Source organism: Acanthaster planci, linkage group LG16 (assembly GCF_054643075.1).
Source record: "Acanthaster planci isolate LZ-2023a linkage group LG16, COTS_SCS, whole genome shotgun sequence".
In the NCBI taxonomy this organism is placed as follows: Eukaryota; Metazoa; Echinodermata; class Asteroidea; order Valvatida; family Acanthasteridae; genus Acanthaster; species Acanthaster planci.
Genome location: NC_141792.1, coordinates 8,964,979 through 9,035,424, shown reverse-complemented (window position 1 = coordinate 9,035,424; position 70,446 = coordinate 8,964,979). Strand labels below are relative to the sequence as shown.

The 70,446-nt window shown below is 41.2% G+C and overlaps 8 protein-coding genes across 8 annotated transcripts in view; 3 read left to right on the top strand and 5 right to left on the bottom strand.

Moving 5' to 3' along the window:
• LOC110982672 (muscarinic acetylcholine receptor M2-like) overlaps window positions 1-3,665 on the bottom strand; it is a 7,793-nt gene extending 4,128 nt beyond the window's left edge. Inside the window, exon 1 of the mRNA XM_022241263.2 lies at window positions 1-3,665. This exon is cut by the window's left edge and continues 540 nt beyond it. Within this exon, the coding sequence (XP_022096955.2) occupies window positions 1-541 (541 nt within the window). The 5' untranslated portion in view covers window positions 542-3,665.
• Window positions 3,666-17,414: 13,749 nt separating this feature from the next.
• LOC147796471 (muscarinic acetylcholine receptor M2-like) lies at window positions 17,415-24,450 on the bottom strand. The gene is made up of 3 exons (XM_087147393.1): window positions 20,778-24,450; window positions 19,341-20,468; window positions 17,415-17,820 (listed from the first exon to the last, which is right to left on the bottom strand). Exons 2-3 carry the CDS (start codon window positions 20,382-20,384, stop codon window positions 17,695-17,697), a joined length of 1,170 nt encoding a protein of 389 aa, XP_087003519.1. The 5' UTR covers window positions 20,385-20,468; window positions 20,778-24,450; the 3' UTR covers window positions 17,415-17,694.
• A 140-nt stretch (window positions 24,451-24,590) lies between these two features.
• On the bottom strand, window positions 24,591-31,207 carry gabarap (GABA type A receptor-associated protein). Its single transcript, XM_022241244.2, has 4 exons — window positions 30,801-31,207; window positions 28,955-29,033; window positions 26,953-27,071; window positions 24,591-26,585 (listed from the first exon to the last, which is right to left on the bottom strand). The coding sequence occupies exons 1-4, from the start codon at window positions 30,894-30,896 to the stop codon at window positions 26,520-26,522; spliced, it is 360 nt and encodes a 119-aa protein (XP_022096936.1). The 5' UTR covers window positions 30,897-31,207; the 3' UTR covers window positions 24,591-26,519.
• An 843-nt stretch (window positions 31,208-32,050) lies between these two features.
• Window positions 32,051-44,516, bottom strand: LOC110982673 (glycosyltransferase 8 domain-containing protein 1-like). Its single transcript, XM_022241264.2, has 8 exons — window positions 44,325-44,516; window positions 42,619-42,711; window positions 40,803-41,073; window positions 40,426-40,543; window positions 40,067-40,255; window positions 38,359-38,525; window positions 37,295-37,407; window positions 32,051-36,189 (listed from the first exon to the last, which is right to left on the bottom strand). The coding sequence occupies exons 1-8, from the start codon at window positions 44,347-44,349 to the stop codon at window positions 36,011-36,013; spliced, it is 1,155 nt and encodes a 384-aa protein (XP_022096956.1). The 5' UTR covers window positions 44,350-44,516; the 3' UTR covers window positions 32,051-36,010.
• Window positions 44,517-44,726: 210 nt separating this feature from the next.
• Window positions 44,727-50,059, top strand: LOC110982693 (signal peptidase complex subunit 1-like). The gene is made up of 4 exons (XM_022241305.2): window positions 44,727-44,893; window positions 46,299-46,358; window positions 47,414-47,500; window positions 48,588-50,059. Exons 1-4 carry the CDS (start codon window positions 44,861-44,863, stop codon window positions 48,726-48,728), a joined length of 321 nt encoding a protein of 106 aa, XP_022096997.1. The 5' UTR covers window positions 44,727-44,860; the 3' UTR covers window positions 48,729-50,059.
• Window positions 50,060-52,729: 2,670 nt separating this feature from the next.
• LOC147796470 (uncharacterized) lies at window positions 52,730-53,299 on the top strand. Its single transcript, XM_087147592.1, has 2 exons — window positions 52,730-52,935; window positions 53,035-53,299. Exons 1-2 carry the CDS (start codon window positions 52,730-52,732, stop codon window positions 53,297-53,299), a joined length of 471 nt encoding a protein of 156 aa, XP_087003718.1.
• Window positions 53,300-53,414: 115 nt separating this feature from the next.
• On the top strand, window positions 53,415-60,383 carry LOC110982666 (uncharacterized). Its single transcript, XM_022241252.2, has 2 exons — window positions 53,415-55,145; window positions 55,612-60,383. The coding sequence occupies exons 1-2, from the start codon at window positions 54,297-54,299 to the stop codon at window positions 56,185-56,187; spliced, it is 1,425 nt and encodes a 474-aa protein (XP_022096944.2). The 5' UTR covers window positions 53,415-54,296; the 3' UTR covers window positions 56,188-60,383.
• Window positions 60,384-65,688: 5,305 nt separating this feature from the next.
• LOC147796469 (uncharacterized) lies at window positions 65,689-66,873 on the bottom strand. The gene has a single exon (XM_087147605.1). The coding sequence runs from the start codon at window positions 66,871-66,873 to the stop codon at window positions 65,824-65,826; it is 1,050 nt and encodes a 349-aa protein (XP_087003731.1). The 3' UTR covers window positions 65,689-65,823.
• Between the last annotated feature and the right edge of the window lie 3,573 nt (window positions 66,874-70,446).

The window sequence follows — 70,446 nt, the reverse complement described above, 5'->3', positions numbered from 1 at the left end:
CAAACTCCCAGGACAAGAGAAAAGGCAACCATATTGCCAAAGGGATGACGTAGGTCAGAGAAATTACAAGCATCGCGTAGCGCTTGGTGCGGTGCTCAATGTGAACGATCGGGTAAGTGACAGACATGAGCCGGTCGATGGCAATGGCCAGGACGGAGAGGAATGTTGTGTTCAGGATGCAATGACTGATTACCAGATGGCAGGAGCACACAGTGTGCCCAAGAGGCCAGTAGCCAAGTAACCAGTAGAGGCCGTACATTGGCATAGTTGTCAGACCAACAATAAGGTCAGCAACGGCCAGGCTGACTATGTAGAAGTTGTTGTAGGTCCGAAGTCGGCTGAAGCGTGCAAAGGCGTAGATGACGGAGGAGTTACCCAGGACCGTGACAAGCGTCACGGCAGTCACAATGGCCCCGATACTGACCTGCACGGGCACAGACCAACCTTCCTCTTCGATAAGCTTCCGTAGACTTGAGTCGGTTGTATTATTGAGGAAAGTCATCATAGTTGCAGACGTTAGATTTTCTATGGCAGCTGGCATTTTCGAAGCACGGGGACCTTCCACTTTGACGCAAATAGGTTAAACGTTTTTACGATTAAATATAATATAAATATAAATTAAGAAGTCAATTAATTGTCTGATTCTTTTTTCGACGAAAAGCAAGAGTGAATGTCTATCAAAATTTCCTTCAGGTGCGTCTGCGATATGATCAGGCAGCTGTTTTAATGAGCAAGTGTCGCTGATCTGATTTCGTTCATTTTTTTCAGAATTTATAGACAACTACGCTACTCACGAGAACTGTTACAGTTTAAGAAATACTTAAATTCACCTGTCATTCCCGTGACGTGTTATCCTTTCGCCGTAGGGTAAGCACTAGGTGAAATAAGGCATCGCTCCAAAATCAGAGTAGTCGATACTCGATAGATGACCACAGTCGCAAGAGCCTATAGAGCACAGATATTACTGATCCTCCCTCGAACAAGCGGCCGCCTTTTATTCAAATTCGACTATCGCAAAACAACGACCTGCTCTGATTGTGACGTCGTTGGTAAAACCTCCTCCTCATGTCAGCAAAAGCAGGGGTAAACATGAACCTGCTGCGTTTCTTCTCACAACTTCAGTACATTGCAACCTCGCCATGCATTCTGGCCGTGGCTTTGCTAGCTGATGTAGCACCTCGTAAATTATGGACTATGCTACGCACGTTGCAGCGGAAATACTGTATACTCTTACAAGTTAGCTGGGAGTGCATAGCTCCAAGGACTGTGGGGCTGCTGACGTCAGCCAAGCTCGTTAAATAACACGTACTGGCAGCAGACTAGGGATGCGACGGCATATTCGCACTCTGAAGTTTCGTTTGCACACTCGATTCAGTCGGTAATTGTCGAAGGCGGCTGTTTCCAATTTTACAGAATTCGTTTCAGCGTTTCTTTTGCAACTGATAAGATCTGACAGAAGAGGGAGAGAGTGATGTGTTCTTACTTCGATTTACAAGTTACAGTGGAAATCGTAATGCGTGAAATGAAGTTAGGTGTGCATTCCCTTAAACGAGTTATGCCAAAAGTGCCAGTCTCATTTCTAGCAGAGCATGCGTTATTCATCAAATAACATCATTAGTTTTCTAAAACAAGGTTTCTGGATTCGCTATGCGTTTTGCAAATGTAATATCATCACATTAGTGATGTCAAGCCTAATTTTGCAATTAAATTCTTTCTAAGTCAAACGGGAAACGCAGCTTATCTGCTTAGAACTTCGTCGTCATTTTTAATTTCTGTCTGGCTAACAGCCGTAAACGGGGCTATTTCTCTCATCTCTGTCTAGGCTTAGGAGAGTGATCAGAGCTGTTAACATGGACGTTCTTCGGTGGGCAAAGTGAAGCTTGATCAAATGGACTCGCTGAGTGATCCATGGATATACAACCCCCAAGATGTGTTTGCACTCTGGTGGTGTCTCCATCTGCTGTTTTTACAAAGTTGGCTGAACTGGTCTATTGCACGTACAGTACATGGCTTTTATCTCTCAATACGGTCGCTTGATGGAATCTCGGCCTGCCAATCAACTGATGTTTACCCTCCGTGTCGACCGACCCAACACAGTTTAAATTCAATCCCTGACTCTAGATGAACGCCTCTCACGATAGCCTGCGTCTTGGGTTGTTTACTCAGCCCACCCAACCGGGATATCGGCACAAAATCAGCTCAACTTGTGCGTCCTTCCTTTCTAAGAAATTGTGTCCGTTGTAAAGGAGAGACGTCAAAACGTCTGTTTGCTGCAGTCAGATGAGTTTATTCCCGGCTTTAGAGTTACATTTACAACCAAACTAACGAAAACACACACACCCACACGTTTCATTCTGTATTAAATTTTGATGGCAGATAAGTCGCTCAGTAACCCATTTTTTGGGGGGGGTACGATTAAATTATCTGAAGAATGACAACCACGCAGCTGATCTTTTTGGAATGAACAATAAAGTGGAATCAACATAACTTGGGGAAGAAATACCAAATTTAAATTACTTGAGAACTGACTTTTAGCAGTACCATTTATTATTTCAACGACGGTTATGTCACTCTACTGAAATGATAAACGACACACGATTTAAAATGTTGCAAAATCGTTAAATTGTTCCTCAGAATCAGAGCCATAATCAGTTTATGCCATTATTTTTCCACTTGGTGACTTAAGTGGAGTCACTTACGCGTTGATGTAGTGCAAGCAAAGTGCATCCGATTTATTCCATCGTCAGCGAATCGCGTTTTCAACACAGGCGTAGAAGTGTCTTCAATATTCTTTGGGAAAGTGACTTGATGTTCCAGTGGCAGCTATCAATTCTTGCCTGTTTCCAGACGCTAACGTCCGGCTTCCGTTTCATGGAGGCTAGCCAGGGTGGTCGAAGCTTCATACACCATGCAACTTAATCGATCTTTATTAGGCATATCTGGTTTCAATTGCCTTGATATAAATATGTCGCAATTGGAGACATATTTCGAGTTTTTGATTTATCGTCTTATTGATCTTTTGCAACAAGACACTCTTTTCTTGAAAGGATGAAATGCAGCCCATCTTATGCAGCGAAATAAAAAGGTACTTATTCGAATCGATAACGCCGTTACGAGTGCAAAGCTTTTGGGCTGTAGTAAATCCAATTGGCAGCTCCCAAGGTTGCAGCCCTGGCTTTTGTTTACCCTGTCCTACCCAAGAACGTGAAATTCTGCTCAGTCTTATCATAAAATATACGAAAATAAATAAAGATCACTTGCTTGCACTTGCAGAAAGTGTCTAAGGTTACCTAAGCATAAACGCAAAATCGGATAGCTCGAGGAATTCCTTTCTGTTTTCATTGTTTCCAACTTCAAACGTTCTTTTATTCTGTTGTGAAATATCAACCAAGTCAGTTGCCTTGTGTAATGAGTGTTTTTGCTATTGCCGTTATTGCTATTTGACATCGAGATTGCTTCGGGGGTTTTATGTGGAGCGCTGTTACCGGTATGCATTTTACAGTCGGTCATTCGGATACGCAATCTTGTCTTTGCGACTTTTGGCTTCTAGCTGGTTTCTATTGTTTCAATCAGGTAAAATGGTAGCCAAGGCTTTAACAAGGACATGTTTGGGGTTATAGTCAGTGAACTGTATACCCACATTTCATTCTATACCGAATTATCCATTTGCGTTTGCTTTTGACGAGAATACCTGCTGTGTGCAACACTTTTGGTCGTGTTTGTGAATTGTACAACCTTAATAAAACGTGAGCGACAATCCCAAGATGGTCTTTTGTATAGCGGAGCACACAGAGGAACGGTACGGATGTGATAAAGTTACAATTAAATATGCCAACTTGTTTTGCGATATAAGGCTATACATAATGAAGTCAATTAAGTCAGAAATGGAAGAACAGGAAGTTTAATTAAGTACAGAACTGAGATCGATGCCATGCAAATGCAGGCAGGCTGAGGTCCCCTGTTGTTGTGGTGGTTGTTTCAGTTGTTGATCGCTTGTTGTTTGGTTGTTACTGCTGATGCTGATGTTCTGGCATCTGATTCTTACCGACTGACTTATGCTAATCTATATCTCTTCATGTCATATTGTCAGTAGTTTATCACCAGTACCATTGGACGTTCCATTACTCTGTGTCCAGCAGTTCCGACACAGAGAATGAAAATGTTATTTCTTTCCCTTCCCGGTTTAATCTTTGAACGGGGAGTTTTGTACCAGCCTATCCAGGGATAAATGGCATAGTTGAGAACATACGTTTACGCATAATATCACCAGTACTGCTTGTGTTTCACCTTGTTTGTTTGTTATATACAGCCGTAGCGACTTCCACTGCTACAACCTTTGCATCACGTTCTTCCCCTCGTATTACATTATGCCTATTGACCGATCCTGTGTGTGATCTTGCACTTTGGCATACACGGTAGTGAACCCGAAATCCACTTCCAATGAAATTGGTAACCTACTGAAATTACCAATGTACAATTCTACTGACCAATTTAGCCTCTCTTGAGGACAGGAAATTGGAGGAACTTGAGAAGAGGTGACATCAAATTTTTTTAGCCTTGTTTTTTCGAGTTTACCCGCGACACTTGCGCTCACGTTTTCTGTGGTAATTAATCATTTAGGTAGAAGATCACGAGATATTGCCGCGGCGTGCCTTCCGCCCTTGTTTGCGTTTCTGGACGTTTAAAGTGAGAAGGGTGCAGTCTCAATCGAGCGAAAAATTCCAATTGGCCTTTTTGTATCAATATTGTGCCGATGCAAAGTTCAATTCCAAATCCACAAACACTTGTGAAAGACAGAGCGTGAAACGAATATCAAACAACAAATATCCGTTGCTATTTACTAACTTCGAGCGGCCAGAGGATGGGCAGCTTTCTGAAAGCACTTGACTTGGCACACAGATTAGAGGAGCTTCGCTGAGAAAGGTATTATTCATTAAAGTTAATTTAAGGTGTAATTTGCACAAAATAGTTCAATGTGAAACCCTTGGAACTGCCACATTCTAAGTCTAACTCAAATGGTGAATAAATCCTAATGCTGGTGATAAAAGCAAGAAACCCCTTTAAAAATACTATGGAGTGCCTTTATAGATTGGGAGAAAGAACTGTTCGATAAAGAGGTGTAATTGATTGGACTGGGCACAATAAAATTGGAGTGAGTTGCTTACCACCCTCAGGCTCGGAAACGTACTACAGCATTGTTAGGGTAGAGTGAGAAAGTTAATTTATTTGTACATTATTCTCCTCTGGGTGTTCTTTTCTTCCATGAGACAACGATTCGGGGCGCCATTTTTGTTTAAACGTCATATAACGCATGAAATTGAGAGTTAGTATGGGCATCAACACTAACCAAACGTATGCCAACCGTGACGTCACATTGGTGTCTTCAGGTGTAAGATTACAAACGTTCCACATTTGATATGCTGATCCCTAATAAATCCGTACAAATCAATCGTGGAATGCTCATCTTGCTGTTAACAGAAGGTGATATAATAATTTTAGTCCTTATTTTTGGTCAAATGTGCAATACAATCACCTGACCCTTGCTTCAAGTCTAAACTGTAATTACCTTGTTATTATTACTTAAAACCTGTAACTGACATAAACTTGATTTCAATGGTGTTTACCTCCAGCAAGAAAGTATTGTCAAAACCTGGACCAATGACGTCATGAATAACTCGAGTGCCCTCTAGCGGCAGTATAAAAACCAATTAAAATGCATTTTTAATTGCTGTGTGCGGCGAAATATGCTGAAATCGCCCAAAAAATGGTGGCTGCGATGACATTCAAGTAAACAATCGTTCACATCTAAAGATTCAAGCTAATGATGTCATCATACCAGAAGACCTTACTTGTTGGCAAATACTAACAAAATCAATTGTGAAAGGTATAAACTTGACTTGCGCTTCACATTTCAATAGAATCAATATGGGTTTCCAGTTTTCTTGTAGTCTAGTTGAAAAACGTCCTTAGAAGTGTGGTGTTTGAGTGGGCATGGTCTTTAGAATCGAATATCATGGAGGAAGGACACAGAAGAAGTTACCGGTACAACTCTTACAATACCAGGTGCTCACAGTCATTTCTGATCAGTCTGACGAATAATAGGAAATATTCCCAAAATGCCCAATTACTGTCTAGCGCTTATTTGCCAAACAAGTCACACAGTAATGTCATAGTGGTACCTGTGGTGCTTTGCTAGCAACGTATCGCTGTAAACAGGAAATGGAGAGAGAAAATCCATAACATAAGACCTACTGTTGGCATCTTGAATAAACTGTGTTGACTTTGGTACATTGTTCCATTATCCAGGCGATGTTTGCAATTGTATTTTTGTCCCTCCAAAACATCAGTTTTCAAAGACTTGGTACGAATTTAGCTAAGACTGGCCAACTACACGTTTACCATTGGAAAGTTAAGTTCATAACCAACAAAATGGGCTATTTTTGTCACAAGAAGTGAGGTCTTATAAAATACACTTTTGTATAAATTACGTCATAAAATGGTTTAATTCTCAGGGTGTAAATAAATATTATAGATAAAACACACAATTTTATAAATAACTGGGCGATTTTTTCCCCAAAATGACTAGACTCCAGAAGAAACCACTCGAGGAGGGCAATAGCTGCACGTGAACGTTTAGCGGCACACGGCTTAAGACAACTAAATGCGCATTATTAATTTGTTATTGTGAGATCATACCAGGCACCTACGAAGACATGATTATTCAATGCCCTATAACATCATTGCACAAAAAATGCGGCAAGGGGTGCCTTGGTTGTAAAAACATTGCGTATTTAGTAAGCGCTTGCTGGGCTCTAACTATTATGGACACGTGGACATGCTAGAGAGTGGCAGTTGACTTGATATTATAGACTGGGCAGTACAAACTCCTTGTGTCCGTCCTGCATGGAAATATACAGCGAAGCACCGTGGGCGCACTGTACAAACACATGCACAACGCCGCAAAGGACGTCTTGGGAATCTTGCATTGTGCGATAGTGCATAATAGACTGATTACGCCAGCTAAGTCACGTGACCTAAAGTTTACCAAAATAATGCCGAATTTTCTCTATAGTTGGCAGCACATCAGTAGTCTGAGCACTTACCGACTCTTGGCCTTATTTCAGGTAAATGACACTTATGACTCACTTTGCAATGGGAGGACGCCTTGTTTGCTAATGTTTGATACCTACTCTAGGTCACGAGACTAAGCAAGCGGCAATCAGTCAATTCGACATGCAGGTCACAAGAATTGTAGCGCTGGTGCACTGTGGTTAAATCATATTGTAGTACTCAAAACCCAATAGGACAATGTTCACCAACACTGTGCCCCATTACTTTTCAGGAGCTTGTTAAAAAAATAAAAATAAAAAACAAAAAACAAAACACAGTGCCGCTTGGAAAGTCACTCTCTCGGCATATCCATTTGGTGGATGGGTTAAAGGGAGACTTTCCTTTCACCAAAGGTTTTTTTCTTCTTCTTGGCATTAATAGTAATTTCATATATTTTATATTTATTTGGAAATATATTTCATGTTTTAGTACTTTATTACAAGAATTTTTAAGTTGAATGAATTTTGTAATGCGTGCAGCCATTCATGGTTGACCACGTGATCAGAATCATATGGTGACGTCACAAGTGCTTTTCGGCAGGCGCAAGGACTGGGTACTACAAGTGCAGAATCAAGCTAGGAGGGGGGAATCCCCAGCATCGTTCCAGAACACACTCGGCACCGCATAGGGCTTCAACCTTAGCTTTTTGCTAGCCACATTTCGTATTGCTGGATACTTTTGTTGTCATCACGAGTTAAACGTACCTTGCACAGCCTCGCTTGACGGTCTTTGCCCGGGAGACGGCAAAATTTTGCAAACTATTTTCCCTATCTGAAATCAACGAGGTAAGTCTGCGCTTGACGACTCGAAATTTCTCGGTCTCTTCAGGTGCAGCAAGAAAAAAATTGAACTCTTGTGCTGTCTTCTGCAATATTATACATTCAGCCTTATGGATTCTGTCTCTGATGTCCACAATCTGTTTTGGCATCCTTGCTTAAGGACTCTTCAATATGCACGCACTAAATGTTGGAGAAAGCTACATGTCTTATTATGCTGACAAGCTCTATGCATTGCAGGTTAAGTGCATGCATTATAAAGCCATCAGAGTACTACAAAAGCTGACTTTTAATGGCAAATCAGAAAGGTTCAGCAAAATGTTTCCGGGTAGTTGACTTTGGTGCCCCTAGGATTTGACCATTGAACCAGAAGAAAATAACCCCACACATAAGACAAAACTAAGGCTGGTAATGTAGCATTTGAAGGGCAGCGGTCATTCCTTCCTTTCTGACAAGTTCATTTAAATATGAACCTGATAGACGAAGTTTTTGAGTGGCCTGGATATCAGAACCACGATATCAGGATCTGTCAATCGACAATTGACCGGCAATCGTTTCAGGGCAGATTAAAATGTATACTCGATGACCCAGTAATGAATAAAAAGAGATAAAAATTCATGAGCTCAGAGAGTAACGTTTAATAAACATGCCCTTGTTCATAGCTAGCAGATCAGTGAACCAACTCTAATCTACGGGTATGAAGGGAAAGAGGAAATGTGCACACAAAACCCATCATAAATTCTATAGCTTCTCCACACACTAAAATCAATTAGGATTTTTTGGCCTGCAACCAATCTTTATTTCAATCCTTCTGAATCTGTAAAATGCACTAGAAACACGTTTTCACCGAAAGGTAATACCCTAGTTTCTTCAATAATGTCTTCAGATCTTAAATGCCATCATTTAGTTTAGTTGATAATAAATATTTGAACTTTAACCCTAAAAGACCTTGGACGAAATTTACCCCTCCCTCATTATTTTTATCTGATATCGCCACAGTGCATCTTTTCAGGAGATGAGCCTTTAGGAGTTTTTAGAGTAACTCTTTGCAGTCAATCGCCACAATTTTTACAAAAATCAATTATACCGTTCTCGCGCGGCGCACATTTTTCCGAGACGGGTCAGTCAACATGTACACTTTATCCAGTGCGGTACTCAATGCACGCGTATCTACTGACACGCATGTAGCCATGAACTTCAAAATACTGTAACAACAAAAGAATATGATTGATTGAGTTCAAACTTCACATTTGTTATGATAAGGGGTGCTTGTATACATGCATGCCAGGTTTTTAAAAAAGGGAATTTTTAGGAGGGGGGTATAATCCGCCCCCATCCCAGCTGTGAGATACACCGAAATGTTTAATGTTCTTTGCATTAAATCGTCAACATGTCTTTGGAATCCAAAAGTGGTAGTTCCACTCAACAAAAACATGTTCTTGTGGTATAAACAATGAATCATTCATTGGTTCCTAACATTAACAAAAAGGCCATGAAACTTTTGTGTAATTTTTTTCTGGATGACTTTCCCATATTTGGCCAGCCCAACGAGTTCAATGCACAAAGGATCCAACCATTGTTCATGGCGACTCAATGAAAATAATCTAAATTACTCCACACAACAAGTCTTAGTCAAGACTAAATGTTAATTTCAAAGATTTACATAACGTGACCACAACTGACAATTTACAATTGCTATAGCATTTCTTTTTCGAGCAATTCTAGGCTCTAAGGATGTACGCGTAGTCGTACCAGATCATATAATAGTAGCAGTACAGAAATATATTTCGTCCTGTGTCAGACCTTGTTAAAATCGTCTGAAACGTTCAAGTGGTACACATGGTTTAAAATATAGCTGTTTTGTTGCAAATCTTCTCTTATAAAGTTTTTAGAATGAAGTTAAAGTAAGAATTGGCACTGTAAAACGTCTATCCACACACAAGATTAAATTAAAGTAAGGTATAAAAGTGAAGTTTTGAGATGAGCTCAATCTCTACAGGCTGCCATTTGGCAATATGTAGTCGCAGTGATTATCGATATGGTGGTGAAATATGGTGACCAAATTTTTCAATCAGTGTTTTCCAATAACGGCACATTTGTCTTAGACGAATTCCAGGGTCAGAATCGGTGAACTGGAATGAAAAATGTCACTATATCCGGAACTCTGTTTAAACACCATTCCTTCAAAGGTACCCCAGTTCACGTTGCGGGTTAGAAAAAAATGAAAATGCCGGAAGAAAAAATAAACTTGCTTCCGGCAACAAATCGATTTCCTAACAAAGATGTCGCTTTGGGGACGAGGCTGTCCTTTCCTCTTTCTGACTATTTTGGGGGGCACAAAAAACAAGGTAGGAGCAATGTAAATAGCACACGGGGATGACATTATGAACGATGCTTTGCATCTACGCTCTTTATCTGATGAATCCACGAACGACGTTATCAACGACATTGCAACGTTTCCCTCCTGGACATAGCAACCGCCGAAGTCTTTCATTTGCACATTTTCTTTCGACTACGCACTGTGCAACGTCAGGGAAATACATGACGCATTGACAGTGTTAACAAAGACTGCCTATCTATACAGAAGCCACTTATCCGTTTCCAACTCCATTGTGCCAAATTCGTAGGTGCTTGTCTTTAGTTTCCTCTGCAAGTATAATTATACATGTATATCATTTTCAATCAAAACTATCTATATTCCAACCTGAGTAAAACCTTTCTTGAAACCTAATTAACTGAAACCTAATCCTTGGATACGATCTGGACCAGCCATGCCTGGTCACGTTCCACGGGAAATTGCCAAAGGAATACCTTGTACTCCGTAAGCAAAGCAATACATATGCAGTCATTTGGATACCATAATTCGCCTGTACTGTTTAGTTACTGCTCTTTGTTTTGCAATTGATTTGGGGGACATATGACTTCAGATTTGTCAAAGCACAATAAAGGAGTTACTTCTAGTATGTAACTTGTATAATTGCCTATTTCTTCCTTATGCACGTTCTGAATAGAGTTGTTGCAAATTCACACTTTATATTTTTATAGCATCGAGCTCAATTAAGTTTGGTTATCTTGACGATGATGTGAAATTTAGAAATTTTCCCAGTAGAAACAGACCCACATAATCGTATCGGATTTTTCAGGTGCGGATAACTCCTTTATAATGTCAGTGATGTACAGTCCTGATGAGGCGCGGCATTCCTGTTGCAAAATGCAAGAATATTTATTTAATGCCACAAACACGACGATGTGACAGATTTCTAAATGGCAACATACAATCCCAGAATTGGTAAGTTGACATTTAAAAAACCATTTTCACCCTTTTTGTCAGTCAATATGTAAGGCTATGGTAAGAATGACAATTACTTATTCTATGTTTCTTAGAGATGTTAATACCAAAAGAGGCACATCGTTTTTAAGTTATGTTCAAGAAGCATTCTGAGTCGGCCACACTAGAGTGGTTTGTGGTGGTTAGGGCAATGTTGGCTTGAAGCATGAAGGCAAAACATCAAAATATTTCATCAGGACTCTAGTGGTCTCTATTGCAGAATATGTCTAAGGACACTTTCCAAGCTCTACTTCGTCTTCGTCTTAAGCATTTTCCCCAACCAAAGAAGAACGAAAGTCTGTAAATGTCAAAGCTTCTCGTTTTACTGGATTTCCTGTTGTTACCAATCCTCCAAAACCAGGCAGCTTAAGAAAAAGTTCAGGAGAGCAGAAAATAACAAGTTGAAGGCCTACAACACAATCAGCAGCAGCATAATTATACTTCAACATAAGAGCGGCGAAAATAAAATTAAAATAGGAGCCGTGGACGAATCTGAGGTGTTAATATGGCCACAGAGTTTTCTACTTTTAGGAGTCCTCCACTGGGATCCTAATTCCACTTACTCAGTGAATATGTGAGTTCAGTCGAAGAAGTAGCTTTTATTCTGCATGGCAGCAAGGCAGCGTTTTCGGGTTTTGAGACGAGGGACTGTAAAGTAAGGATTTCTCTATGAAAAGACTGTCCAACTATTCATTCACCAAAGTATTTGCCCCCCGCCAGTTAGGTAGACAGCTGCATTTTTCCATGAAATTGTTTGAGTATGTATATTTTTCCTTGAACCAAAATATTCAAATGACATTTTGTGACACGCTTATGCAGTTTAAAAACTATATTTTAAAGTCGGCATACAATTTCCATGCTATTAAGGGGGAAAGGAAAACGTGGTGGATTCACGAGCAGGAGGTACACCTCTTGATCTTTCTGCAAATGATCTCAAGGGAATACTGCAGGTAGAGACCGTTCGCAGCGGCATAGCAGAAAAGATTGATGGTATACAGCAGGTGCTTGCAAGAAACACGTCTGTAACGGCGTAGAACAGGCGGGGGAATAATGATGATAACTGCCCCCCATGGGGCAAAAATTATGACTTTAGAAATACAGAGTAGTCTTTTGAAATGACTTCCATGCGTATCACTCCTTGTACAGAAGGCTGCGTACACTGAGCTCTGTGGAAACTGGTTGCAGCCACTGCCATTGACTCTTGTATAGTTTTGGCTGCAGCCAAGTAACTCGACATGGCCGAGCAAGAGCAATTAACCAGACATGCACTTGGTCATAGATTTTAATCACTGGTAAGCCATTTTGATCATATCTTATTACCTAAATCTACCATATTCAGTGACACCTATAAATGTAACATTCCGTCATGATGTAACTCGACCCCGGGCTTGGGAAAATTGCGCTCACAAGTACAGCAGGCCCTGTGGACCTGTTCACTAATAAATTGTAATTTATGTGCGCATGCGCATAAATGGCAAGTGGAGGCAAAAAGCTTGAGCGGCCCGTTGAAAATGTGCAGATGTACAAATTGCAACGTCCTTTTCTTTCAACTTCTGCATCTTTTCACTTTTGTCTTCGGGAAAACTGTATACAATCATAACATACATCTATTACTTTCTGGTGTGAGAGGAATTTTTAGAGCACAAAATAAAAACTTGAACTTTTCCGTCAAAAAAAAATCATAGGGCATAGGGTTCCTTTCTGTGTAGCCCGCAACTTACCCTGCATTCAGCCAGCGATTCAGGAGAGTTCGAATGGTGTACAGTACACTGAAGTTCAGAAGTATTTCATTGGGCGTGGTCGGAAAGGCGACCAGTTTTTTTGTTTGTTGGTTTTTACTGCATCGTAAAATCGTTTCATACCAGAGAGCAATAGCTTTAATTAAGAGGATTTTCCCTCTGAAATTTGTGCCGCTTTACGTTTTCAATGAGCCGATCAAGCTTACATCAAATTAAATTACATCAACGAACTAGTTTATTGTATCGTGACCCAAAGTGTCCGCTACCAAGGAGTGTGTGCACACTGTAGAGCAATATGCTTCTAAAAATCTACATGTAATCAGAAAGGGAACTCAAGCTACAATACTCTAGGATGTGCGCTGCAATAAAACCGCCAGGTTGGTTAATAACTTTTTTTTAAAATGACTCACGACTCGGCCTCGAGGCTTGTGACTCATGACTCGGACTCGACATTGGTAACTCAACTACAACACTGTGTGAATGTAATCAATATACGTTCACTGGTTTAACGCAATGCGGGATTACGACTTTTCCGTTTATAATTTCTTGCACTTGAGATCCTAGTGATGATAGTCTTATTTTCTAGGTCTCACCTTGGAAGAGTGGAATGCAGGAACAAAAAATATGTATAAACTATTTGCAAGTTTAATACAGTGGGACTCAAATCCACTCAGTTCCTAGCTCGTTGGGGAGAGCACGTCGATATTTATGTATGTGCTTAATCAATTTGACATTAAAAATTTCCACCGTAGCCAAAGCTTGGGAAACGATGTAGAAGATGCCGTAGGAGTTTAGGCTATGGGTCCGAACAAAGGCGCAAACCACAGAGGAGTTCCCCAGAAGAGTGACCAGTGTCGCACTGGCGGCTATAATACCGAAGATGATCTGGACTGGGAGCCCAGCCAGGTCTCGGTGGTTTCACTGGCGGCGGAAAAGACGCCAATATGGTTGCTGTATCCTTATCCAGATCTTGCAGATTTCGCTTGAAGCAGATGACTCGCTAAGATATCAAGTATTATCGTTATTTTCGCTTAAAACCTATTAAAAGACACGGAACGATATAAAAAGAGAGGCTTTAACCTAACTGAACGGATCTTTGCCCATACCCTACCTTTATTTAGAAGTACAATAAATGTATAATGTACACAGCTGATTAAATACCAAGGCTATAGTTACTCTAGATTTCGCAAAACATCAACGTATTAAAAGTAGGCCTCTATTGAACGTGAATACCTAAAAATGTTTTCCCCTGTTCAGTGAGAGTACCCTGTTACACGTAATCTTAGATTAATGAGCACAGGCATATGTGCAGTTTAATGTTCAAATAAAATACAAAAAAGTCATAAGTTTTTAGTAAGGTATTTCGTCACTGTGTTCACCAGTAGGCGAAGAGGTTCAAAGAGGGTGTTGGATTTACCTCCCAGTCACGAAGGACGGTAGCGAAAGCAACAAATATGTCTGATGCCACCGGAGCCTTTAAGAGGAAGTGGAAAAGTGTTGTGCACGCCCTTTTTATTATGAAAAGTCGTAATAATACCCCCATGCAAAGATTTTCAGCAATAATAGGGCTAATAGGCCTAATTATGATTGAAGAAATTAATATTTCCAAGGTGCCATTTGCTATCCCTCGTTTGCCTTACCTACGCCAACTCTGCACGCGTCTCGTTGGCAAAATTCTTTGCAGGAAACAGCCAACCTCCTAACTACTCTAAATGAATTAAGTGGTTGTCACCCTTGTCCATCTTGACATGATTAAGCGAGGTAACGCATGAAAAATTCAGGCAAATAGAAGGAATCATGTAGTTAAGGGGAAAAAATTTTCCCCGAAAAATTACGCAGCTGTTGTAAATAAAATTATAACCGGAAATTATAGTCTCTAAAATTAGATTTCACACAACATCTGTAGTCATTGAAAAGTGCCGTTATTTGGTTAACCTGTTCTCCATTCCCTTGTCATTACGTTTCGGTGTGTGGTTGTAAACAATTTATACATTGGTCGATCGATGCACAGTATATAATGAGAACTATTGACAAAACTAATTTGGCGGTGATCACGTCGTTTCTTTCATCGCCTTCCTCCCCCCCCCCCTTTTGTCTTTTCGGGGTATTGTTCTGATTGCTTGTTTGTGTGCTTTGTTTTGCTGCCCGATCGTGTACTTGCTTCATTCATTCTTTAGGTTTCCTTAACTTTTTCTCGTTTATTTTCTGGTTCATTTGGAATGATTTCCACCGGTTACCACTTTGCGCTAGTTACATTGCTTAATATTAACAATGCACCCACCATATCAAGCTTCGTTACAATGCTAAATAGGACATAGACCGTAGGCTTATAGGTTTGTCTTTTGTTCTTTCCTCAACTCCCGAGCCCAACATCTTTTTCCACGTGGAGCGAGATTATACCTTGTGAGGTCTCCTATTCCTAATGCGCTTCTAAACATTTCCTCTTCGGCAGGAATACGGTAAATACAGTTATTCAGAAATATATTACCAGTATGAAGTCCTAAGTCGACAGTACCACTAGGCTCATTTTCAGATTCAATTGCCCCGATCCCAAATGTTGAAGTTTCCTCAAATTGTTATTCTCACACTTTTATTTGGATTGTTTGTTTGTTTTTTATCTTAAGACTACAATGGTGAAAAGTCTTCCAAAACAATTACTTAGAGTGCCCGTGCTTTTAGTAGCGATTTGTGGAGGAACCTCTGTAGCTCAATAATTTATCCTACAGATGACAAGGCCACATTTGGGAACTCGAATGCAAAGAGCTTCGTAACATTTTCGGTAACCTCATTGTTCATCTTCCTCCTCTTGCACAGCGGGCAATTTTCACATTGACACTCCGTAAATGTCTCTCTGCATGAGGCAATCTCTCTTACCGAAATCAAATGGCAGTTCACTGCGATTAGATTTGCTCGGTATAACAAACTTCTGGGGGACAAAAAAAGGAAATGGCTTCAAAGAGCTCTCCAAGATAGAACTTCCGCGCAATTGATAAGGACGTTGCACATTGTGATAATTTGTTTCGATAATGTCATTGCTTTCAAATTACTCTATCACGACTGCACAGCATTGGTAAAAAATGGCCAGCAAGGCCCTGATTTTTGTTCTCAAAAAAGCTTGTCACTTGAACTGATTGTAGTTGAGGTGGTGAATAATGAATGGTTGTGACAAACAGAACATTGATTTAAACAGACTTTGTACACTTTCACATACGTTTGCCTTGACAAGAAACTCAGACAATTTCGCTAGTTGGTAATCTGTGTGGTTGAATTGGCCAGGGAAGTCTTGGCAAATCGTTCTATGTTTTATTGTATTCATTCCTACTCATGACTTATTTTGCTTACCAAAACCCCTCAATGTTTGGCCCCTCTTTTAGTTCTCCGGTTGTGGGTTATACATCCGAGTCCAGTGTATAAGTCTGCAAAAAGATGTGGAGAATTTAAAGACCAAATCGGATACCAGATACAAGCATGTAGTCGCTCCGCACTAAGCATGTCTTAATTAATGCGCACTCGTCTTCAACCCTAACTGCCCATTGCTAGGTGTTGGCAAGTTACCTACCGGTACCATACCCGATGAACGTGTTGACTTTTGTTGGAGTTGGTATCAAAGGCCAGTGGTCATGATGTTTTGACAATGTGTGGGATGGGACACATAGGGGCACTGTGTGCAGTGTCTGGCTTGCTGTACTAAGTGCTGAACTTATGCTTGATTTTGTCAGGCTTGGTCCTGCTTCAGTGTAAGTCATCCTACAATGCAAAGATCCATCCGCACCATGTCACTCAAACTGCTTTTACAAGAACGCAGACAAGTACATGTAGGTCTACATTTATCTGTTGAAGTTGGGATCAGTATGCTCCCTAGTGCAAGTGCCTAGGGGGTTAGGGTTGACTTTAATTGTACCGATCTAAAATACAAAAGGAAATCATGCACTAGTCTTATTACTCGGGCAAAACGTTAATACTAATTTAAGTCTACTTGTACATCCAGGGAGTTTTCCCCAAAACATCAAAACAAAAAGTACGATAACCGGTTTATGTTTCAACCCATTATCCAGTTAATATGGCACAAACAAAATATGTAAAATCAACTTCGATTCAATAAACACTTTTAATACCGGCTGTAACTCTGGCTATTTTTTTTTCTTTTTAATGGCAATGTTACAAGAAACGAAAAGCCCACATTAAGGAGTACTTTTTAAACACAAATGATGGCACTATTTTCTAGTCAACAATTTACAAGCTTAACGTTATTTCAAAACTGAAGATTTCAGGTTACAATGCGTTTGGTGAAGTTCGGTTTTTAGCTGCTTTTAGTACTACCCGTTCATTTATGGAGACCCCCACATCTGCAGAGAGACTACACATATGAAAATCGGCGCCTGTTATCGAATGCAGTGTGCGAAGTGAAATGAACTATTAAAAGATGGTCGGCCGGCCATCGCGAAAAAAAGAGCACAATTTCTCGTTCTTCGAAAGATACAGCAATTTGACCAGACAATATTCAGATTTTCCGGAATTGTACGGTATTCCGATTGAGGGGATTTTACCAGTATCAGTATCACCTATTTTTTAAAAAAGAGCCCATTGACAAACAACCAAGAAATTACTCAATCGGCATTTAAAGGCAAAGACGTGGGTTAATTGTCTTATTTATAAATTTATTTCGTGGGACACTTTAAACTATATTTCGAGGCCTACATACATTTTCCAGGCTACAGGGGGGAAGACAAACGCAGGAGATTCAATGTTGTTCCCGCTTGCTCTTGGTGCAGATGATCTTGAGGAAATACTGCCGATAGAGAGGGTTCGCAGCGGCATAGCAGAAAGGGTTCATGGTGCTGCAGGTGCTTGCAAGAAACACGGCTGTCTGTAACAGTATAGAACAGGCAGGTTGAAATTTTCATGATAAAGGCCCGCAAAAGCGTGAAATGTGGACTGTTGAAAAGAACACAACTTCCGTATGCATCACTCAGTGCACAAGGGCTGCGTCCGAATCAACTGGCTTCCGCTTGAAATAACACAGCACTTTAAGGAAGCTGGTTGCAGCCACTACCATGTAAATGTAAGCTAATGTTTGGCTGCAGCCAAATAAGCTCACACGACCGACCCAAGAGCAACTAATGAGGCAGACACACAGGGCAAAGACCTTACTCACGGGAAAGCCATTTTGATCCGATTCCCTGAATCTATCTTAGTAAGTGTCATCAACATAGGGATGGTGGCACACTATTGTGGATTTCAAACCTCACTCACATTTTCTTGAATGTGGATTAGAAAATTTAAATACACTGCATAACTGATGACACAAAAAGCTATTCATCTATGACTAGTTTTGATCTTGCAACCACTCTTGCAGCCATATTTTATTTTGGGGTTCCCCAAAGTATAGCCTCGCTTTTCATTAGTTCTGGCAGAATTGTTGAAGCCAGTTTCGTTTCCCATAGACTAACCAAACACCACCCAAGACAGTTAAATAGACTGACCGTTGAGGGCCCATCTCATTTCAGTTTGTCTTCAGTCTTCTTTGGTAAAGTTACACATGTACATGTGCATTTCGGGCTGAGAGACACCGGAAAAAGGACAGGATTCCGAAAGAGTCTTGACTTCCAAAATGCCAACCGAGAAAGTATCCATCAGGTGGAAGATTGGTCATGTCGGATGTGATTATTGTGAGTACAGGACTCGGACACGATCGAGTCACCTTCTTTCGTGACTCGGACTTGACTCGAGTTACATTGGAAAATGACTCATACAACGCATGATGAGTGGGACTCAAGCTTGGTGAGTTGTGACTCGAGTAGCGTGTTTTCCTAAAAAGAAATAAATCTACAATTTTGTGGGATGAACGTAATATAACATTCCTTCTTAACTACCTCAACACTGGGCCGCGGAAAAATCACATGCTGGGTCCACAGCGTCCACGGGCGGGCGCGCGCACACAAGTCACAATTCGGAATTACGACGTTTTCTTTCATACGTTCTTCAAACAACCTTATTTTCTCGGTCTCACATTGGAAGAGTGAGATATGGGAACAAAATACATGTATAAACCATTTAAAAGCTTCTTCTCAAGTGAGACTCGAACCCACCAAGCTCTAAGTTCGTTGGGAGAGCTTTTCGATATGGTGCAATGTATGTGCTTAATTAATTTCATATGAAATGTTTCCACCTTGTTATTTACATTCGATGAAACATTTGAGAGGCGTTAAAATGGATTTCGATTTCCCAGATTTTCACATAAGTTGCTTTACAGTGTTATTCACGAAAAATTCATTTGAATTTGCAACAGTTCGTCCCATAGAGCCAGAAATGAAGTACGCATTTCTATTATACCATGTATGATATTCCAGAAACCGGTAGAGCCAAGAATTTATGAACTGCACTTACCGAAGAAACAACTGCCGGCAAACATGTGGGGCAGGCAACGAGGAAAATGGCAGAGACGGCCCACGGAAGGCCTGAGGCGATTATAGATATGAAAATCGGGGTCAAAGTGCGTAAAGCCTTCTTCTCTCGATTTTTCCTGGGCTTTGAGAATGGAAGTGTGCTGCTTGCCCCACTATCCCAAGGTCCCGATTGTGAATCGGGGAACGTTTGCAAACCGGACGTCTTTGATGATTTGTCGCTGTCACTTCTTTCACAGTCAGACTCGAAGGCCTCGTTGACACTGGCTGCCGTTCCATTGCCAGTATGGTTGTTAACTTTGTCCATATCCACAGCACGTGATTTAGGCGGACTGTCTTCCCTTGCCAAATTCTGAATGGTCTGTCTGGAAACGGCATTTCGTGCAATGCGGTACACTTTCACATACACGATCAGCATGAGCAGCATGGGCAACCAGGTTTGAACAACAACAACTGCCACAGTGACATAAATGCTGCTCAAGTAGAGCGGGAAACATGCATTTGGCGGGCGCCTTAAGTCACCCTCGTATCCAAACTCCCAATAAAAATAAAACGGAATCCACATAACAAATGGTATGGCACAAGTAGTAACTATGACTATCATGGCTGTCTTCCTTGTGCGATAAGTTAGATGTCTGATCGGGTAAGCCAAAGACAAATAGCGGTCAAGGGAAATAACGAAAATGAACAAGTAGGTTGTGTGATAAGCGTATGAGCCTGCCACGTTCTGAATAAAACAGAACACGTTTCCCAGCGGCCAGTAGCCGAGTGCCCACTGAATCCGCAGCAAGACGGTGGCAGACTCACCAATGAAGTCGGCCAAAGCCAGGGCGACAATGTAGAAGTTGCTGTAGGTGTGCAGGCTACGGGTCCGAACGAAGGCGCAAACCACGGAGGAGTTCCCCAGGAGAGTGACCACTGTCGCGCTGGCGGCTATGATACCGAAGAGGATTTGGACAGGAAGGGCCCAGCCAGGTCTCGGTGGTGTCACCGGCGGCGGAAAAGACGCTAATATGGTGGTATCCATAGCCAGATCTTGCAGTTTTCACGTGGAGATGACGAACCAAGAGGTCTTGCAAACAAGGCATCTATCGCTTCTTTCGTTGAAAACCTGTTACAAAATACGGCAAGGAAAGACAACAAAAAGAGAGGCTTTAACCCAACTGAACGGATCTTTTTTCATACCTTATCTTTATTCACAGGTACATGTTTGCTCCAAGTTACACAAAATATCAAAGTGAAAGCAGGTCTGTATTGCACGGGAATAAAGGTAACTAAAATTGCTTCCCCCGTTCAGTGCGGGTACCCTACATAATCAGTTTTAAGTTCCAATTAAAGTCAAAAAGTTGTACGTTTCTTCATAATGCATGTCGCTGTGTTCACCAGCAGGCTAGGAATTTCAAAGTGGTGTTAGACTTACCTCTCAGTCACCAATGACGGTAGCGAAAGCAACAAATATGTCTGATGCTACCGGTGCCTTTAAGAGGAAGTGAAGAAGTCTTGCAATCGCCTTTTTTATCATAAAAAGTCGTAACAATATTCCCACACCGTGCCGGGATTTTCAGCAGTAATCTGATTGAAGAAATCAATATTTCCAAGGTGCCATTTCTTATTCCTCTTCTACCTTACTTACGCCAACGCTGCAAGCGTCTCGACAAAATTCTTTGCAGGAAACTGCCAGCCTCCTGTAACCACTCTAAGTGAATTAAGTGGTGGTCACCCTTTTCCTACTTGACATAATTAACCGAGGTAACGCATGACGAATTCAATCCAATAGAAAGGATGACTGTAGTTAAGAAAACCATGTTACGCAGCTGCTGTGAATAAGATTATTTCCCAAAATTGCATGCACCAAAATGCAACCAAAATTAAGTTTCGCACAGCATGTGGTCAGTGAAACTGATTCGGTTATCCTGTTCTCTATTCCTTTGTTATTGCATTTCCGGGAGTGGTTGTAAACAGTTTATTCATTGGCTGATCGATAGACAATGTACGTTAAGACGATAGACGAAATTGCATTGGTGATGAGCGTACCAAGCCTTTGCTTTAATGTCCCTCCTTTTCTTTCTGTTGTGGATATTGTTTCAATTGTTCGTTTGTACGCTTTGTGTTACTCTCCGTTCGTGTACTTTACTTTATTATTCATTTTTGTTGTTTTCTTTACTTTTTCTCATTTGTTTTTCCGGTTCAGTTGCAATTATTTCACCTGGCTATCAATTTGCGCCAGCCAGATTGCATAACAATGCATGTAGCCTGACAAACAACTTACAGCGCCGAAAAGGACACAGACCGTAGGCTGGGTTTTTTCTTTTGTTCTTTCCTCGACTCCCTAACCCATATCTTTTCCCTCGTGAAGCAATATATTATACCTTGTTAGGTCTGCTACTTCTTCTGTACTTGAAAATATTTTCCTCTTTGGCAGGTGTTCGATAAATACATGTAGAGCAACTCAGACCTATTTTACCAGATAGGTATGAAGACCTGAGTTAATAAACAGCACCATCAAGCTCATCCCCAGATTCACAGCCCGATCCCTAATGTTAAATTCTCAAAAAATGGTCGTACTCATACTTTTATTTCTATTTCCTGTTTCGTGTATCTTCAGACCACAGTTGGAAAAGGTTTTTTTTTTAAAAAAGTTACTTACAGCGCCTGTGCTGTTTAATGCGGCTTAAGGAGTAATTTCTAGACCTCGCTAGTTTGAACAAAATACTACTTGGCAAGGCCACATTTGGCGGCATGCATTCAAAGAGCTACGAAATTTTTTTAGAAACGTCATTGTTCATCATTCTCCCCTGGAACGGGAGGCAATTCTCAAATTGACACTTTGGGCCTTGTTGGCCAGTTTTTATGTACATGACATTCTTTTGGATGGGGCGCAACTTTAGTAGGCCCTAATTTAAAAGCAATGACATTATCGAATTACTATCTTACGCCCGGAAAGAACAGAAAAAAAACTGGCCAGCAGAGTCGTAATTTTTGCTCTCAATACCTGTCTGTCTGAGAGTCAGCCTATCTTCCGGAAATCAAACAAGAATTTATCGCAATTAGATTTGCTTGGCATATCACACTGCTGGAGGGGGGGTGGGAGGTGATTTCAAAGATCAGTTCTCAAGTACAGAACTTGCGCGCACCGGCAAGGGTGTTGCAAAATACGACTCCTTTTCAAGCCAGGAAGTAATCGACATTTTTGTTCTCGAAAAGATTTTATGTCACTTAAGAGATCTTAGTTGAGGTGATGACAGTGAATGGCTGAGACTGAGAGAAAAACAGATTAAAAAAAAAAGATTGGACAAATCCACAGACCCTTTCTTTAAAACGGAATTAAGCTGATTCTTCTCGAAGGGTGGCAACCTGTATGGTTGAATTTTTTCGGGAAGTTTTGACAACCCATTCAAAATTCAATTTACAGTTAACAACAAAATTCGTCATACATCTTATAAATTTTAGGGTTTTTGTGTTTTTTTAACGAATGAAAGGTGGGCACATAATATGTGGGATGTAGTTGGATACCTTTAGCTGTCAGATATAAATGACTAATGGCTTTGGTTTTACCACATTTGCATAACAAAGAAAATGCTACATTGTTTCAATTTTGACATGCTCAGAATTATTCACACCCTCTACCTATAAGAGTTATATCGCAATTAGTATAGTCAATTACAAAGCCCAAGTTCTTGATTACAGCATCCAGGCAGTTTGTGTAGCTGTTCACGAGGGTTTGGCACAGCTCCATTGGAATCCTCGCCCACTTCTTTAGCCAAGACCCTCTAGCTTTTTCAGGTTGGAGGGTCTACACCATGGACGAGAGGGTTTTCCACAGGTTTTCGGTGGCATTCAGGTCTGGGTTTTGGCTTAGCTGAGTACTGTTGGTAATCCTGGAACAATTTCCTGAATGCCTTTGCCGTATTTTTGGCCCTATTGGTACCAGTACATGTGTGTCTAGTCGGGTCCAAGATGGAGAACTTCTCCAGACTGCTTGACAATGTCCAGCAGAATCTGGGTATACCACATACTCCTCCATAATTCTTTACACTTTTATGAAATTACCAGGCCCACTTGCACAGATACAGCCCCACAGCGTAGGTCTTAATGCTCCCATCTCCAAACTTCAAGGTCGGCACAGTGTTCTTTGGGTTGATCGTTTTGCGTTTCTTGCGTAAATGAAGGAAACATCACTGTGGCCAAACAGCTCCATTTTCATCTCGTCATACCATAGAACTGATGACCAAAAACTTTGACCCTTGTCTCGGTGCCCTCTGGCAAATGCGAGTCGAGCCTTTCGATGCCTGTGGGGAGAGGGGTCTTTCTTGGACGATGCCCATGCAGCCCTTCCTAGCGCAGTGTGCAGTAGATTATCTGTGCTGAAACCTTGGTGTCCATCTCACCCAGCTTGCCCCACAGTTATTTAGTTGTTCTGGGGTTGGACAGGTCCTCGTGGCACACTCTCCTGACCAGACGAGTAGACATCTTCGGTTTCCGTCCACACTTGCCGAGGTTTTTCACCGTACTGCACTCTACCTCTTGGCGGTGCACTGTATATGTACAGTGGAAATTGGTACTCTGAAGAGCTTGGAAATAAGCCTTTCCTATCATTGTGGGCATTCACAGTGCTCATGTGGAGATTTTTGCCGAGTTCTGTAGTTTTCGCCATGTTCACAACTGAGGGAGACTCCACGATTGCACTTTAATTTTACACTCCAGAAGTATAGTACTGACAATGATATTCCACAAATTGATTGAAAAGGATGACATTCATAACACATTCCTGGATTATGTATGCATTCTTTGATGCATTTCCACCGTTTATTCTTCAGAAAAGAGAACATAATGTATAAGGGGTATGAATCATTTTGTTCACCGTAACTACGTGCAAAAGCTTTCTGATCATTGATTTGTAGGATACGTTTTTACTCTACGTGTACATTAACCTTCAGGTTAATATTGTCCACGCAGTTTTCATTGAAGACCTACACACAAGTAATTAAAGGGCTCTCTAGTCATGACACACAATACAAAAATCTCTGAATGCTTAGCCTCTCCTCCAGTTCCAAGGTCATAGCAGGGATACACGAAGTTTAGGTCAGAACTAAAAGACCCAAATGGCTAGTGTTGTGAAGTGGTTACACGTTCACACTAAACAAGGCTTCACTTATACACATGATACGTGTACAACTTGAAGTCTTCTAAATCACACCTGACCTAGATAACAAAAGAGAACTACACACAACTCTTATTACTCAGGCAAAACTTTTAATGCTAGTTTAAAATTACATAGCTATTCGTGAATATTCCCCAAAACAGCAAAACACATAACATGTTTTTAATGTTTGAACTCACAAATAACTTAAAATCAATCAACTTCGAATAAACATACATAACACCGGCTATAACTCAGAGTACATGTATGCTGGGGGGGGGGTTGTTTTTCTTTTTTTTTTTTAACGATACTGCTATAAGAAACAAAAAAATTCAGACATAAGGAATTTCATTGGAGTATTTTATTTTACGAGTGACATCAATAAAAGCACTATTTTCATGTGAACAGTTTATTAGCAAATACTACGAATAACTGAAGAAGTTAGGAGAGTTTCGGTTGATTTTTCAAGCCAATCGTGCATTTGTTTTTAAATTGCCGGTAAACTTTCATTATGAACTGTTTGGTGCATTTTTTCTCCTTTGGATAACTACCGCGATGACAATCTGAGCACTACTCAAAATTAAATGTAGCGCCCAAGGCATCGACAATTGCCCAAGGAATCGACAATGCAACATGACTCTAGCATCATTTTGACGGAATGACTTCTCGACTGGGTTTCCAAAAAAATGTGCAGGTTGAGGTAAGTTCATGTTAAATAAGTTATGCTATACGTACATTGAGTGACGTTATTGGGTCCCAACATCTGATAAAACGGAGAAAGTATCATAAATTATATTAACATGTATTAAACTACAATTACGTAATATTTACAGCTAAAGCATAGTTTGATGTTCACCATTGTTTGATTTCTTGACATAAAACATTTGGTAAAATAGTATAGGTGAATAAAGCCATAACCTGCAATTAGCCTCTGTGAGAAATTTTACGAGGGTTCACACTTTACCAATTGAAGGGAAGTGTTTCTCAGAAACCAGTGTCCAACCATTAATTTTCACTGCTTCCTAGTCATGCTAGTAGTGCAAAGAGTGACTTTTCCCCTTTAAATTCAGCTTAATTAAATGTATCATTGGAATTTTTAGCTTCTTATATTTTCTGTGTAAACAGAGTAATACATATACATGTACATGTATATATGCAAGCGTTTTAAGAGTTTGTTTCTTTAGTTTACATAACACCTCTCGTTTCGTTTCAAAATAAATGACCAATCCTCGATTCCAATCCTCGATTAGCATTTGTTTAATGAATGACTTGGAAAAAAAGCAATAGGGCATGCACAAAATTACCCGACTTTAATCCTGCCAAAGTAATTAAACACGTATATACATTACAATACACAACTGAAAGTATTAAAACTGTGGAATTCCAACAAAGAAAATGTAAGTTAAAGATGGTATGCTGAATTCTGCCTGCACATGCACATGTGGGATACGTAGTTACATGTCAAAAAACTGAGGATGGGTGTGTAGTGGATACAGGTAAAGGAGTGAAACTGGTTTTCCTTTTCATTTCAAAAAGCTCTTTTTAAGTTCTTAATGCAGTATTACATAAATGTACATGTACTTCTACAATGTATGAGCGGTAACTGCTTTGAAATGAAATTTGACAGTTCGACGTCGAGTATGTGCAACCCAACTCCCTCAAATTTGCCAAAATCAGAAACAAGAACCAGGCCTGCCTGAAATTTGTAGGTGGTGTGTGTGCACCTACAGTGGCCACCTGTAAGAGGCTAAAGCCATATCCTTAGCTGTCGCTATTACGCAGATTTTAAAATGGCCTACTTAAGACAGATTTGCAGCACCCCTGGCATCATTACCGTCATGTTCTAATGTTTTTTAGTTCCTGATTAGTGTTGAAGTTTGGCAAATTCAGTAAAGTTCATGGCAAATTGTTTCTCTTGCTTTTCTATTTCTTATTCAAATTTTTTTGTTTGTTTCTTATTTAGGTTTTTACAGTGTTTTCTTTTCTTGTATGTGCAGTGAAGTAACACAATTTGTGATGCATCTAGGCCCCGTACACACTCTCGTCACTGTAGGCGATGTACAGGAAGAAATCCTCCTCATGGTGATCCTATAACAGAAAGCAAAAGTCAACACAATTACATGTTTGTCAGGTCAATCTCCTGACCCCACAGTGCAGTACAAGTGATGCTCTTCAGACACAACCCTCCAGATTGTGCATGTGCTAGGTGTAGTTACTAGGAGCAGCTGGTGATGAAACCTCCTTCTGTTGGCTCTGCCATAATCACTGCCCACTGAGCAAAGCCAGCAGATTAACCTTTAAAAAAAAAACCCAGCACATTCCGAAAACTCTCTTTCACTATTCATCATGACACGCTACAGGTATCTCTTTGCTGAGAATTTTCTGGCAGTGCTAAATGGAGCTCAAAGTACACCTTGAGAGGTAGAGAAGGGCTAGCAAGAACAAGGGCACATACCTGGTACAGCTGGCCCATCGTGGCGCTGGTCGGGGGAATAACATTATTTACAAAGAAGAAGAGAGCGTCCTCTGGGCGCAGCTGAATCCGCTTCCGGATTAGGAAATAGAACTGGCCAACTGAAAAATTAAACAATCCAGAATTACTTGATGTTCAGCATCATTCGGCCCTAACATGAGGGTAATAAAATGATCACTCCAAAGGTACCTGTGCCTATACAACAAACACCTGCAATATAACTGGACTCGCCATACTGACATAGAGTAAAATGTACTTTCCAAGCCAGCCTTTGTGGCATCGCAAAAATACCTGATACATGTAATTGTCCACAAGCTTCCTTTGAGCCTCGTTCCTGTTTGATATTTCTGTCGTTGCTATAGGAAATGGAAACATAAGACAGGGTGCCGGGGCAACAGCTGGTAAAAAATACCTGGAACACACACGCACTGGCTACAATGTAGCGCCATAGAGTGCCTTCCATAACACAAATTAATGCAAATGTGGCCTATCCCACGAACACTTTGTAATGTGAAGATCAGCAAGCAGCCCTGGAGGGGAGGAACTGAGGAAACTACCTGGGACGAGTCAAACAAAGTCACTCAACATCCTCCAAGATCAGTCTAGAGGGTGTTTGGAACTGAAATTAACAGCCATTTGGTACGCACTTACGGCGTAGGTGCAGACATTTAGCATGCAGAGTATGCACCACAAATTTAGTCTAGAATACATGGTCTTTGTGTGCATGCCGAACGCCTGCAAGAACCCAGTTAAAAACATCATACCATCTGTTTTTTTCTTTCGCCGGTGAGAGTGCATTTCAACTACGGACGGATATGATGTAGGTACATCAGACGGCTGGGATGGTGTTCACACTGCTCAACTCAGTTGACATGTACATGTATACATGTACATTTACTTTGAAACATTAACTTCAAAGGGTGGATTAGACAGAATTCAAGTTTTAACCCTAACGAGCTGGGGAGGGGGGCATTGCATATTTTTGCCTACGCCAAGCCTTCAGGAGTTTTTTCAGAATGTCTTGTGGCTTTTCAACGAAATGTTGTGAAAATCAGACAGAATGTTCTTGCAAGATGCTCATTTTTTCCGTGACAGCTCGGCCAGAAATACCACAGGTAATCAACGCATGCAGGCCGGCAAACGTGAGACCATAGATTTCAAATGACCATGACAACAAAATCATATGTTGGATCAAATTGGAACTTCACAGATGTACATGCACAGTAGGCTACTCACTAGAAGCATCTTTACATGCATACCAAGTTCTCAAAAAATCATGCATAAAACAGTTCCCCCCCCCACCTTGGATATGGGGTGATCTGAAAAAAGCCTGGCTGTTTCAGGTTAAAAGCAATGATACATGTACAGTGTAAAAGTCCATGACCATATACATTGTACAGGTAGGGCTTTACTCTGGGTGTTATCTACATGAGCCTTGTGCACCTGGCAATGAATATGCCAGATGCGATCAGTTGATGTGTGCCATTGCTGGAGCCTTGTGCAATCTGTCCATTTTGCAGTACAATAGGCTGATAGTTCTGTCATTAGCCAATACGGCCGTTTCAGAATAGTGCGCCGCCAAGAGTTTGCAACGCGTTGGCCAATCACCATTCTCGAAATTTGTCGACCCAATATGCAATTGGAAAGGGTCGACAAATTTCGCGCGTTATGATTGACTGACCGTTGCAAACTTTTGGTGGAGCACAATTGTGAATCACCTGAATTACCTTACAAGTCCATCTGATTCATGGTCGTGGAAGACAATTTCAAAAAGGGAAGTGAAGTCGGAGATTTCATATTGGATTGACTGACAGCGCAATGTTATCCAGCGATCGTGCTGATCGACCCACCCATCAGGCCCAACAAAAATATTCGCATAACCTATGGTTAACCTCTGGGTTAATGGGATCGACCTGCTCTGGGATCAGCGCACAAGCTACAGGAAAGCTGCTGAGGGAAGGCGGATCCATCAGTTTGAACAAACCTGTTAAATCAGAGGGCACCAGGTATTTCTTCTTGTCCAGGTCACCGATGCGTGCTTTGGCTGCCTTCTCTACAATCACCTGGAAAAAAACACAAAATTACTTGTAGAGTCATTCAATGAAAGAAGGAAACAAATACATCACACCATAACACCCCCCCCCCCAATTTTTGATCCATGTACAGGTAAACCCTCCCATCAATTTCTCAATGTGTCACCGATGTGCTTGAAATTCCTGAGCGTTAGGGTGGACACTAAAGATTTTTCAATTTCCTGGGTCACTCTTTTTGTTGAAAGAATGAGTCTTTTTTTTTTTCACTCTTTTCCTTCGAAACAAGATGATTATACATGTACATGTATGCAGTATCAAAGTATCCAACAATAAGAGATGGCTTTCCTTTAAAATTTACCGTTTAATCAAATTCAGTATACCAGCATTTCCTTTACAATCTAGATGCTTACATGCATATACTGTAGTACTGGTGAGATGTTCAACAAATAACATCCTGAACTATAAACCAGTACAATTGTTATGTACATATACATGTATGTAGGTTGACTTCTCATATGGCTGGAATTTTTATATAAATTTCTTCAATATCCCTTCATATTGGAGAAATTTTTACTATTGGAGAAATTCCTACTATACACTTCTTCATTTATCCATGTACATGTCTCATGCCTTCATGACATGTCATGTGCTGATGGGTTTTTTGGTTACAACTTACATGTATAAAAACAAACGTGGCCTATCTTTCATATCTTTACCAGGTGTTTACTGTCTTTAAACTTATGATCATGATTTTGACTAACTCTACTGAGTGGAGCGTTAGTATTCCTTTTTTATGATTTTAAGGTCCTCTAACGAAACCAGTTCGAGGACCATATGTAGTCAGGGCACAAGACGTATTGACAGGGAAACAGTCGTAGGTAGCACTCCAAAACATCACCACCAGCGAGTCTTGTGCCCAGACCACGTATAGGCCAGCCATGCATGCATCTGGCATGTCTGGGAGGACCATGTTTGCCCATAGAGTTATTGGGCCAGAAACTCTACACGCGCGCCCGTATTTGAATGGGAGGAGGCGGCGAGAAGTTTAAGTACTGTGTGTGTGTTAAGCGAAAACAGTCGGAGAAAAAATGTTACATCCTGACTCCACTTTTTTCATCATATATCATCTCAGTAAAAGTCAGTCATTACAGAAACGCTGGAAAGACAAATTCTGGACTGAGAAACATTTACCAATGTTGTTGGGAAATATTTAGAAAATTCTCTTCACTTCCCATAGACTTTGTACACAACTGCTGAAGTGGATCCAGGATGCAACATTTTTTCTACGGTCGGATTTTGACAGATTTTGAAGTCAGAAATATAATTGAAGCCCCAACTAGGCATATTTGACATTGGCATTTATGGAAGCCAGTGGCCTAGGTGGTGATAATTAAAGGTAATTTGGTGAGTCTTTGTAATTTTTGAGAACCGTTTTCACCTTACTATATGTGCAAGCGTGGAGCCTTAGTATGACGATCCTGTCCAAAATCACAAAAAGAGGAATAGGCATAGGCCCCCGTACTACTATTCTAACGCTCCACTCAGCTCAACAAGATTTTGACACATAAATTTTAATTTTTATATAGGCTATAGGCCTAAGCTTGTTATTTAGTGTGTCATATTCCCCAATGCATAGTGTAATATTTCACAAATGTAAAATGTCAGTGCAATCTTCAGTATCCATGGGCATAAACTGAGGGCCTACACATTGACAACGAGCCTTGGCATTGACATCAATGACAATGGCGCAGTAAATTGGCCCAGTTATAACGCTAGGTAAGCTCAGTAACAACTCACGGGCACTCTGTCCGGGTATTTCCTGCGAATTTTCTCCCCTTCCTGTCTCCTCTTCTCAAAAGGATGCTCTTCTTTATACACCCACTTCATCGTCATTGATTTTTTAGTTTCTGGGAGTAGGAAATGGGTAGAAATAGCGAAAAACTTGCTCCAGTCCTTGCGTGATGAGTCTTGCTTCAGTTTTCAACCTGACCACTATGTTTTGATTTTGTAGGCGTATTCCAAAATAGGTCCCTCAATTCAAAATATCATTGAAATGCTAAAAGTGTCCTCTAATATAAAATATTGTCTCGTAAGAGCTTTCCCAAGCTGTTAATAGGCACAAAACACTAAGACTGTTGTTGTATAAGCTTCTTTGCTTGAATGAAATGGAAAAATCTGTTCGCGAAAGGATTTTATGCCGACGAGTCACAAGTATTGCCCCATATTATGACGACATAAACTGGTACCCGATGCAAACCGTGATATCTCTGTTCGATATGTTAATGCACACGCAGGGTACTATACTATTGCAAAGGAAAATTCCCCCCCGAACTCAAAACTCGTCACGCTATAAATATATGCATGACGTAACTTCTGAGCCCAGCACGTGAGGGTGCGTCATTACCGATCCGACGCTGTCCCGTCGGACGCATCAACAAAAGTTTTTTGTTGTTGTTGTTTTTTGGGGGGTTTTTTAAGCAAAGATAATATGACTAGCGTGTTCTCAACTGTTGTGCCATCATTCATATTCATTTTTAACTTAAAGAGTGCAGTATGTTTTATCAAAGTCCGTCTTTGGAGATGTTTTCCCTCTTCATTTTTACGAGATAAGTCAAAGTTAAGTTAGGCTATTCTCCAGTTAATTCGTTCTCATGAGATCTATGTTTAGAAACACTGTTTCTAATTTGAAACAAATCGTTGCTACAAGATATTTTTTCTACTTTTTTTTTAATGAGATTTCTTTTTAGAAGAAAAAAATGTTTTGGGATAATTTTTTTTCAAGTTTTGTTTCTCACTGTATGCTTACCACGTGCTTGGTGTAGCTTTATGCTTGCTTTTTGCCTGTTCCGTGTTCATTTATTAAAATATAACTTCTAGATACTGGTATTCAAAATAATTTATTGCATAGAAGAGTGAATTTTACTTTTTCAAAGCAAAAATCTCGCCCGAACCTCAAGAATTGACCTCCTTAAGTTTTATTTCCTTGACGAAAAGTGGACTTAATTATTATCCTAAATAAATGTTGCATACAATGTGCACGGTAATAGTTCAAATGAACTAATTTCTAAGCAACATTTTTAATTCTATCTTCTTTTCATAAAACTGGGGGTATGGAATGAACGTTGACCAGTTGGAACAGACAAATCACATGTGCTTGTAGTCTAAAATAACACACAGACTTGCTTAACTTGAAATCACATTGAACAAGGCCTGTACACGTGCATTAGTGTACAATATACAGAATGGGCATCAAACACGAATAATATAAACCTAAAACAATGGCACCAAACATTGTTTACAACATAAAGGAAGGTTTCTAATGGGAACTTGACAAATCGCGTCCAATAGCGCACATGTAAACAAAGCGTCACGTACATTAAGGTGTTACAGGTCGATTGATATGAAACTTTAAGATGTTTTTTTTTTTAACTACACGCAGTTTCATCAGCGAATTAGCACCCACGTACGGTCGTACGAATCCATACACCACTGAGTTCAAAAGTCTAATCATATCTATTTTCATATCCATTGTACTTGTATTGTTTATTTCTTCATTTCGTTAGTTGCACTTTCTAGAGTTGTTTGTTAAGCCCTTGGGAAAATGTGTTTTATCAATGCTTTAACAAGTATATCATGGATGCATTAACATAAGATGAGGATATTCTGAAACTTTAGATGGGAGAGTTAGATTTTTTTTACATGATTAACTACAAATACCCTGCACACATTATTTAAAGATTGTCTGTATAAATACAAACAAGAATGTAATAACATAATAGAATATTTCTCGCCTTCCTTTTGTGTTCTTCACTTCAGTGAGCAAACTCAACAATTACCACCAAGCTCAAGAGAAGGTTTATCACAATGTCACTCAGTCCTACGCAGTACTTCATGTCCGTTCAGAGTTTTGTTTGTTCATTGAAAAACACAAATCGATTATTGACTGCTGCAAAGATTCATACGTGAACATGTTAATTTGAACCCTGGAACGCACTTTATGAGAGGCACAAAGCGTTGTTTTTATTTGTGAAACAATAACACGGTGTGCTCATCTTTGTCTTGTAAACACATTGAACAATGCAGTCAGGTGAAAATTGGCTAGAAGGCCCTGGTTAGGGTATCTTTCTTAGAATGATTTTGGCATAATCTTTAAATTTTTGGGTACGAGCGTACTAGTCGACCCAACCACCTTGGACAATAAGCAAACTGATACCGTGCACGAAATCGGGCCGATGGATACCCCCCCCCACATGTCCAATCCCTATACACACGATAGTTACCTAACACACTCCCCCTAGAAGTCTGTAAAGAATTCCTGAGATTCCGATCAAACAATGACAAACACAAAGGCGGGGGGGGTTCTCTCTGCCCCATATCTTGCATCATATGAGCAAACAACTACACATGCTCAATATAGGCCTAAAACCTATGCAAAGTAAATCATTACAATCACTAAGATACGTAACGATTCACCTGACTGCACTATGAACACATCTGGCCTATTCATTACAAACATTTCATAGGAGAGATCTGGATTTGAACAGGATTTATGCTGGCATTTCAAGTGAAACTTGGTTACAAGCCCTCTTGTCTTTTTGCCAAAACAAAGTTTGTTTAGCTATCCACGACCATGTGTGAATAAATAACACATCTTTGAAAAGAGGGGATCTGTGGCTTTAAGGTGCTACAGTATTCACTACTTTGGTGTAAAACTAACACAATCTCAAAAAATATCAACAGAAATTTGTTGCGTTTTTCAATGCTCAGTATAATGTGAAAATAATATTTTTTCAAATGTGCCATCGAAATAACCAATGCTGTTAAAATAAAGTCAATGTTTTACTGTATACTTGAAGCAATCAAAAACTAGACCACAAAAGTTTCTGGGGAAACAAAATTGGTTAGATATGTCATTCTCTATAACAAAGTAGTAAAAACTTGGTACATAGACACTACACGTATTTAGATCGGAGGGTTTGCTATCGATTTTGTCTTTTCTCACATCGTTTCCCTGTTAAAAGTTGCAGAAATTATTACTGAAGTTGTTACACCTATTTTATAGAAAATTTTATACAAAATAAACGACAGTGTTTCAAAAAGTATCAAAGTAAACCTTACTCTAAATCTGCTATTTACAATGGTCTTTTTTTTTCAACATGGCAAGAATTTCGTTTGGCAATGTGTTATTTACGATAAAAGGTTAGCACACAAAAAATGAATTTGTAACACAAAAAACAGAAACTATGAAATTATAAAATTTGAATGACACTTAATAGCACATAAAGTTTACGGTTGGCAATGAAGTGTTAGCACACTCAGAAAGTAACAATATCAAAACGCATCAACTGTTTCAAAATCTCACAGTACATAAAGAGCACAATATTTCTTTGCAAAACAATTTTTTAAATTCCACGGAAGCAGGCAGATGCATGTTCAAGATGACAGAAAGTATGAATGACGAGAATACTAAAGAGTGTGTCAGAAGATGCCACCAGGTTGCCACCCTGGTTGCCACCAGGGCTGCTTTATACAGAAAGTGCCAACTTCAGATTTTGGAAATAAAATGGCTGTTCATTATGTGTAAAGAAGATCGTGCGGCAATGGTTACCAACTCTCTAAGTGCACTGGTTCATGTACCTGCCAGTTTGTTTTCAACCACTGCGACACTCTCTGTACATGGCTCTGGTGGCAATAATACATTGACAAAAAATTAGGATCTACAATGTATAAGATCTAAAGATATTAAAATATAAGCCTTGACAAATGTGAGAGTGCTGGTTCGTGTTTCTCTCTGCATTTTGTCAAGGACCCATCCTGATTCCTCTGAAAATTTCCACTTTGCAGAAAAGCAATGGTATTCTACAAGCTTCGGAAGCTTCCTGACAAATCCTGACACATCATGAAGACTATACAGTATCTTTGCACAGGGAGGGTTAGGAATTTTTTCTCCATCGAGACTAGAATTGCTGTGAAACAATTTGCCTTGGGAAAAACCTTCGAATGATCAGAAGAACTGAAACGACCCATTTAACTGTGAGGCTGTTCCCATTACACTGCATTTGATGAAAACATTTTGAACTTTTGTGAAAGATTTTCCAAGTTTTTGTGTCTTTGAATCTTCTTTTTAAGAAATGGATCCTTTCTCTGTCCTAGGTTGGTTGAATATATCAAAGACAGTGGGTCGTTACATTCAAACTGTAAAGTGCCAATATTTTCCAGCAGTGAAATACTTTGACAAATGAGTGATCTTCAACCATATGCAAATAAATATAAAGTTTGTGCATCTGTCAGCACCATTTTCCCACTATTAGATTTTGTCACAGTAGGTTAAAGGAAAAGGCAAGATGGGCACAAGTCACATGGTCTGCATTCAGTACTGAAAGGTCCTTATGGCAGTCACATGACCTTTTGGCAAATGGGTCATTCCATATATTTGAGGTCAAATTTTTCCAGTCCCTGTTAAGTCTGGCATATGATTTTTTAATGTTTAGGACTCATTTTAATTTCCAAAATTGAATAAGTACTGCAAATTGCATGTACCTGCAAAAAAGGAAAAATAGTTTGAAATCAATTTCAGTGATATATCCCTCGAAGTATACATCAGGTGTAAGAGTGAAAGTAAAATGTCACATGTTGAACCTTAAATTTATCGAATACCCACATACTTTTTAGGCCCTATTGTAAACTTGAAAGAAATACTTTAATTGGAACCGAACATGTTCCAAATAAGCTTTTGTTGGGGGCCAACGGACTTGACTTTCACCAAATCTTCCTAATTGATTTCATGTAAATTAACAAAGTTCTTGACATTAAGTACCTCTTAGTACATCGTTGTCAATAAGGACCTTAAGGTACTGACATAATGACTAGGTATGCTTCTTCGCTGCAGATCCCCTAATTCTGGCTATTCCGTTGTGCTAGTCCCTGTCAGATCTAACTTGGTTTTTTTTTTAATATAGGGAAGGTATTGCAAGGGTCAGGTAGCCTGGGCCCCGCAGGGCTCCTCGTTAATCAACCTTGTACTTGCGGATCAGCTTGAACTTGCCCATGGGGTCAGGCAAGAAGTACTTCTCCCAGACCAGGGTGTGCTGGGAGGTCCGCCCCCAGGGCTTGAAGTGGCCGTTCCAGTGCAGGAGCTTCGCCGATTTCACAAAGTTCTCAGAGTATCGCGTTCCGGAGGTCACACCTGGGACACAGTGACAATGAGAATTCAACCAACATAAGAATTGTTATTAGTGGCATCAACTGCCAGCAATCCATATACACAAACAAAGGTACATTGAAAAATCATTAGTTTCCCACTTTCAAAGAAATGTCCAGAATCTCATAAATGCAGTCAAACCTCATTAATCCTTCGGACTTGACAAAATACCTTGTTAGAACAGGAACATTGTATTATCACAAAAGGCAACAATGAGAAACAAAGGATTGGGACCTAAACATTTTCTTGTTATAAGCAGAATCTTGTATTAACAGTGCTCTTAGTAACAATAATTAATTATTAAAAGATGTCGGTAACCACAACGGATTTGCTCCTTAACCTGAAATAACAACATAATGTTAACAACAGAGTTAATCAATTTGGATTTTTACCCTGCCCTACGTGTATTATAACACTGTATACTCAGTACTTGCCCCCAAAGGCTTATGAAAAAACCACAAATGTACTTGGGTGGGACTCGAACCCACGACTTCCTTCTTACAAGTGCAGACGTCTTAACAACTCGACCGACGAGCTATCCGGGGTTGGCTGGCTGGTTCGAGTCAGATGTAGCAGTGAGAAGCGGAACGACTATTCCCAAGGATGGATTTGCACCAGGGAACCTTGTACCCAAGTACCCCTATGGTTTTTTCACAAACCTCCAGGCGCAAACACTGAGTATACATTTTTACATTACACGTCAGGCAGGGCAAAAAAATCCAAAATTAATTAATATCTCCAAGGCGCAAATTCCTTTCTTGGAAATAACAAGAAAGTTGCAACCATGTGTCTTTTAGTTTGAACATTAGAACACAAAGGCAACAACATAAGTGAAACTACAAAGTTTACTAAATGAACAGTTTTAGTAGGTACTGAAAAGTTATCACTACAATGAGTTACGCAAATTTTCACTTTCATTCTCACAAAGTGAAAATCTGAAAGTCCTCTCAATTGAAGGATTTTGGTTCCACATAAAGTCATTCTCCCTCAACTCGAAAGAAACTGTTCCCTTTAGAGTTGAAAATTTAAAAAACACTGCAGAACAAAAGCCTAGCAATAACTACAACCGTTCTTGATGTTTAATACTAACCAAGGTGCCTGACGTGCCACTCTGGGGGGATTTCGGTGTGCTGTTTGTAAAGAACGATCATCATGGGCGGGGCAGCATTCCCCCCGCCTCTCTGAGTTGTCCAAATGTCTTCCCTGGAAGGAGAAGAGGACACAATGAATGGCACTGGGCAAAGTGAGACTTACACTGTGCGAGTGAAAATCCTTGGCACTGATCGCTGGATAGGCAAAATGACAGCTACATGGTGTTGGCAAACATTTACCTCTGTATCGTCATCTCCATCACAAAGAATGTTTGCTGACTATTGAACAAGCCAACCTATAACTGACGGTCCTGAAAAAAAAAATGTGGGGGCATAATGGGGGGGTTGGGGAAGAGGCCCCCAAAACTTTGCAATTTGTTTTTGGAACTTTTTGATTTCTGAGGATTGAGGTTACATTTGGGGGCTTTTTTACACATTTTTGGAAGGTGAGGAAACAAGCAGACCTCTCCCCCCCGAAACTGCCTCTCTTTCAATTTTTTTCTTTCATTTTTTAAGCTCCAGGAGGGGGGATGGCCGCAGTTGGTACCTCTCCCCCATCCATCCTTGATAACTGACTGCTTTGTGTGGTCACTCAAGTTCAAACTTTCCTGATGTCTGAGAGACTAAGCCTGCAGAAGGTTTGCAAATGCACCATAAAGATCTTTTCTCTCAATGGGTAGGAAGTGATCAAGAAGAAATGGTCATAAGAGCTCAAAAGAAAAGATTTGAAGGTTTGCGCACTGGAGGGAAGTACTTGGATTACATACATGGCTGCACCACGGAATAGACATCTTCTGTGAGTCGGTGAGGTTTTGTAAAGACTCAATTATTGTAACTCTATTCATTGAGGTTTAAAAGATAACATTGATAAAAGCACCAAACTGAATCTTCTCAGCACTGAGTTCTCAGCACACAAAAAAGACATCTGTCCACTACCACAAACCTTCCATGCAAAAAGTCACAGTTTAACTCATTAGTGACCCTTTTAACCATGGAATTTCACATTTCAGCAGGCAAGTTCTTGTACACTGAGGCAATAAACAAACGTCAGTGCTGGACTCACCTGGCGTTGACACCCAGCCAGTAGTCCAGCTTCTCCATGATCTTCTGCTCTTTCCACAAGCTGATGTTGGCTACGAAGACTCCGGCATTGAAGGAGCAAGCCATAGGGTTAAGGCCCAGCTTCTTGATGCGTTCGCTTTTAAAGTTCAGATAGTTGGAGTACACATTCTTGTCCACCGAAAAATAGAATACACAACAAAGTTATGACAACCGGGATGATTCCAAGATTTTGCCCATTCATGCATAAACACAACATACCACCTGGATGCCTTTCTACTTTTCAAGTCTATGCAATTACAAATCAGGGCGGTATTTGACTCCAAATACAAAGAATTTGGGCCAATGTAAGACAGCAGACTGTTTATGCATTTGCACATGCTGTGCATTGCTTTTGGCAAGTCCTCCCAACTTATCTGGGTCTGCTCGTGGGGAATGTTCCAGTAATCTGGAGTTTTCAAATACTTCCTTGTCAAGGATGTAGTTACGACCAATTGTCCCTGGGGCTGAAGAGACTTTTCAATCGTTGTAGTGAGGCCAAGTTGGATGAAAGTAGTACTTTCCAAGGTATGCAATACTGAGGACTTTGGCATGAAATTATTCTTGCAATAGCATGCCAAGGTTATTCGAGTATATTTCTTTCCTCAACTTAATTTTGCTTATTATGCAAGTGAGCTGTTATCATAGAAACGAGACGTCTGACGGATTCTTTGCCAGTCAATGATCTCATGTAAGCAAATATGTAGTAGCCCTTTTTGAGCAGTGAAAATTTGTGTGTTTCCTCTCTTCGTGCAAAACAAATCATGATATTCTTGCAACCGGGGTTTTCACAAGAATATGAAACTCATAAATATGAAGCCAGCATTGAACTTCAAGCAATCCTGATGGTCATTAGCTTGCAAAAGCTTTTTAAAGCCAGATTTACGAACTTAAAATCTGGTTTGCTGTGATATTATTTTGTCACAGCAATTCATTGTCTAACCGAAACTCCAGTTGATATTAGGATAGAGTAGAATTCGGTAGGGTTTAATGGTGTCGTTAAAAATCAGTTTATGGTATGTCAAGGATTTATACTCTCTTCTAATGACGATATTGCATGAAGTGGTGCAATATCTCTTTAAAAAACCTTTGCATTTTTGGCTTTATCATGTGTGTCACTACAAACGTCCATTGCAAATATATACACTACTCAAAAGAATTAAAGGAACAAGAGAACAGAATGACACAAATGACATGTATGATTGCACCAACATTGTGGAGTATTGTTTGAGAACCAATTGACAACACCCGAATGATTTTCACATAACTTTACTGCCTCATGTTCTGACGGTAGCCCATATGGACCATGACAAAAACATTATGTTTTCTTGTTCCTTTAATACTTTTGAGTAGTGAATATGTTAAGGAAAACCCCTACAAGAAATACTTTCAAAGGTTTTTGTTATACCCTATGTTGGCAACACACGGTGGGACATCTCCATCAGAGACAACGGCATACACAAATATTGAACACTGATAACGGCTCTTCACCGCTGGCTTTATTGGTAAAAATTCAAAGCCGTAGTCGTAGGAGACAGACCGCATCATGTCTATCCCTGTCATGCGCCACTCCGTACAATCCCATGTACAGTATTAACTAAATTGACACACCAGCAATGCTGGGTGAACATACATGTATCACATGCCTCCATTTGGAAGGTTCTATGTCCCACCTGATGCAGGCTGGCTCGACTGGAGGAGGAGCTGCAGTCATCCGACAGTGCCACAGCAACGCCTGGCTCCATCTTGGTGTTGTTCAAGTCGGCAATGTCTCCCTGGACAATCGTATCGCTGTCCACGAAGACCACGCGGCCCCTCAATGTTGGGAACACTTTGGCAAAATAAAAGCGTGCAAATGTCATCTGCAAAAGTGAAAAATAGCAAATTCTTGTGATTAGAAGATCATGTAAGCTTTGGCTCAATTCACCATTTGCTGCCAGGCTCCAGGCCGGAGTCTAACATGCACAAGTATGGAAGCAGACTCTGTCCAGCTCCTGTCCTCTCATTTTCAATTAGTTGACAGTCGACTCACTGGTGAAACACTGTCTCTTCTCACATCCTTGGCCTGCGTTTTCCCCTTCACCCACGATTCATTGAAGGCCACCATAGTGTAGTCTATATCCTGCAAGGCAGGTATAGCCAGCCATGATCTGCAAAAATTGAAACAATTTAGGTTTAATCAATGCGAATTCACAGCTTTCTTCAGGCTGATGAAAGCTATAAAGGAGTTTACTACACATGTACATGTATTTTGTGCAGAATGAAGGTACGCAGGTGATTTCCATCATGTTCATTTGGAGTGGACTCTAGTAGACGTCCATGTACAGGGGTCTTTAAGATGCAATTTTGCACTGATTCTATATGACACACAGCCAATAATATAAAGCAAAAGACCATAAACAAAATTACCTGAGATGCAGCAAGGACTCCTTGTCCACCATGATGTAAAACTTGACGTGGGACTTGGAATTCAGCCAAATACTGTTCACGGTGGCGATCAGGCCCCCCAGGGTCTTCTCATCCGAGCAAACGACCACGTTGACAATGTCCTTCCCCTTGAACGATGGCCTCTGCAACTGTGGGGCCCTGCCGGGGCCCAACTTGGACCCTTTGCTGGTGTTCCTCTTGTGCTGGCCTGGCGCAATGAGAAGAGGCCCGTCCTGCTTGGCTGCCAAAAGATCTGCAGGTTACCAAGTCAAAGAGATGCTGAAAAAAACATGCATTACAAACGATTCCCAGCATCATTTCAAATAGCTGGTTAGCCTCAGGGCAAACTTACATCTTCACGAGGGCTGAGTCAATTCAAATAATTCACTATTCGAATTTTCGCCCTTCAATTCAACCGAATATCCGAACGATATACAAAATCGGTTGCAATAAGGCACACAACTGTACATTATAATCAGTAGACTAGCTTCTCACGTCTAAGGGAACCTCCAGCCACAATTTAGCAAGATTTAAGAGATGAACAATACTTCTTGCCCGATTGGAAATTTTCATTTCTGTTGAATAGGTCAATGAATAATTTACTGTTTTAATTACTGAAGATTTCTGTCGCTTTTCACTAAAGTCTGCTGGAAACAAGCCTCCATTGTGCATTTTTTTCTAATTTAAAGCAGAAGAAAATGTTCCCTTCCTTTTCATGAATTTTGCATTCGAACATTCAAATTTGGAAAGTAATATTTGAATATTCGCTAATCGTTATTCGGCACAGCAGCCATCTACACGCAGTCCAGCTGTAATGGAATTTTGTGCAGCGCATAGTACATTTTTGCATAATGCACAAACTGCTTTCCTGTGGGACTGTTGAAACTGAGACAGGACAAACCACTGCATTTTTAAAATCTGAGTAGTTTTTCTATGAAGAAGCTTTAGTTCTGGCTTATCTGTGGTCTCGTAAGGTACATGTATGATGTCACAAACTGCCTGGCATGGTTGAAAGCTTTCCTGTGGTTGTGGAAAGTCACTAACATTATTGATTTATTTCCCAAGAGCAAAACCTATAATTAAAAGATATTGATCTTAATACCTAACCAATGGATGTCTGCCTTCAATGTACAAAGGGTAGGCTTAATCGAATAGCCTACTGCCTCCTACATTGTACATGAATCACCACTGTCAATTTTCATTCAAACAGTATAACCGAATGAAGCTTGCGGCTGAAAAATTGGCACATTTAGCATCAATCAATGCATTTTGCTTTACTGTTAAAGGATTTGCAAAATTATACATGTACATGTAGCTTATATAAAATCCCTAAAGGTCCTCGGTTTTTCAAGATCATTATCAGCTAGAACCAATCTGGCAAAGTTTTATTAGAGGAAAGTACTCTGTTAGATTGTGTACAGTGTAAATGCCACAGAACTGCAGCTCCATAGCTACATGTATCACAATGATTACCACCATTGGTGGGGAAACTGCAAGAGCAAATGACCAGAGTTAACACCACCATCACCAGATTCACCTGTGATGGAACTCTGTGGTGCCTGAACAGTAAAAATGAGTCACTTGCATGTTGACCGGACAGGGAGTCGCATGTAGTTACACGAACACAAGTACATATTCCTGAAAGTACATTACGCAGGGTTAAAAGCATCTGTTTTCGCTAATACATGAGAGAAATTCGCATTTTACCAAATCTTTTTTTTTTTGGCCAAATGCTGGGGGTTGGAGCCTTTTTTTTTCATTTGGCAACTGACAACTGGTAACCTTATTAATGTGATACCTTTGGGTTTTCTGTCATCTGGCTGGTTTGCCGGCAAGGGCAGGTAGAATACCAGGAGGTAGACAACAACGACTATAATCAACAGAGCAACGACTGTAACAAAACAATAGAATTACAATTACTGTTGGAAAGAGGTCTGTATCTAGCCATCATAATTCTTCAGGTATATACATGTATACAAGTATTTTAATATAAATGTATCGGTGTGGCCTAGAATGTATACATGTACATGCATGACGTTGATGTTGAGCATTGTATTTGCGAAGTGAGGTCTCACACAATGCATTGAAACAATTGTGGAGAAAACTGTGCATTTTGCCCCCAAATAAAGGGCTTTCTCCGAGTTTAAGGACACCCTCCAAGTTGTAATATCCAGTCCTATTGTTAATTATCCTTTGAAATGGGCACCTGTCACTTTAAGGTGAAAAATGAATGTGATTGGTTAATCATGTCAATGCAAGATGAATGATCTTCAAGCATGTATCGGAATTGGAAATTCTGAGATTTTCTTTTTCTTTGATCAGCGGTGAAATGTCATGTTTATAAATATAAAATCCAGTATAATGCAACACTTTGAGAAAGAAGTATGGCTTGAGGTGAATTGCAGTAGGGGCCTAGCCTACAATATGTATGAAATATTTAATGGAAGCAGATCAACATTTTGCAGATTTCTTTCGTTGTGCACAACTCTGTCAGTGTCACCCACAGATGAAAGCCCCACTGTGATTGGTCCAATTTGTTTCCATTCCAATAACCAGTCATACTAGCTCAGCTTTCATTTAAATGGGGTCAGGAAACCAAATTTTACAAAAGGGGAAGGCAGGAACTGTGCTGCGATTGGTGAAGCTATCACACAGCTGACACTAGTACATGCTGCTGATTTTCTGTTGTGTGGATGGGCAAAATGCTAAAGAATGTCACCATTTTATGAGGATATAAGGTCTAAAGGTAAATAAACCTCCCCATCTGACATCTAACTTCACCAAGAAGGCATACATGTATGAAATCTAGTTTCACAAAGCTGTGATGGAAGGGGAAGTTGGCACAATAAAAACTGCCAAAACGTGTTTATGGGTGTTTGTACCCAGCAACATGTATCTGGAAGGTTTGTATGTTTTATTCTTCCATGTACAAACCTTGAAGCTCTGGAAATAGGAGAGCATCACCAAACCCACTTGAAAAAAATCCCCTGAAAAATGTTGCATCCTGATTCCACTTTTCTAATCAAAAGCCTACTCATACAGTCATAGGCCCTATATCGTCTCAATAAAAGTCAGTCATTACAGAAATGCTGGAAAGACACGAATTCCGGACTGAGAAACATTTGCTGATGTTGCTGGGAAATACTTAGAAAATTCTCTTCACTTTCCATAGACTTTGTACACAACTGCTGAAGTGGAGTCAGGCTGCAACATGTTTTCCAGATCCCCATTTAGAAGGGCATTCTCTCTTTCTGGAGACTAATTTTGTCCTGTCCATGAACAAAGGGACTTCTCCAAATACTAGGCCAGGCTCAGAGTTGTGATGTGCACCGCTATTTTGTTACTGTTAGCAGTAGCAATAGCATTAGTAATACTAATAGCAGGTCATCAGGTCATGCAGGTTGGGTCATCGAATGGTCGAATCAATCCAAGTTAGGCCTAGCTTAGTTTGTAGTTAATGCTTCAATATTTTTCCTTGATCCTGAATTTCTATGACTAACTTGCCTGTAGTCGGGTAAATTCTAGCCATAATGGTTCCCACTCTTCTTATTACTAGTAGGCAAACAAAAGAAATCGAGATTAACGCGATATCTTTTCATAGCAGAACGGCCTTTACATTTTTTTTCTGCCGCGTCAACAATTTAATGATGACACAGGGTAAAGGGCGCAGCCATGTTTAGCTCATGAACACAGTCTTAGGCACTACTCTTTTTCGAAGCATGTAAAAATGAAATAATTATTTTAGATATATCCTTTTTTAAATATAGATTTTCAAAATGTTCTATTATACAATATATATTTTGAAAATTGCTAGTTAACATAACTCATGAAAAATAAGGAACAGGAATTAAAATTTAATAATTTGTTCAACAAATAAATTCCCTAAACACACCACAACACTTGGTGGCGCTCTCAAAAGTACACATCACACCACAGAATACATGTACAAGTTGGTCCCCGTTTTGAGAGAACGCAACATTTTCTAGAATTTGATCAGAGTTGTCATCACTGTAGTTGAAGTGAAAGACAGTTCGGGAGCAATGGACTACATTAAATCAATTCCAACTCACATGGTAAGATTCCAGTTTTCATGGTTTTAGAACAGACTCAACGCTGAATCGCGCTAACCTGATGTTAGCCCCACTGGCACGGACTCTCACTCCCGATCCATCCTTAGCCACACAGCCGTATACGCAATATCGTGTCGGCGTACTGAACATTTTAGGAGCACCCACTTATCATCGTGGGCGCAATTTCTTTTGCACACAGACATGATCCTTGACCTTTCCGCTTTCTAAAAACCATTTATTGATTGATTTCACGCACGTTCATGATGTTATTCAGGTATTTTCCAGTCTTTTTGCCTTTATCCATTCAATCTAACGGGCTCGCTTTCACAGTCACCATCTTTAAAGTAAGGTCGTTGAACATTACGTCACTTGACCCCTTATCTTCTCGACGGCTTTTCCATGTCAAATCAGTACAACAGTGGTGATATGGGCAGCATGGTGTTATCATATCATGTTATCATGTATATATAATATGGTATGTCCAGCTGGCATGATTGATAAAATGATATAGGCCCTATGTGCCTGCCAGGGCAGGCTTTCTTAGTTAGATTAAATAAAACTCCAGCCTAGTACCAAGGCCAAGTACATGCCTAGCTCATTACAGTCAGATATACTAAGCCCCCCCCCTCAAATACTTCTGCTTCCGATTGCAATGTACATGCCTCTCAAAAATAGGGTCAGCAGGTTGAAATGGGGGGGCATTTTTTTGTAATAATTATATTTGACGTAATAGCATGAATGCAGACGAAAACTTCCAAAAATTATCTAAAAAGTGATAAAAATATGTTACAAAACACTATACAAAAATTTCTACAGTCGACAATCCACAAGAATGATTGACAATTCATGCTATGCTAGTCAGGTAATCACGACAGCTAACTGGCCAACAATGTCCGTAGATTGCGCGGTAAGTGTGCGCGATGCATCCAGACAGGCGGGTGATAAACCTCGTGCCACAGCAGGAAATTCTGTGTAAACACGCTCACTTCAAGTATCAGCAAAACAACCTCAAATTAAACTCGTGAACACAGAAAATACATACATAGACAATAGACCGTATTTTGTGAATTAACTTGTAGAAATCCTCTTGCAACATCAATGTTTTTTTGACCTGCGGCTGTAGGTTTGTGTGTGTGTGTGTAGCTTGGACATACCTGTATAGTAGACTGATTGGCAGAATTTTCATCATGCATTCTTTTGCAGGGGTGCAACACGCTGGGAACCAGTGCAGCTTTGCTTCAATGCATTGAGCTTCGGGCTTGTGATTTCACCACTGCGACAGCGAAACGCAAAGGAAACTGATAAAAATAACAGAAGTTTTAAAACTTACTAAAATCAAGTGTTTTTGTTAGTACAGTTCTTCACATTGATCGTAACTATTTTGCAATGTTGTCAATTTTAACGCCAGGATTACAAAGGTCAGAAGCTTGCCGAACAGCTCTTCCAAGGCATCATCATTCTGTTTGCTGTAAGTGTTCGTGTTTGGTTTTTTTTTTACTATTTTTTATGACAATACAAAAAAATTTAGGCCACATAAAATAATTTTTCCAATTTCTCATCAGAACTTTTTGAAAAGTTCATTCAGGCCTTTTCTTTTCTGAAGTATTCAATTTTGCCTCCACTATACTTTTTAGGCGTAAATTTGAACTATATACAACCCTCATTTTCTGTCATGTAGAAGTATTGGCCCAGGAATATTTAAAGGTCACTCGTACATCGTACACTGCAGCTTGCTTGCTGCCAGAATACCATGTTCATGTATTGTTCTGACTTTCAATTATTATCACAAAAACCTCCAATACTTTCAATTCGGCTGTAACATTTGCTGGATTTTTATTCTGAGTAAAACTTGTGACAAAAAGAAAGGAATGTGGTACCAATTTGTTGGAGGTTGGTGCTAATGAGAATTTATGCTGACATGTACATGCATGTGGTTTTGGGGAAATGAAAGCAACTTTGAACATAGCCATGTTTGTATTTACAGTTTTATGAGATACTCATGAGTACATGTACATGCAGTTGGTTGTGTGTGTGCATGTTTAAAAAGGATGGCGTGTGTGCTCATCATTTAACAGTGGATTGTTGGTTGAAAAGTTTAACTAAAGGAAACATTTGGGAAGAATTCCATGCAAAGGCTGACAGGCACCAATAAGTTGTCCTAAATCAGCCATGTGAAGGCACTTACATGTAACCAGTCTTGAACAATCAACTGCAAAATATCGAAAGTATGGAAAAGTATCGAAGCATTTAATCCCCCCTCCCCCAAAAAAACCCACATAGAATTCTTTTCAGTCCAGTCTCATGGTTTGTGCACAGGGCATTAGGTGTGTCCATTTACAAAAAACTGTAAAATGTTTCTGTAAACTCACAGGATTTGTCTTCCTGTTCCAGAATCTGAGATTAAAGAGATCTCCAGGTGCTTGGACAGAGTCCCTTTGTGTGACTTGAGAGTGAAAAATGAACTGTGTTTCAATGTCAGACAAATCCCAACTGCATTTTGAACTTTTCCCGGTGTGCTCGCAGGTTGTAGGTTTTATCTGGGGCTATGTCTGTGAGCAGTTTGTCCAGACGATCTACATTCTAGGAGCAGGGTTTGTCCTGTCATGCATAGTAAGTATGACAAGAAGAAAATGTGATTTTTTTTTTTCCTGGTGACACACATTAATGCCACATTTAGTTTTGGAGCCACATGGGACAACATTAGACCACCATGTTTCTACGGTATTCACAGTCTGTGATTTCAAACAAGTGTTGCTTTTAAGGGACCTGATGTAATCCTTGTTTAATCATAATAAAACAATGAAAGCAAGTTGAATAACAGAACAAGATTTTTTTAATCAAGAATTGTTATAGAAATAAGTAAACTGGTAAATCGTAGATATGAATGATTCACACCTTTTACAGTAGTTATGGCCTTTTAAGGGTAGGAGTTTAATTTGAAAAACGTTTTGAAAACTGTCCTATACAGTTAAAACAATTAACCACTTTACAGAGGCTGGCGCAGCTACCTCATTGATTTATATATGCATAGTTATGTAGGCCTGTTTAGGTCAACAATGCACATAGTCCAACCAATGCAAAAATGTAGATTGATGTCAGGGCATGTAAAGCGAGCAGTGTTTATTGTTTTAAAATCAACTGTTTGTCTCAGAAATTACACTTGACGTTGATGCCAAAATGGAAAGCAAGTACATGTATGTATCAGACATCAGTAACAATAAAAATGAACTCCAGATTGCATCAATCACACCAAAAAGGAGCAGTTTCGTTTAAACGTTTCAGGAAATCTGTAGATGGATTTGGAGCTTCTTTTGTCAAACATTTAAAAGTTCAATCGTCCTGGTGTTAATGGCTTCATTGACAAAAGTCAGGAGGCATGCTTGCTCATACACTCACCAATTTAGGGCACTCTTTGACCCTGACTTCCAGGCATTACTTCTGGACTCCTAGGGCAAAACCGGCTCCTCCATTCTTTGCATACTGAGACAATTTCATTTTGACATCTGCTTCGAAAACATAGGATGGAAAAAAATGCCTTTTTAACACAATTGGGACATGCAACATGGTTCTGGTGAAATCCCCCGATACCTACGTGTATACTCAGATCACCCTTGGACCATCTTCCATAAAGTCTTTGAGACCAAGAATAATCCCAGTCTTTTCAAAATGTCTCCCCCTCCCCCCCGTTTTTGTTCAGTTGACGCTTCCCCCGTGGCCAATCTACCGGAGGAGCCCAATAGAGTGGCGGAAACCACATGAGGACACTGAAACAGAGACAAAGGAAGCTGCACCTGCTAAAGAGAAGAAATCCTCCAGAAGAAAAGAGAAGGCCAAGTGATACTTCCATCCTCCTGTTAGCGGAGCTACAATCTGACCCCACTCCCAGTTTACCCCCACCCCCCTCACAGGGGTACAGTCTTAATGTGATACTTAGTCTTGCGACGATAAGTCATTTTAAATCCACAGAGTTTTTTTTCGTCTCCCGGAGCCAGGTTACATTTACGTACAGTGTAGTAGTTTTTGGTGTCTCAAGTGTATTGAGGACTATTGGCTTCATTGGCACATCAGTATGATCTAGTTCGATTAAATAAATGCATGTGACCCAGCCACAAGCCGTCTAGCCCCATTTGAGTTAATAGACATTAACGGCACCTTGCATGATACACATCAACGGGAAGCCTCAACATTTTGCACTCATTGAATGTCCATATTTATTGGGATTCCAAATTGGGCCATATGTGGAAACAAACATCTCAGTGTGCTTTCCTATGGCAAACCGAGACGATCTGAGTGAAACATGGCTTCAGACTCATTTACTAGAATCTAGTCACATGTAGTTTGACGACAAGGGCATGTATTAAAATGACTCAAATCATTGTCTGAAATATCCTCAAAGATGTTACTCATACCCCTACAAACACCATGTGTATTGTTTGACTTCGTCATATTTGAGTTAAGTGAAACCATCTATGATTTGAATGATGTGATTTACCAGCGAGTTATTTCTCCAGGGAAAAGTTGATATTTACACGAGTGGATTTGTGATGACTCGATAAACTGCACAAATTATGCGTGTCAGTATTTTTGACCTTAGATGGCTAAATTGGTGAAATCTGCGTCAGAAAGTATGTTGCATTTTGGCTGAACTGAACTCCCTCTACCTTACCTAAAATAGGTGCTCTCAGCCTCCCACTTCCTAGTGCATGGTTCAAACTGTTCCTTCAATGATTTTGTTCCTAATTGTCCACTGAATGACTGCTGACCTGTAGAATGACCATCAGAGAGGGTAAAGAGTATTGGTAATTCATTGCCGTGTAACATGCATATCTGCCTTTGTAGTGGTCTACTTTGGTACACATTTCATGGTGTTAGAGAGCACCTGCCTGCCTACCAACATTGACATTAAGGCCATTTCCTCCATCACTATTATATTGCTCTGTATAAAGTTATTAGAAAGTAGAAACGTAAATTGCCTTGGTAATTCATGTATTTACTCCATGTCCTGACTTCGGGGTAACATGCTGTAAGTAATGTCACCAAGCTATTCAATAATCACAGTGGTGTTCTATTACTGACCTTGATTAGGCAGACTTTGCTACAAACCTCGTTTTGAGAAACAGTTGCATCTCTTTTTCTGTCAAAATAAAAAGTACTGATTTCTCCTTCCAATCAGACCTTCACCATCGATGACATTTTCTTTCCCTTGCCAGATTGTGGTGATCAGTTATTGCAATCTTGCCATATTGAAATCAGTGAGTGTTGCAGTAACTTTGCAACAGCTGCTCAGGCTCTGTTGCTGAGTCCGCACCCATCTTGGGCTAGTTTTGTGTTGCTGTATTTTCACACAATGGTGGGGCTCAAATTTAACATTACCGGCTCATTTCACTACCGCTTTGTCTCAATCATCTCACTCCTTGGTGAGAACTTAATGAAAAGATTCATATTGTGGCGCCGCGCCCCTCCGACAAAGGCGAGGGCGCCCTCCTCCTCGAGGCGCGGTGCGTCGGACGGCACGCCGGAGAGTCCCTGAGCGGCTAGGGACGAGTCCGTTGGGACCGAAGTATACCGTCCCCCAAGAAAGTTGGTCTTCGTCGAGATGATGGCTAATCTGATTGGTCGAAACTTAATGACGTAACCCGGACAGACCTGACTCGAAATAAACTTCGCCTGGACTCCTGACTTATATACAACAATTCACAAGCGGCTGGTTTATTCATCAACACACTCAACCAATACACCAGTAGAGGGCGCTATTGACAGGGAAACTGCGTGATCGATTATACGTGACCGGACTTCGCCCAGAGCAGCGAACACCACGATTAATTGCGGGCATCCAGTGCCGAATCAGGGACTTTAGCAAGTCTACGGGCTTATTGTCAGGGCTGTGCTACACGCAACTCACGTCACGAGACAGCAATGCGCCCTTGCATCGACCGCAAGCTCCTATCAGGAACTATACCGCACCACCAATCAGCCCCTCAACCTACCGAGCCCCTCAACAGCACACGCACCACTCGGACTTAGGCACAGTCACACTAGGCTAGGTGACTTTAACCCTTGCACAGGATTCTCGACCCTTTATCAGGACCATGTACACTAAGCGTATACGCGCGCCTTTTATAGCTTTCGCGCTGCTCTGACCACGCCCGCGCACGTGCTCACGTGACTAAGCAGTGACTTCCGCTGCCCTATCGCACAACGCACAAGGCGGAGCCTATGTGCCGCGCTTGCTTAACACACAGCTATGCGCGCCTAACATCTGCCTCTGTTACTGGGCAGAGCGCCATCTACATCTTCGCACCGTGCCTAGTGACTAGCGCCCTCTGTCGCGTCACAATATCAAGTACATGTAGATGGAATGCGTTCAGGTTCCTTTTTGGGTCCCTGAATTATTATTCAGTCTATTTCCTCTCTTCACTCCTCTTCGTTTCTTCCCACGCTATTTTGTCAACTGTTATATCACAAGCAACTTTTAAAAGTCACAATTCAAGTTTCTCTCTGTGAAAACCAAAATCAAACTTCCCTTCCGGAACCTTTTTTTTGCGACAATCCTACTTTAAATGGACAAAATTGCAGTCTATTTTGCAGCTGTCTCTTTGATGGGTAGTACAGTTGTCTCTGTAATGTGGGAGATGGAAAGTTTTACATTTACATGTACATGAGCAGATATTCAGAAAATTGTAAAAATTGGGATCATGCTCTTTAAATCTCTTAATTTTGGACCTGACATCATTAGATATAGGCCTGTGACTGAATTTTACTCCCCGCACAAATGGCCTCGGCGGCAAGAAGTGTGAGCTGGCCATTGAAACGGTACAGGGGTGCGACTTTCATGATGTTTCTTTCAGGTTTACTGGCTTGATTCATTTTTTTCTTCAGAAAACCCCATCAATTCGATTTTGCTGTTTCTAATCTAAGCGGGATTTTGAGTGCTCTGTTGATTGTAAAGTCTCATGATGAGACTGTGCGCACGAAATCACCGTTTCTTAGAATTGTAACGTGTGCCGTCTATGGCTTCTCTCACTCCTGACAACAAAAATCACGGAACGCAGAATTTTTCTGGTTTTCAGGGGCGTCTTCCGCCGTCTATTTTGTAAAATCAACCTAGTCGGACTCTTGCCAAACACGCACTCCTTGTCCCTGGCCGGGCAACGCCGCCCAAACTGCAAGGAAAACAAACTTACTTTTAACGCGCAAGTTCTGCGGTCGTCCAATGGGAGCCTGAAAATCGTGGCGCGTACGCCTTTGCGACAAAGTCACTTACGAACCGAATTGTGCACTGCATAAAGCCAACTGCACCCTTTGGGAAAATTCTGCATTGTGACCTGCATGAAACCATTGCATGAGAGAAATTGATCTTATTCATGGGGCCGGCCATACTGAATTTAAAAGCAAGGTTAACGAGAAAAATTAAAGCAACAAGATGAAAGTGTATGACACATTTGCACTCGTATATTCTGATAAATAATTTCAAATTCATATTTGAACAAACAGAACTGTACCTTGCCAAATTCTGAAAATTATGGCAAGGAAGGATTGGAAACGCACGAAAGTGGAAAACAGTCTGGTGTCGTCCTTATCGACAGTTCACAATATATAATACAGATTTGGCGGGTAAGATCAAAAATGGCATTAAGTGAAAAGTCTCTGTTCTCGGGCTATATGTTTACTTGGTTTCGTTTGAGTGAGTTAAATTAATGAATGTGACTCAACGTTGGCAAGCCAGCCTTTGAAATATTCTGGCAAAATTCACACAATCATACTTACTTTCTTAGCAAAATTAGTTATGCTTCATGCAGAGATAAGACTTGAAGCTCCAACTTTGATCTGTTTGCTCAGATGATCAAGCAACTTCAACCCAGCCCTGATGATGTCATGGTCAGCTTTAATGTCGTTTCCCTCTTCATCAATGTCCCAACTGGCGAGGCCTTCCTCATTTCCAAAGAACGTCTAGAGCAACACCCCACTCTCTGTGAGCGCACAGCCCTATCTCCGGACCAAACCCATGACCTGTTGCTAACCTGCGTCTCGTCAGCCAGCTTCAGGTGGTGAACAAATTCTTCCAACAGTCATCTGGGACCTCCATGGGATCTCCTCGATCCCTGTCCTGGCTGACATGTTCATGTTCGCCACGCTTAACACAGCAGATCACTGCCCGAGCACGTGGCTATACGCTATGTGGATGACGCCTCCGTCATTTGGCCACATGGCCCCCCAGACCTGCAAGCGTTCCTGGATCACCTCAACGACCTGCATCCCTACATAGCTTCAAGTCTTATCGACCTGCATCCCAACATCAAGTTTACCATGGAACAGGAGGAGAAGAAATCCATTCCTTTCCTGGATGTCAAGGTCTCGCACCACCCAGATAGTTCCCTGGGGCATACCGTCTACCGCACTGCAAGCTGACCCATGCAGACCGGTACCTACACAACGCATCGTTCCACTACCCGAGCATCAAGTCATCAGTCAACCGCGCCCTGGTGCAGCGAGCCTACGAGATCTGCGACCAAGAACACATCCAAGAAGAACTCATGAACATCTCAAGAGCCCTCAAGCGCAGCGGTTACCGCCAAGACCAAGAACCCAAGACTACTGACTGTCGGGTCTCCTATAACTTAAGTCAACCACCTTCGCACAAGGCAACAGTGACCCTACCATATATAGGAAACGTATCCCACGGGATCCAACGCATCCTTCACGAAACTAAAATCCCAGTTTTTCACACTGTGGCCAAGAAACTTCAAGCCACCCTGCAGACCCATAAGGACAAGCAAGACCATCAGACAAAAGCTGGTGTCTACAAAATCCCCTGCAAATGTGGGAAGGTGTATATCGGTGAGACTGGTGGGGACTTGCCCACCAGACCCAAAGAACACATATCAACCAAGAACGCAGAGGTGACAACGATAAATCAGCGATTGTCAAGCACTCACACGTCAAGGATCACGTCATCAACTGGCAAGCAGCTCAACTCCTCGCTCCAGTCAACAGATGGTACCCAAGACGCAGGGAAGCCATCGAGATATACAAGCACGTCACAGTACCCCCAGGACGTTGGATTCCACATCAGCAGCATCTGGCATTCCATTTTACCCTCCCAGACCAAGGGTCACTCTAAATCCTCATGTGTGAATAAATCAAACCGAAGTCGAGCCCGAAAGAGTCTTAATTCTGTCCGTCCATTTATTCTCAAAATACGGTCCCGCACACTTTACAGCAACAACGTACGTAGTTTAATTTAGTGCATACTTGGATACACCTTTTGAATAAGAGGACCTAAACCGGAAGGAATATCCTCCGGAATTTATTAACTGCCAACGGTCACTTTACATTTGATGTCCAAAGGACGTCTGGTGACTATTTAGGGAAAGGGTACCAGTCTAAGGCATACTTGCTTTCCTTCATGGCTTTCAACCTCGTCCCATCAATTAAGGCTGTAATGGTCCGTTATCAACTGTCTGTGCAAAAGTTCCACTGGGAGTCTGTACCCAAGGTCTACCTGCTTCTGAGCATGGCAAGATCTCTGTTGTTCGTTTATGCATTCCTTGTGATCTTAACGATTTCAATCCTACTTTACGAAGCCATATTCTCCGGTTATTCAAACAGGCAAAGTCGTCATGCAACAGTTCCCTTGCCAACGGATCTGGCTACTTTCCGAAATAGTTGTCTTCTCTCCACTAAAGGCCAGACTCTGACTCTCACCCTACGCATGGCGGCCGTGCCTAAGTTGACCCAGCGTCTGTATTGTGACTTCTTACGATCTGCCGTTTTGTTCTGGTCACCGAAGCTGGGTCACATCAGCGTGATATTAGACAAGGAATCGGCAGCCGATCATCAGTTGGCAGTTCGACTGAGTCAACAAGAGCCTGCATTTGGCGTCAAGTTTGATTTCATTTACGAGCCTCTCCCAAACGATGTCTCGATCTTGGAAATAGAGAGAGATCGGGGATACAGCCGCCAACTATGGAGCAGTTTCTTCATGGATCTGTCCATCAACACATCTATCATTGCATGGATTGACACGGACGGAATGTTTACAACACCTGTCACCAATGAAAACATCTTCAACAACCATCGATTACGAGTAGTAACATTTACTAACTGGAACATTCCCCGTAGACATGGCTGGGACAAAACAACCAAACTTGCTATGGGAAAGAATCTGGTGGCGGATTTCATGACATATTTCCCTGTTTATATCTGGAGAGATACCATTCGAAACTGCAGAGAACACATTCTTAAACACATGAAAGTAAGTAGAAGATTGAAACCTTTACATTTCTGGGAATCCTTTTTATATTTTTCCCACACCCTAAACAGCTTAGCTATCATGCCAAACGCAATTGTTAACAATTACGAATCACAAAAAGAAGCTTCCTCTATTCACAAAGTAGTTTCGGATTTTCGAACACTTTGCCTTACAATACAACATTGATGGAGCTGAAACCTCCGTGAAAAGGAAATAGGCCCTAGGTGTCATTTGTACTTTGAAAATCTTTTCTTAAATTTGAATTAATGGAGATTTAGAAAAAATTTGCTCTATTTGTTTTTAACACTTTTCTTCCGGATCATATTTTTCAGTTGTTCCTAAAGGTGGATCATAAAGTTTAAACCCGTGTTTGTTTCATCTTGGTGGCATATCTGTGATTCGAATGGGGTTATTTGTTGCGTTGGGAAGAGAATTGCAGAATAGTTAAGACAAAAAATCTATTTTTCAGGTATCCAACTTTGAGGATGCCTTCAGGAAACTGAGGGTGAAAGGGGCCAGGGTTAGCCCCGTCAACATTTTGTTGAACTACGCTTACTTCTTTGAGCATGATTGTTATGACTGGCACCTGGACGTCAACAACAACCTGGAAGCCTACAACTCCCAGCACCTTGAACCCGGTTTCGAAATCAAACCCAATGAGACCGTTCCAGACGTACGCGTCACAGTGCACGCAGGGAGGCACTTCTTGAAGTCTCCGAATCCGTTGTTGCAGGGATATTGTATTGTCAAGCGGTACATCGGGACGTCACCTACCGCCTGCAGAGAATTTGAAAATGTCACAAACTTTCAGCTTTTTGAATTTCTGGCGGAAAGATTTGTTTCTTTCAACCACCTTGACACGTGGTGCTCGCCTAATGATGGTGGGCGCGAAGACTGCAGCCGACGGATTGAAGCACATTATCAAAATGTTCGCAGATATTACAATTTGGGATGGTACGGTCTGGATTTGCATCCGGTATTTGCTGTTGAGAAAGCAGCTGCAATGGAGAATATAACTTGTCCAAAACTTTTTGACTTGAATTGATTGGTGCATAAATGTCGCCATTAATTTATAGTTTGGTTCTCATAGCAAAACTCCATATAATTGAAGAATTTTGGGTCAAGTAGCCACCTAGTAGCGGCGGGTTTTTCTCTACGCCTAAAGCCTGAAAATTTATCTGCTAATTTGGAATTGAAACTGTGCCAATTTTGCTAAAGGTTATTTGCCACGTCTTCTAAGGGACATATTTTGTGTTTTCTAGGGAGAAAATGTGAATTTCGTATTGATTGTATTTTCATTATTGAAATACTCTCCCACGGAACGATCTTAATTTTCAGAGAAATAATCTGTTATGCTTAAAATACTTTTTTTTTTGTTGGGGAGGTGGATTTAAAGACGTGGGATTACAGAATACTGGGTCATTCTACCTGGATTTTGTCTTCTTTTATATGTGTTGCAAAACATGCAAATGTAAAAATGTGAAATACCGTCAGTGTATTAAACACCATATTCATTATTTCCCAAATCAAACTTAAAGTAACAAAAATAAAACACGAGGTGGAATTACAGCACAAAACGAAAGCAGCAAGCTTTTATCAACCGACAACAAAACCGTAGAAAAACCAGAAAGAAGAGGGAAAAACCTAATGGATATTCAGAACGAAACCTCCTCTTCTGAACTAACACGTACTCCTGAAATCTATATTTGAACCTCGGCCATTACCTCAGGGAGAATGAAGATAGGGCTGTTTTACGCCATTAGCCAGAAAAATGGATTCTTGACCATGCCTGTGGCCTAAAACGTAGATACACATTTTGCGGTGTTTGCATGAAGAGAAAAGATCATTTCATCATATTATGCTGAGTACAGTTTGCCAGGAAAAGAGTGGTGCTCATTTGACATCATAGTGTGAGACTGAGATTAAATCATGCATCCCCCAAGAGTAAAACATGACCTGAAGTGATATTGAATCTCCAACATGCAGAGGCTTCATGTAAAGTAGACAGACTTATTGTCACTGTGCAGTTGAGTATTCAAACATATGACGCAAGCCAATTGCAATGGGAATTGTGTATGAACGTTGCACTTCAGGAACAGTCTGATTTCCAAAGATTTGACGTCTTTGGGAAAATGTAACGAAAATTGTCCCAACGACTTTAGTGAATTTTGGTCCTTGGTGTCCGTGAACTTTGAAAGGTCCGCAATGTGTACATTTAAAATTCATTTCAGCTTGCAATTAATCCAGGCTGTATCTCCTACATTTCCATTTGGAGGAGGCCTACTTCTATCTGTTTACAGTCATACATGAAAGGAATCATATATACAGTCATATCAATGAAGTTACATTTTACTATTAAACCTATTTTTACTGCTGTTTATCTGAAATTTTTAGTGAATGGATCCCATCGTTTTAAATGCTTACATGTGTACCCCGTAGCTATTTTGTCGTTTATATGCAGCCATGCTAACTTTGATCTTAAACCAAATACCCCGAACAGTTTTTTTCAGCACATTGTTCCAACCTGGTGAAAACAATTACACGTTGTTCCGATCCCTTGTAGCACGAAAGGCTGCCAATACTGCATAAACTCCATCCATCTCTTTCACCCAGTATCGACTGAGATAGCTGAAGGTTTTAAGGCCTATATGAATAGCACTGGACAGAACCAACGACAATGTGGTAATCAAAAAGGTATTTGAACTACCCATTGTCTTGGTTATGCTTACCATTAATAAGTTTCAATGACCCTAGGAACATGGGTACCCTTTATTTACGGACTTCACAAAGGCATTTGGTATTGTGAATTGTGAGATAGGTATCACAAACTTGTTAGTAGCTAAAATTAACTGGGGATATTCCCAGGGTGCGAAACTTGGCCCGGTGACTTTCAAGCCTGGCTTTATAATGCAGCACGTCATGCTCGGAGCAGCTGTTGAAGAGTATCTGACACTGAGTAAAAATAGGCATTTCGATGGTACTAGTAAGATCGAAGAGGAACTTACTGACTTGGCATTGGGATTTCGCTTGACTAATTTAAATCCCAAACAATGCGCAATTAGCTTGGCAGAAGGCATCTTCCTGATTATACTTCTGTACATTAAATATTACTCTTCCACTGATACCTCCAGTGTCTGCTTTCTCTACATTATGAGAACTTCTTTTGTGCTGAAGTCCACACTGTGTATGTAATGTTTAACACAGCGTGTTAAGTAGGAAGTACCCTATCTTAAGTGGGTTGGTTATCTTGTCGGCATGACTAATAAGGTCAACAGGAAATCCTGGATGCGGGGAAATTGAACAAGGAACAGTGTGACTCATACTTAACTTGTTGCTCTCTATAAGGGTTACACGTAGTGGCGTATCCACGGGGGAGCTTTGGGGCACGTACCCCTCCCCCACACACACGCACATTCCCGGTGCCTCCCCCCCCCCCGAAAAAACCGGATGAATGGATATTGAACAAGGTTAACAAAACGTTGTCCCCAAAAGCCACACCACTGAAAACTGGTGCCCACCCCCAGATGCGTGCCCTTTTGTGCCTCCACTAGTAAAATCCTAGCTACGGCACTGGTTTACATGAGACCTGTGACAGAATATGCAGCTTCTTCATGGCATTCTGGTTTTACTCACATTCAAACTGACGATTATTAGAATCCATACAAACATAATGTGTAGTATCATACTTTGTCAAACGTGCAGTTGATGTGACCATGTGTTGATTTTAGACTAGAAACACCATCTGGCAAAAGAAGGGAAAATTTGCTTTGAAAGAATTTAACTCTTAGACAGATAGATTTTTGAGTGGTTTGTTAGATTTAAGTAAAGGCAGAATCATCGTGGATTCACTGAGTTGAACACTCTCCAATGTCTGTCGGTTAAATTTTATCTTACGTATTGTATGTACCATGGAGTGTGTTTATTAGTAGACACAATACATGTGTAATGTTCTCTTTGTTTTATGTAAATTGTAATATTTGTTAGTATGTATCATACTGTGAGATATTTATTGGATTTATTACATTACATTTGTTTTTACTGGTTTCGAATAGATTTTTGGAATTTATTCAAAATTAAAGACATTGGAAAGTAAGCATCCATAGCAAATGAAAGTATTTTATTTAAGTGACAATTTCAACCAAGGCAAGGGAATCTGGTGCTAATAGGAACAATTTAACAGAGTTTTGAAGTGCAATCTGACTTCTTGAGATCCCCCAAACGTAAGGCTATTTATTACAGGCGAAATGACCTGCGTGCACGTGTTGTTCTGCGCATGCGTGCATAGTTCTGAACACACGCAGTACTGTGAAAGAAGACTGGTGTGCCGGTGGCCACTAGCGTCTCTCCCATTCAAGTTTTTAAGGGTCGACACAGCAATGGCACGGTGTTTAGCGCAATTAAGCTCGGCCGAATTGAATTCAGTGCGGCAAACCCTTCAATGGCAGTGGCAGGACACTGCTGTATTTAACCACGGGCCATTTACCCAGGATATGCATCTTAAGCTGAGAGCTAGTTCAATGCGTGTTACGGCCGGCACAATATCAAAGCAGAAATTAAACAGGATTATCTCTTATAATAAAACCTATATTCCTATCTACAACATTGTTTTCTTTGTTGTAATATTTTACATCAGGGTACAGCCTTTCTAAAAATATGTTGCTCAATATATTTCATCCTATACATTCTAAGAAAGTGTGTACCACAACATTAGGGAATTTTGACTCATTAATACTTCGTTTCTGCTTGAAATTGATAAATAAAGAAGATTTATTCGTCGAAACGAATAGATTTAAGCACCGCGTCGGCGCGTCGTCTCAGCACAACTGTACATGGTACATGCTGCAACGCGTGTCATGTGGTCGCGAGTTTTTCGAGAAAGTCGACAGCGCCTGCGGGGGTAATAACAATCCGTAACACGCATGGATGGGTGGTCGCACATCTGTTTGTACTGGGGCCGCTCGCGGTTGCACATCCCTGGGTAAGTGGTCCGTGACTTCGGCGTTTAGCTCAACTGCCACGCAGTTGTATTTAATTTTCATTAAGTTCAGGGCGGCAATAGCACTTGTACGGCGTCTAGTCTTTGCCTTAAAGGGTTACAGAAATAAAAAACATTTTGTTCCCTTGAAGTATTTCAAAATAACAAAAAAATGCGTAACCATTTCAAAAACATCATAAAATTAACGTTTACTCCATTAATTGTGACCGCAAAATGAATAAAGAGATCCTGCGTTTCCCCACCCACAAAACACCCCTTTTGGCCGTTCGCGCTCCTAGGCTGATTGGATGACGTTAAATACGCCTGTTAAAGACGTGACTTTCAAAGGAATTATGTCTTCCAGCGATCGGCTGTATGGACAAACATTACAAAAATCATGAAAACTCTTTTTTGTTTTGTAGAAAATTTTAGCCTTCTGGGCAGAAATGTTTTACGATAAGTGTGACACTTTTGTTTTTAATAAACTTTCTGAACACATTTCGTTTATTTTCTTTCATTGTCTTGACTAAAAGTGAAACATCCACAACGAATAAAACTAAAAACCACCCAAACAATTATTGATGCGATTGAGCTTGCACTTACAGTGAATTGTCTCTACTAAATGCCTGTTTCAAGAAGGTCTGCCTCTAACCCTGAACAACATTGTCTAAGCATGAACGTTTGATAAAACAAGTGTTTTAACCTTACACAGTCCTAGTAAACCATACTGAACAGGAAAGGCAGGTGTTTCAGATTTCTAAAACTCTATTCTTAACAACTGGGAAAATTTCCCCTAAACCTCTGACATTTTAAAACATATTTTAAAACTCTAATTTTGGACAAGAATACTGGACAGTAAGCAGTCGTGAGGACTGAATTTTTAAATTTTCTGAGAATCTTGAATTGAAGGTTTGCCAAATTTTCTACAAAAATGTTCTCCCTAGTTCCTCTATGTGACCTATTCTGTACTTCCTAAGGGCATGTTTGACCTTTTTATGCTTTGTATTTTTTTATTTTTAAGTAACTTTCAAAGAAATTACCTTTTAGAGAGATAATGCAGTATTTCCCTTGCTCAAAAAATACATGTTATATTATGGATAATGTGGACCTCAGGATTGCAGAAATCTGCAGTGAGCAATTCAATCTAGGTTTGGCATTTAGTCAACCGTTGGACTACTTAACTTAGTACGCAGGGTATATGTTGTGCACTGACTTCCAGGGAGAATCGCCCAGTGGCCTGAATAAACCTGGCCCTTCAGTATGATAACCATTGGGCGGGGCCACTGTTCCCGAACAGTCGCTCTATTCAAAACAAACACGTTACAGTGCTTTCTACTAAACTTATCCATGGGGAGTGGTCAGTGGAACGTCGCGAATACTTCTACGGTGCTCCATCGGCACTCTGGATGTAGGCCAGTAAATAGGACCAAATCACGATTCGCGTGCTGACAATTACAAATCCCTCTGCAGTTAGCTCTTTTTGTGGCACGGGGACTGGATGAATGTAAGAATAGAGGGATGGAAGCTACAAGAGTAGGACTGTCAGCTTGCATTTTTGAAAACGTCGGTCAAAATGAGGCACTCAAAATTGCTCTATTTTGCAATTGAATGTTAGCATTCATTTGCAAAATGGCCACGGGTTTTACGACAGTCTGTAAGGGTGATCATCTCTGGAAAGAAATTGCTTCAAAAATCTGTGGCTAAGTCACTAAAACTTTGAAAGAAAATGAAAGATGACGATATTAGCTTTAATATGATATCTGTCTTGAACTTTTGACAGTCTTGTATCTCTCCTGCCTTTTAAAGCAGTGTTTTTTTTTTCCGGCAGCTTATTTATTTACTGGTCTGCATCCCCTTTGCACCAGACGTTTGACTAGCTATAGCGCCTTCAGTTATGAAACCCTGGAAATTGCATTGTCTTTGTTAATCTTTTGAACAGAGGAGTGTAATGAAACAAGCATGACCCGGCATTTTGGTCTCCACTTCACGTCTATGTCCCCCTCTCCTTTGGTCACCCAGAGTCCATCGAGCTGCACAGACATGCATACACTGCAAAAATTTAACATGTACATAAAAAGCGTGGTATTTTAAAAAGTCACATATTGACAAAAAAGACAACATGAACCAGATAACAAAACAAAAAAACAAAACAGAAAATAATGAACACAAAAAGGAAACCATAATGATACAACTGACTACAGTTAGGAAATATTGAATTAAAAAAACCTGAGAGACGTATCAAAGGCAACAAGAAAAACAACACATTTTAAAACGATCAACAAAACCAGAAAATTGTACGTACGGGACGAAATGAAAACAGAAACTGGAACGACAGAAAGAGAAAACATACAAAGAAAGAAATTGAGAAAGACGGACAAATACTTGTCATGTGTCATTTCATTTAATTTTATACCATGTCATTCATTAAATTTAGTTACTTTTTATTTTTGCAGTTACTGAAATAACTCGCTCACACAAAACCAAAGTCTCAGCTGATTCAAGAATTTCAGATTCATACAGAATCACATACGTGTTTACTCAAAAACACATCGTGTATTCTGTCACCGTTACCATTCTGCCATTTTGAAATAACCACCTGATGCATGATTACACTCCCACGCTTGCCGTAACCACGGGTTGCTGACACTTGGATACCCGAGATATACTCGTGTTCACAAGGATAACACGCTTGAAAGCACCTTTTGTCTGGTCTCCATCCCAACGTTTCATCAGGTTGGGGACCAAACCACAATCTAACGACGACTCAAGACTTTGCATAGTCCGCTCGATTGAGCAATGATTACCCACTTTTTGAGTTATTTTTAGATCACGGCTCGCAGATGACATTTATCTCTTGATCGGCCAAAAACTATAAAAATACAAATAACTCTGATTGATCAAACGTACACGAAACATGCTACCCGGGATCTAAATGAAACTTTCCTTTCATTTGGTGTTTCTGAAAGCGGACGGAGGAGTTTTGTCGGTCGAATGTTGCACGGGAGGTGTTGAATTTCGTGAGTAAGCGAATTCAATACGGGCGTTTCACAATAGTGCGCCTCCAAGAGTTTGCAACGCGTTGACCAATCACATGCTCGAAATTCGTTGGCCAACTGCGTAATTGGAAAGGGTCGACAGATTTCGTGCGCTGTGATTGGCCAACGCATTGCAAACTTTTGGAGACGTACTATTATGAATCGCCCGTATTATGCCAGTGAAAAACCTTTACGCGAAAAAAAAGGAGCTTTCGAAAATGTTGCCATTAAAAAGCTCCATTTTTATGTTTACCGCCACGTTAGCGATTTTCCAAAATATTCCAAATCAGAAATAAGTTTGCAACGGACTGCAGTGGTAACCACAACGGTCGCCATGTTACCTGCTGGCATTTCAAATCTTGTTATTTTCCGAAAATTTTGCGGGAAAGTTACATCTTATCATGTGATCTAATAAGAAATGACGTCATTGCCGCTCAAACTAGCGACATAAGCAGAAACTACTATATGGACGTCGCCAGATTGTGGTGTGGTCCCCGACCTGTGGCATTAATTTTTTAAGGGACCGTTGACTAGCTCACTTTGAACACGTTCGATTGGCACTTGTGCCGCAGGGTGTAGTAAATTTTAGTGTTTAAATTTGAATGAATGAATATATGAAGCAGACTAATTTTAGCCTACCGGCAGTGGCTTTGTTTTTGTCATATAAGACGTAGGCCCTCAGCGGTGGTAACTCTTGCTTTTGATTAATTCCAAGAAGGTAAGTGTAACATCATTTTAATTCATTTCATTTTTATACATTTCATTTCATTCAATGTCATGTCACATGTTGTATTTTTGCTTATTTTAAATATGCAAAAATAAAAGTACAAAAGCAGAAAAGATAAATCAGGGGCTGTCGTAGAAATATTTTTATTCATTCCGAATTAGGGACTAATAGTTTCCAATTCGGGGTATTTCTTTCACAAAATGCTCCAAATTGCAGACATATTTGGATAGACGCGGGCTGCTACATTCAGACCTGAGCGCCCAATTGTACTACTATTTAGGGGTATCTTCGGGGAAAACCAAGTAAAAAAAATCTGTGGCTAACACACATAAAATTGGCCACAATCTTGAATTTCCCGGGAAATGGAAGCCAACCTCTTCCGTAGAGTCACGTCACCAGGCGGCGCTAATTTCGGTCTGATTTTGCACAGTTTTTTTTCTATAGGGGCGTATTTGGTGTAGTGCAACCTCCATTGACTCCGAAGGAAGTGAAACACAGAAACAGAGTTGCCAGTCCACTCGGTTGGCCACCACCAAGCCGAGTTTTATTTCCAATCCTTTCCTCAACAAGCACAACATTTTAATGCCTTAATAGGCAGAAACAGTGAACAAGGTCAACTGACTGCATGCAGTTTGGTTGTAACTCAATAACCCATTGCACATAAAATAAGCATCAAACTGTTACAACTCTTAACAAGGTTAATGGTCACTTCTATAATTAGAATAAGTGATTAACTGTAAATCAATGCCTACAGGCCCATTCCTGGGGTATCCTAGTGGCAGGAATGCCACCAGCCCGAGCGGGACCGCAAGGGCCCTTTCCCCGTTAAAAGGTTAAAGGTCACTACCAATATCAATTAAGTAATCACAGGTAAATCAATGCCAAAAGACCCGTCCTGGGGTTTCCTAGTGGCAGGAGTGCCACCAGCCCGAGCGGGACCGCAAGGGCCCTTTCCCCGTTAAAAGGTTAAAGGTCATTGCCCTACTCAAATAAGTAATCACAGGTAAATCAATGCCAACAAAACCCGTCCTGGGGTTTCCTAGTGGCAGGAGTGCCACCAGCCCGAGCGGGACCGCAAGGGCCCTTTCCCCTGATCATTTTCCAGTCCTGGGAGGTGTCCCAAGGCCATAATTTCTTCCTTTTATTTACTATTTGGAATTTTTCCACCAAACAAGTTCCTATTTCAGGAACTTGCCCCACCCCACACCCCCCTTTTTCCTTTTTCTTCATCGATTACTTGTTTCGTATGAGTGTGCGCGGCACTATGGATTCTCAAGGCTTTGAGGGATAAAGGAGGGCCTCGCCAAACAGCGCAAAAAGGCTATGGCATTGAACACGTTCTCTTGGAAAAGCAAGTTGCCCGCCGACGACAGATGAATGCCGTCACGGTAGTACAGAGTGTGCTGAGACGGCTTAATGTTGTGTGAATGGACAATTGCCTGAGCATTACCTTTATGTTTGCATACTTTGTGACCATGCTTGTTTAGATTCTTCACACACTTTTCCCCGCCCGACTTTTGTTGCTCATAATAGAACAATCTAGGTAGGATGTCCGACCAGATGATCGTCGCGTTAGGCAACAGACTGCGGGTTTTCAGGAGGCCCTCCTCAATTTTTTCCCGGATTTCGTTTATTGGTGAGGAGAACAGATCATTTGTGCCTAGATGAATGACGAGGGCGTGAGGTGCAGGCCCTGATTTTAATAACCTATTGAGAGTGGGGATTAACTCTGCCAAACGAGCTCCTCGGATGCCGAACCATTGGATGTGGTGTGATGGAGAGCCCCTGGACACGGCCTTCCCTGCCCAGTACACTATGCTGTCACCTATCACCCAAGTCCTTACCACCCCTGTAGTGGATAAATAAAAGAAACACAACCAGCCACAAGTATGGTAGTTGTAATTAATAGGGAGAGGCCTACTTTTGGCATAACACGGGTATGGATCAAACTTTATCTGGCCGAATGTAACTATTTACTGCTGCTGATCTCCACCGGCCCGCAGATTGGATGTCAGGAATTGACATGCCCTGTAAGGCTGCCGAAGTGGCAGCCCCAATGCGGAAACTGTGGCCACTAAAACCAGAAGTGGGCACTCCCAGGATTTTCAGACACTTTTTGAGCATGTAGCGAAATTGGTATGCCGTCAAGGGGGTGCCGTCTGCATGCACAAACAGGCAGTGGCCCAAGGGCGGGCGCAATGTTAAGTAGTGAGTTACCGAGCGCACTGGACAAATTTGCGCGTTTGTGTGGGGGCAGAATTTTAATGTCACCGAGTTACCTTGTTGTTCAGTTTTCGAAAGTCTGACCAGCATCACCGGCTGGTCATGCCCCACAAACCACACATCGCCCACTCCCAAGATCTGTGAGCAATCTGTCTGCATGCTAGCTGCAGTCAGTTCCCCCACTCGGAAAAAAACAAAAAAGGCCAGCACAAATGCTGCGCGAAACAGGGAAGCCTCCGAATTCGATTTCGCGATTGACCCTGTGACATGACAAATTTTTTCTAACAAATCTAAAGTGATGGGGCGTCTAGTGTCATACTGTTGATTCCGCCTGCGGCAACCTTCTCTGAGTTTCTGTACTATAAAATTTTGGGAGGGATCTGCCCATCCCTTCAACTTGTGAACAAATGCCACTGCCGAAATATAAGAAGTAATTCTGGGTGGTGCCATTCCTTTTAAGGAAAGAAACGCAATGAAAGCAGCCACATGCTCACTTGGAGCAGGCCATGATGGTTGTAACCCAACTTCAAGGCGAAATTGCTGAAACATGGTCACCCCTCTATCGTAGCTCACCCAGGTGCTCCTAGATAGAGATGCCCCTAGGAGTTGCTCGGCCTCAGCATTCAAAGCTGCCAGAGAAAACTGGGTATTTCCAACCCTGCGTGAGCCGCAGAAGGGACCAGCTGTCTGAACCTTGCCATCTGTGAACGGACAGTGCATCTGCGATGTTATTCTGAACGCCAGGAATGTGCTTAGCTTTGATGGTGACATTGTCCCGCAGGCATACGAGAACAAAGTAGCGCAACAATTTCATTATTAAGGGGCATTTTGATGTTTGCTTATTGATTATGTCTACGACTGCCCTGTTGTCGGATCGAATCCAGATGCGCCTACCTGACAAGGACTTGCCCCAGAGAGTGATCGCTACCACTACCGGGAAGAATTCGAGCCACGCTATGGACCGTGCATTGCGGAGAATAGATTGGGGCCACTTATCCTGGAACCACTGACCAGCAAAATAGCCCCCAAAGCGAATGCTTGCGCTTGCATCCGTGAATAGTTGTAAGTCCGAGTCCAATACCCAAAACTGATCTGGGATAATTGTTTCCCATTGAAGCTTTCCAGGAATACCATCCACATGTTCAGGTCAGCCCTTGCTCCCTTCGCAAGCCAAATTTTGTGCCATGGTTTCTGAATACCTTTCGTTAAGTCGATCAGGCGGCGTAAAAATGCACGACCGGGGGTCACCGCTCGACAAATGAATGACAGTGAGCCTATGAGAGATTGAAGCGTTTTCAAAGTGACTTTTCCCCCTTGGAGTACACTAGTGATCTTCCCAGAGATGGCTATAATTTGGGACTGATACGGTTTGAGTAATTGAATTTATCTCCAACCCAAGGAATGTCAAACATGTGGTTAGCCCAATTGTTTTCTCTTCTGCAAGTGGGACACCCAACTTCTTACACACTGCTCTGAAACAATCCAGGACTTTTTGACATGACCCGCCGACTTAATTAGCCCCCCCTACAAACAGAAAATCATCTGCATAATGGCAAATGTTATCAGAGCCGGCCTGTTTTCGCACCGCCCATTCCAAAAAGGTGGAGAAATTCTCAAACATTGCAGGCGCACATGCCGCCCCCATTGGCAGGGCCTTGTCCACATCTGAATCCATCTGAATACCCAAAAGACAAAAATAATCCGGATGTATGGGGAGTAGGCGGAAGGCTGATTTTCTATCCGTCTTGGCCAGCAATGCCTCTTTTCCCGCACTGACTACGAGGCGGACAGCCTCATCAAAGTTAGTATAATGAACTGTGCATGCCTCTCTGTCAATACCATCATTTATGGAATTCTGCTCAGGGTATGACAAATTGTGAATCAGTCTGAATGTGCTTGGCACTGATTTGGGTATCAAACCTATTGGGGAAACTCTTAGGTTCGCAATTGGTAGCCTGGTAAATGGACCTGCCATCCTACCAAGTTCAACCTCTTCGGTTAGTTTCTTTAGTGCAATGTTCCGATTTTGCTTAACAGACTTTGGGTTGGGGGCTGAAGACCGTGCCCGGACTCCAGAGTAACTTAACTTGAAACCTTGAGTGAACCCGACCCGCAATATTTGTGCCTTATCTCCTGCTGGGTATTGGTCAAGAAGGGGCAACAAAACCTGCACGTTTATCGGGGAGTGTGAAAGACAGCAAAGACATTGATTTCCCTTGGGGCATGGCGTCTTTGAACCGGAGGATTGACTAGCGGCGTTGCCCACCGGGCTTGTGTGGTCCTTTGCAAGCAGCTGCTGTACTTGAGGAGTTCCAATGCCCTCCCCGGATGAGCACTAACAAAGATGGAGGAGTACACTAGAAATGCGTCTGTCCAGCCTAATATGGAAGTGATTTGTGGTCTTTTTTTTCCCATCTTGTAACCACTATTGCCCCGAGTTATCCAGGCTTAGAGTGTAACTGGATAGGGAAGGGGGGACATGACGCTCCAGCAATAGATCTAATTCAACGAACTCACTTTTGACTATTTTTTCTCTGACGTTGGAAGGCACAGTGGTTCCCAGGGGATCGCAAACAGAAACCAGAGGGCCCTCACATGCCCCAGGCCCTAATGAGACATTGGGGCTACCCAAGCACACCCCTACCAGGCTGTTGTTATCTACTGACACATTCTGAACAGGAGCCCCACCCAAAGAGAGTGGGATGCTGGTGGACTCACCCGGTGCACGGAGGTTAAGTCCCCCTGCCGGAATGGCTGGAAAACCCTGCTGCTGTGCTGCCCGACCTTCTGCTGCCCTCTGCCTGTGTTCCGTAGACCCCGCTGCCTGGGTTGCAAAGCCACTCGGCTGGCATGGCAGCGAACTGACATCGGGTGCGGCTGGGCCGGGGACTGTAGCCGTCGCCGGCACGGTCGAGGGGACACACACAACTGGGGGCGAAGTGTCAAGACCGCCCGTATTAGCGCTCGCGATACCGCCCGCCGTGGAGGATGCTGGCATCGGATTCGAAGGTCCAACTGTGCCGGTATCTGTCAAACTCGCCGTCAAAGTCGATCCAGTCGAAGGTTGCAGTTGCTGAACGCAAGCGTTTCCAGAGCATGAGACCGGCGGCTGTTGTCTCACCGAAGGAGGGCGCTGTGCAACCCCGCTGCTGTCCGCAAGAACTTGAGGGCCGAGAAGTGTCTGAATTGCACGCGCCTGAGCGCGAGTGTGTCGCGGAGCTGCCGAGCTACCAGCCCCACTCATGACGGAAATTTTCGTCGTTGACGGTCTCCCGGAGGCCTCTGGCGCTCTCCGCTTCTTCCCTCTCCTTTGCGGCATCCTAAGAAACGACTAGCCGTCACTAGGCTCAGGAACAGCAGATTTATTACGACTTTCCAGCAAGTAACCGTAAGCTTATTTTTTCTACGTGCAGCAATGGTGGTGGACCCGAAGGAAATGTGACATTTTCGCGCGCAAACTGGCCTGCGCAGGAAACATACATGCGCATAATGCAGCCCTTGATTGTTTAATTGTGCGTGCAGCGTGCCGGGTCTGATTCATTCTCCATACTCACTCCCCTGGACTCAGAGTTTGTTCTTTCGAAGACAAGCTCCGAAAAAAACTATATTAATTTAGGATATTTCAGTTAGGACTTAAGTATAGCTAAGTAAGGCGTGGTGAGGGAAGAATCCAAAAGTTATGCGGTGTTAACCAAACATTCAGGCGCACGGACTCCTGAAAATTCTCGAGGAACCAAAAAAAAGTACGTTTCTTTTCATTTCAAGTCATGTCGTGACATTTTATTATATTTTATTTCATGGTATTTCATTTCATTTATCTACTTATTTTTTCCTTGAACATACAGTAACGAATCAAAACGCTGGATGTCGAATTTAGATGAATTCTACTTGGCCCAGAAGTCTCGTACTTATTGGCAGTCAAATCGTGAAAATCTCCTTTTCGATTTGAGCATTTAATATTATAGAAGATTTGGTCTTCACCAACACCTCAAGAAGCCAATTTTGTGAATAGGCTTATTTGTAATTTGGCGGTAAAGGCAAATACCCGCTGGTTGTGCCGTACAGTTGACCTGTAACAGTTACCTCTTTCAGGTGTGAAGCCAAGTATTGCTTGTCTTTTTTTTTCAAAACAGGATTTACTCCTTGTTTAATTGTTTGAAATTCCACGATGAAGCTTCAGAGACATTTGCCGAATGTCACTAAGAAAATTTTTTTAACAAGTACTGCACTTTCAAACAGATTTGGTTATATCCCCAATAAATGTTCCGCCAGTAAAAATACCGGATCTGTTTCTGTTGTGCAGTTTTTTATTAATCTGTCTTCACGTAATTTTTCCGAATTTTG

What these genes read in the sequence shown, in the direction of transcription:
- gabarap (XM_022241244.2), bottom strand. Translation starts at nt 30,896, where the DNA reads ATGACGATGAAGTGGGTGTATAAAGAAGAGCATCCTTTTGAGAAGAGG. An exon ending in AATACCCGGACAGAGTGCCC is followed by an intron (nt 29,034 to 30,800) that starts GTGAGTTGTTAC and finishes GTTTTTTTCCAG; the next exon opens with GTGATTGTAGAGAAGGCAGC. An exon ending in GGTGCCCTCTGATTTAACAG is followed by an intron (nt 27,072 to 28,954) that starts GTTTGTTCAAAC and finishes TTAATTTTTCAG; the next exon opens with TTGGCCAGTTCTATTTCCTA.
- LOC110982673 (XM_022241264.2), bottom strand. Translation starts at nt 44,349, where the DNA reads ATGGCTAGAATTTACCCGACTACAG. An exon ending in GAAGAGACAGTGTTTCACCA is followed by an intron (nt 40,256 to 40,425) that starts GTGAGTCGACTG and finishes TCACTTTTGCAG; the next exon opens with ATGACATTTGCACGCTTTTA. An exon ending in GTCGAGCCAGCCTGCATCAG is followed by an intron (nt 38,526 to 40,066) that starts GTGGGACATAGA and finishes TCGGTGGACAAG; the next exon opens with AATGTGTACTCCAACTATCT.
- LOC110982693 (XM_022241305.2), top strand. Translation starts at nt 44,861, where the DNA reads ATGGACTACATTAAATCAATTCCAACTCACATG. An exon ending in AATCAATTCCAACTCACATG is followed by an intron (nt 44,894 to 46,298) that starts GTAAGATTCCAG and finishes TTTTAACGCCAG; the next exon opens with GATTACAAAGGTCAGAAGCT. An exon ending in GGTTTGTCCTGTCATGCATA is followed by an intron (nt 47,501 to 48,587) that starts GTAAGTATGACA and finishes GTTTTTGTTCAG; the next exon opens with TTGACGCTTCCCCCGTGGCC.
- LOC147796471 (XM_087147393.1), bottom strand. Translation starts at nt 20,384, where the DNA reads ATGGATACCACCATATTAGCGTCTTTTCCGCCGCCGGTGACACCACCG. An exon ending in TGCCGGCAGTTGTTTCTTCG is followed by an intron (nt 17,821 to 19,340) that starts GTAAGTGCAGTT and finishes ATACTGTTACAG; the next exon opens with ACAGCCGTGTTTCTTGCAAG.
- LOC147796470 (XM_087147592.1), top strand. Translation starts at nt 52,730, where the DNA reads ATGATCAAGCAACTTCAACCCAGCCCTGATGATGTCATGGTCAGCTTT. An exon ending in GTCTCGTCAGCCAGCTTCAG is followed by an intron (nt 52,936 to 53,034) that starts GTGGTGAACAAA and finishes CGCTTAACACAG; the next exon opens with CAGATCACTGCCCGAGCACG.
- LOC110982666 (XM_022241252.2), top strand. Translation starts at nt 54,297, where the DNA reads ATGGCTTTCAACCTCGTCCCATCAATTAAGGCTGTAATGGTCCGTTAT. An exon ending in ACATTCTTAAACACATGAAA is followed by an intron (nt 55,146 to 55,611) that starts GTAAGTAGAAGA and finishes TCTATTTTTCAG; the next exon opens with GTATCCAACTTTGAGGATGC.
- LOC147796469 (XM_087147605.1), bottom strand. Translation starts at nt 66,873, where the DNA reads ATGTCACCATCAAAGCTAAGCACATTCCTGGCGTTCAGAATAACATCG.